Raw genomic sequence first — 71266 nt, forward strand, 5'->3', positions numbered from 1 at the left:
GCATTACTTTAAAGATGTGCCTCTTACTGAACGCTATTTGAAAAACCAAATTCTAATATATGGCTGCCTGCCAGCAACAGTGACTTTTGGTGATTGCTGTGTAACTGCAGAGTTCTACATTGTCCACAAAGGCACTCCTATCCTTGGCAGAGATTTATAGGCTGCTTTAAACCTCAGGGTAGTTAATGGATGAATTGATCTTCCTCAGCAAAGCACTCTTGCAGTACACATACCAGTTTCAGCTGGGACCCAAGACCAGGTTGAGGAGAAACTTGGCTATGCTTATGGATTTATGCCCAAATTAAAATGCAACATAATGTGATGCCTGTATGACAGAAGTTACGGTGCTTACCATTTTCCGTCAGGGAAGCTGTTTCAGAAGAACTTAAAAAACTTGTACAAAAGGATATTATTGAAGAGATTGACTCTTCGGAATGGGTTTCACCTATAGTAGTGACACAGAAAAAGGATGGAGGCATTCATCTGTGTAAACTTAAGGGAGTCAAATAAAGCTATTGTGCTTGACAGCCACCCTCTGCCTCACATAGAAGTATTTGCAGAACTCCGTGAAGAAAAGATGTTTTCTACTCTTGATTTGCAGAGCGCATTCCACCAGGTTATGTTGCATGAAGATAGCAGAGATCTCACAGCATTTATTACACATGAGAGACTATTTCTTTTAAACATGTTCCATACAGTCTTGCATCTGCCCCAACTGCCTTCCAAAAAATGATGTACCGTATATTCCGGCGTACAAGACGACCTCTGATGTTAAAAAACATCCCCCAAAAATCGGGGGTCGTCTTGTACGCCGGATGCCCCGCCGCCGGAGCCCCTCCGCGGCTTTGAAAGCCTCGGGGGAAGCCGGCGGGGGGGCATCCCAGGCGCGCATGGGCTGCCCCCCCGCCGGAGCCCCTCCGCGGCTTTGAAAGCCTCGGGGGAAGCCGGCGGGGGGGCATCCCAGGCGCGCATGGGCTGCCCCCCCGCCGGAGCCCCTCCGCGGCTTTGAAAGCCTCGGGGGAAGCCGGCGGCGGGGCATCCCAGGCGCGCATGGGCTGCCCCCCCGCCGGAGCCCCTCCGCGGCTTTGAAAGCCTCGGGGGAAGCCGGCGGGGGGGCATCCCAGGCGCGCATGGGCTGCCCCCCCGCCGGAGCCCCTCCGCGGCTTTGAAAGCCTCGGGGGAAGCCGGTGGCGGGGCATCCCAGGCGCGCATGGGCTGCCCCCCGCCGGAGCCCCTCCGCGGCGGCGCGGAGGGGCTCCGGCGGGGGGGCAGCCCATGCGCGCCTGGGATGCCCCCCCGCCGGCTTCCCCCGAGGCTTTCAAAGCCGCGGAGGGGCTCCGGCGGGAGGGGGGCAGCCCAGGCGCTCCTGGCGGCTTTGCTCCCGGTGCCTCTGGTCTGCTGGGGACCATCTCCAGCAGACCAGGGACACCGGGAGCAAAGGAGGCGGAGGGGCGCTGGGGTATAAGATGAAACCCTATCTCTTAATTAAAAAGATAGGGGGTCGTCTTATACACCCAGTCGCCCTATACGCCGGAAAATACGGTAATTGATTCTGAAGAATCAACATGGAGTTCAGTGCTATCTGGATGATATTATTGTGTTTGGAAAGACTTCTGAGGAGCATGACAATAACCTGCAGTCTGTACTAAACTGCATCAGCACAGCAGGCCTCAAGCTCAATTTGTCTAAATGCAAATTTAGACAAACAGAACTCTTCTTTCTGGGGCATACAATTTCACCAGCTGGACTAAAACCTGATCCAGATCATATCCTAGCAATTTCAAATGCTCCTCCTCCAACAGATTTGCAAACCTTACGTTCCTTCTTGGGTCTTACTTCCTGGTATGCAAAATTCATTCCCAATTATGCTTCTGTCATTGAACCGTTACGAGAATTACTATGGAGAAGTTCAACCTTGGTATGGACAACGGATGCACAAGCTAGTTTGGAAACTGTGAAAGATTTGATTGTACATAGTCCAGTACTTGCACTATTCAGTCCTGCATTGCCCACAATTGTAACTACTGATGCTTCTGATTATGGACTTGGAGCTGTCCTCATACAACTTCATGAGGACAACACAGAGAGGACTGTTGCATTTGCTTCAAGGACACTGAGTGATACTGAGAGAAAATATTCTACAGTTGAAAAAGAAGCACTTGCTTGTGTCTGGGCTACTGAAAAATGGAGAACTTACCTGTGGGGCCGCACATTCAAGTTGCACACAGACCACAGCCCTTTGACAACATTGCTAATCACAAAAGGACTGGGAAGAGCAGGAAATCGTATTGTTAGATGGTCTGCAAGACTAATCTCTTAATTATGAACTGGAATATAAGCCTGGAAACCAAGGGTATGTCTACACTAGTTAATTCGAACTAAGCTAATTCGAACTAACGCATCTAGAACTAAAAACTAGTTCTAATTAGCGTTTTGCTAATTCGAACTAGCATGTCCACATTGAGTGGACCCTGAACAGGGCTTAAGGATGGCCGGAAGCAGTGCCAGCAGGGCATCAGAGGAGGACTTAGAGTGTGGAGATGCTGTCTCAGGCTAGCCGAGGGCTGCGCTTAAAGGGACCCGACTCCCACCCCGGACAGACAGTTCTCAGGGGTGCCCCGCTTGAAAAGCAGTCCTGGCTTGGAGTGCCCGGAGTGCCCACACTGGGCACATCACACCACTCGGCCATCAGACCGGCTGCACTTGCTGCAGGCTGCCATCTGGGGAGAGGGGGCAATTGGGGGGCTGCAGGAGAGCTTCCACCCCCAGAAGCCCGCAGAGCCAGCCCAGTCCTCCCCATCGGGGTCTCGTACCCCATTCCTCCCTCACCTCCGTCCACTTACCCTTCCCTAGCCCCTTTTCTTGATGTACAAAATAAAGGACAATTGTGTTAAAAAATGGAATCTGTCTTTATTGAACAAAACTGGGGGAGACTGGGAAAAGGAGGTGGGAGAGGGGAAGAGAGAGGCTGGGAGAGGGGAGGGCAACTAGCATGATCAGGGGTTGGGAACAGGTCCCAGATGAAGAGAGGCTACAGAGACTGGGACTGTTCAGCTTAGAAAAGAGGAGATGGAGCAGGGACAGGATAGAGGTCTCTAAAAGCAGGGGTTGGGTGGAGAGGGTGCATTCAGAAAAGTTCTTCCTGAGTTCCCATAAAGAAGGACTAGAGGACACCAAAGGAAAGGAATGGGTAGCAGGCTTGAAACTAGTAAGAGAAAGTTGTTCTTCGCAAAGCAAATAGTTAACCTGTGGAACTCCTTGCTGCAGGAGGCTGTGAAGGCTACAACTAGAACAGAATTTAATGAGAAGTTGGGTCCATGGAGTAGTCTTAGCCAGGGGGTAGGAGTGGTGTCCCTGCCCAAAGTTTGTGGAAGGCTGGAGAGGGATGGCACGAGACAAATGGCTTGGTCACTGTCTTCGGTCCATCCCCTCCAGGGTCCCTAGGGTTGGCCGCTGTCGGCAGACAGGCTACTGGGCTAGATGGACCTTTGGTCTGACCCAGGACGGCCATTGTAAGCTCAGGGCTCAGGGTCGGGGGTCTCAGTGGACCCCCTTGATTTTCATGCCAACCTGCTCCTGGGTGGCCAGGCTGGCAGCTCTCCTGCCCTAGACGGCCACTTTCCTGTGCCTAGTGCAGAGATCGTGGACAAGTTCCACGATGTCTGCACTAGCCAGGAAGGTGCCCGCCTCTTGCGGTCCCGGGCAAGCTCCCGGGAGCCGCCAGCCTGGTCCCGGGAAGAGGGGGTGGGCTGAGGGACATCGGGTGGGTGGCTCTGTGCCGTGCCAAGTGCAGGGTCTGCTGGCTGGGTGCTGGCAGGCTTGCACCTGGCACGGGCACCGTAGCCAGCCCGTGCCCCTTTAAGGGGTCCGGGGCCGGGAGGGGGGCAATAGAGTTTCCCTGGTGTTGGCCAGAGTGGCCACCAGGGAAACCTGGGGAGGGCTAGCCTCCCACTAGTTCGAATTAAGGGGCTACACAGCCCTTAATTCGAACTAGTAAGTTCGAACTAGGCTTAATCCTCGTAAAATGAGGTTTTCCTAGTTCGAACTAAGCGCTCCGCTAGTTCGATTTAAATTCGAACTATCGGAGCGCTAGTGTAGCGCCTATGAATGTTAGTTCGAACTAACGTCCGTTAGTTCGAACTAACATTGTATTGTAGACATACCCCAAAATATGATAGCTGATTGCCTTTCTTGCCTGTCTTTGTCTTCCCCAATTATCACCTCTAATACTATTAACTCACAGACATTTCCCCTTCCCCACCTCTAATATCATTAACTCACTGGCATTCACCTTCCTTCCTCCCCCCCCCCCCCCACATTCCCTTTCTGTTCTGTAATGTGATTTGTCCTTTTCATGTGTGTTCATTTTTTTAAAATTGTATCCTTTGGTATATATGGTTGTGACTGTTTTCTTCCATTATTTGATCTGAGGAAGTGGGTCTGGCCCACCAAAGCTCATCATCTAATAAACCACCTTGTTAGTCTTTAAAGTGCTACATTGTCCTGCATTTTGTTTGTCTTCACCAGATATTCCACTGGAGGATGAGGATGAAGTAGTTGCACTTATTACAAGTGCTCTTACTGCAGTTCCAAGAGAGCAATTCTAAGCTGCTTGTTCAGCATGTCCAGTGCAACAAAAGCTATGGGAATTTCTGACAAAGAGATGGCCCAGTAACCCTAAAAACTTTGATCCAGTTTTTTTCCCTTGTTTTAGAGTTTGGGATGAACTTTGCTTGATGGCTGTGTGTTACGAGGTACACACCAGCTACTTGTGCCAGAAGAATTACACTCAAAACTCATACACTTGGCACACGATACTCATTGAAGAATTGTCAGAACCAAACACTGACTACGGGATCTGTATTGGTGGCCAGGGATGGACTCCCAAACTGAAGCAATCATAAAATCCTGTGTCACTTGCCAAATGCATGATAAGACAGCAGTGACATGTACCCCAGAATTATAGCCTGGTCCTGATTCTGCATGGGAAAAAGTTTTGATTGATATCGTAGGACACTTTCATACTGCTCCAATTGACTGTCGTTATGCCATTACTTTAATAGACTATTTCAGTAAGTGGCCTGAGATAGCGTTTACATCGCAAATCTCTTCTGCTACAGTAATTAAGTTCCTCTCTACCATTTTTAGCAGGGAAGAACTGGTTTCAGATAATGGCAGTCAATTTACTTCCCTGGAATTTGAAACTTTTCTAACAGAGAGAAACATTTTGCATAGAAGATCATCCCTGTATTACCCTCAAGCCAATGGGGAAATCAAAAGGTTTAACAGAAGCTTGAAAGAGAGTTTGCAAATGGCTAAACTGGAAGGGTGATTGTGGATAACCTTCACTACTGATTTCTTACAAGCATACAGGGCTACACAACATGCCACAATGCAAAGATCACCCGCAGAGTTACTGCATGGTAAACAGATTAATACTAAACTGAATGTTGCTGGATTGTTAAAGGCAAGACCTGATGCACCAAACGATGATGATGTGAGAACAACAGTTGAACAGAACCAAGAAAAGTATAAGGCTTTCACAGACAAATGGCGGGGTGCTAAGGAACCAAAGTTTGAGTGTGGTTCCTTCGTTAGAGTAAGAAAACCTGGAATTTTACACAAAGGGGACCATAAATTCACATCTCCTCTTAAAATCATTGAGAAGAAGGGACCTTACACCTATTGACTTTCTGATGAACGGGTATGGAATGCTTCTTATCTTGCATCTGCCTATGCACCAAGAGGAGATGATGCCAACACCCAGTCCATGTTGAATGACTTCACTGTAGTACCAACACAACAAGACATTGCACTAGAAGCGGGGTTTGAGAGACGGTCTGTCAGATCCAGACGACCACCTGTCTGGACTGGAGACTATGTTATGTAGTATTTACAGTGTTTTCAGTGTAATATTTCTGCCAACCATATAGTGTCTTGTTCCATATTTGTTTCTGTGGTTAGAACAACAATGTTTATTTTATAATTGAGAGAGCTTCATAATAGAGGAGGAAATATGGTGTTTTAGATGCTGCTTGTAATTATTAGAACTGGGAGCACAGAAAACAGGAAGGAGGGAGGAGAAGATTAGCCAGGGCTGAGTGAGAGCTACAGAGGGGTGCAGCAGCTTTGTAAAGAGATTTCACTTTTGGTAAATAAAGTCCTGTTGAAGTTTGTTACTACCTTGCTTGCATGATACAGCAGTAGCATACCCATAGAGGCTCATGGATAATATATTTAGGTCATAGCATATTCAGAATTAAATTCAGATTTAATTTAAACACAGTTCTTTTTTAAAAGAAAAACATAATTTAAATAATTTAAAAACAAGTTAAATTTTAAAAATCTGATTTTCTTCCAAAAAATCACCAGTTTTTATCCTTTCCACACAAACATGCATTGACACTAGCACTCATAAGTCCTCTCAAGGTGAAAGACTCTCTTACCTAGTGGGCACAGGCCCAAAACCTCAGCTCTGGAATCCCATTTGTTTAGGATCCATCCACACATATTACCACTGATGCCTCCCTCACAATGCAGGGAGCTCACATGCAACATCATATGATACAGGATCTCTGGTCCATGACCAAGCAGTTTCTGCACATAAACATACTGGAACTCCTGGCAGTCCGGTACATTTGAATTCATTTCCTTCAACACGTTGTATGCACTACAGTTAGGTACTCACAGACAACGTTCCATGCATGTTTATATAAACATATAGGGCACATCTCGCTCCCCCTCCCTCTGCACCTCGCCCCCAGCCTTCCCTAAGCATCCCCAGCCCCACCCCAGAGCAATGATTTAAATGAAGCATGTACATTTTCATTTTATTTTTAAAAAAATAAAAATTGAGGTAAGGACCTGAGCATCGCCAGGTAAACCATCTAGTATTTCATAAAAAGATACTGTTATGGCAGTAATAAAAGGGAGTGCTTAATCAACCATGGGAAGAGAGCTATTTTGTAGGTATATTGCTTGGACTATTTATATTGAAATATTTTGAGAGGAGCTAACTTTGTGTTACCTTGATACATGCTGATAAATCCCATATTACTGCACAAGTCAATGTGTCAGGTACCATGCAGCACGAGGAGGGGTATCAGAATCAGAAGTGTAGACAGAAATGTAGACACAGATATTGATTTACTTCATATTAATGGAGTAATCTATCTCTGAATCCTCCCTCTATATCGATTTAATGGCTGTGGATATCTCCTTCCGAGGCTTTTTTTAACCCATAGTTTTCCAGAATGTGGATGTTGTTTTATAATAAATCATACTTTTTTTCTATTTTGACAGAAAAGTAGTCCTCACTCCTTTCCCAAATCTATTCCCAACATTTTTAGGGCCACAATGACATAAGTCACCCCTAGAAGAAATAAACAAAAAGGGGCAAAGGAAAGATTAGGTGGTTCCCTGCTATCTGCACCCCGTTGGGAGGTAAGTTCCTTGTCCATTAAGCAGGTTCCCATTTACCCCACTGGTTAAGAACCTCTAGTTCTGTAGAGTCTCCTTGCACACGTTAGGAACCTGAACATATTTTGTCTGGCCAAATGAACACTGACCTTTTTTAGCAAATCACATGGAAATGGAAAGTATTGGGGTAGATTCTTTTGATATTGTAGAATTTATTGTGTAATTTGATTCCATTTTAAAATACATTTTCTGTATTCTTCTTTCCCTTCCCTAACATTTGAGGGATGTGTGTATGTGTTTAATCACCTTTTTCATTAAAAAATCACTCCACTAAACTTCCTTCCTTCCTTCAAGAAGGAAAATGAAACAAGCCATTCAGCAGAAAGTGTTGGACTCCTACTGAAGTCTAAAACAGTGCAGCTAAACAATGCCAAAAGGGAGAACCAAATTTGTTGAGCAAAAAAAAAAAGAAAAAAAAAAGGTTGCTGCGCCTTTAAATTCCCGTGCTCCCCGCTCTCCCACCCCCACTAGACATGGCAGGGAAAAGGTCCCTGTCGGCATTCCATCCAAGAAAAACAGAAAATACCGGACATTTCCGGTATCCTGGAAAAGCGCTGCAGTCTAGACGTAGCCTCTATTTGAAAATGTTGGCCTTAAGCTCTCTGTGCCTCAGTCCCCCATCTGCAAAATGTAGAGAATATTTTCCAGTTGCAGGGAGTGGCATGAGGTGCATACAACATCTGTAAAACACAGGGAAATCCCCTGGTTCTATTTTAAATTGCTCATGAATTCTGTAAGATGCAAGTGAATAAGCAAACAGCCCTTTTGCTTTTCTCATGGGATATGTCTACACTACAAAGTTAATTCGAACTAACAGACGTTAGTTAGAATTAACTTTGATAGGCGCTACACTAGTGATCCGCTAGTTCGAACTTAATTCGAACTAGCGGAGCGCTTAATTCGAACTAGGTAAACCTCATTCTACGAGGACTAACACCTAGTTCAAATTAAGCAGTTCGAATTAAGGGCTGCATAGCCACTTAATTCGAACTAGTGGGAGGCTAGCCCTCCCCAGCTTTCCCTGGTGGCCACTCTGGGCACCACCAGGGAAACTCGTCTGCCCCCCTCCCAGCCCTGGAGCCCTTAAAGGAGCACAGTCTGGCTACGGTGCCCGTGCCAGATGCAAGCCTGCCAGCACCCAGCCAGCAGACCCTGCACCTGGCATGGCACGAACCAGCTACCTGCTGCCACCCAGCCCTCCGCCTCTTCCCGGGACCAGGCTGGCAGCTCCCGGGAGCCTGCCCGGGTCCACAAGAGGCGGGCGCCCACCTGGTCTAGTGCGGAGATTGTGGACCTCATCCACGACATCCGCAGTAGGCACAGGAAAGTGGACGTCTAGGGCAGGATAGCTGTCAGCCTGGCCACCCAGGATAAGGTTTGCATGAAAATCAAGGTGGTCCAGTAAGACCCCCGACCCTGAGCCCTGAGCTTAGAATGGCCGTACTGGGTCAGACCAAAGGTCCATCTAGCCCAATAGCCTGTCTGCCGACAGCGGCCAACACTAAGTACTCTGGAGGGGATGGACCGAAACAATGACCAAGCCACTTGTCTCGTGCCATCCATCTCCAGCCTTCCACAAACAAAGGGCAGGGACACCATTTCTACCCTCCATGGACCCAACCTCCATGACTTTATCTCACTTCTCATTAAATTCTGTTCTAGTTCTAGCCTTCACCGCCTCCTGCAGCAAGGAGTTCCACAGGTTAACTATTTGCTTTGTGAAGAACAACTTTCTCTTATTAGTTTGAAGCCTGCTACCCATTCATTTCATTTGGTGTCCTCTAGTCTTCTATTATGGGAACTAAAGAAGAAATTGTTTTATGCACCCTTTCCACACCACTCATGCTTTTATAGACCTCTATCATATCCCCCCTCAGTCTCCTCTTTTCTAAGCTGAAAAGTCCCAGTCTCTTTAGCCTCTCTTCATATGGGACCTGTTCCAAACCCCTGATCATTTTAGTTGCCCTCCCCTCTTCCACCCTCTCTCTTTCCCTCTCCCACCTCCTTTTCCCAGTCTCCCTGAGTTTTGTTCAATAAAGAGAGTTTCTATTTTTGAACACATGTGTCCTTTATTTTTTACATGAGGAAGGAGGGCTAGGGAGGGGTAAATGGAAGGAGGTGAGGGAAGAATGGGGCACGAGCCCCCGATGGGGAGGACTGGGGTGGCTCTGCGGGCTCCTCGGGATGGAAGCTCTCCTGCAGCCCCCCGATTGACCCCCCCACCTCGGATGGCAGCCTGCGGTAAGTGCAGCCGGGCTGATGGCCGAGTGCTGTGATGTGCTGAGCGTGGGTACTTAGGGCACTCCAAGCCAGGACTGCTTTGCTGTCCCTCATTGAGTTAGACAAGCAAGCGGGGAACCCCTGAGAACTGTCTGTCTGGGGTGGGGGTTGGGTCCCTTTAAGCGCAGCCCTCAGCTAGCCTGAGACATTCCTGAGTCCTAACCTGATGCCCTGCCGGCACTGCTTCCGGCCATCCTTAACCCTGGTTCAGGGTCCACTCAATGTGGATATGCTAGTTTGAATTAGCAAAATGCTAATTCGAACTAGTTTTTAGTTCTAGACGCGTTAGTTCGAATTAGCTTAGTTCGAATTAACTAATTTGAATTAAGTTAGTTCGAATTAGTGCTGTAGTGTAGACATACCCATTGAGATTTACAGGCCTTTGGTGTGTTATACAGCTAGAAGCCTTCTGGCATACCTGAGAACTGTAGGATGGGGTTGCGGGTAGGGCGCTGTAGTGTAGACATACCCTTCCAGAATAAAATAAAATCCATGGCTGCATCTAGACTGGCAAGTTTTTCCACAAAAGCAGATGCTTTTGCGGAAAAACTTGCCAGCTGACTACACTGGCCGCTTGAATTTCCGCAAAAGCACTGACAATCTACTGTCCAAAATCAGTGCTTCTTGCGGAAATGCTTTGACGTTCCCGTTCGGGCAAAAGCCCTTTTCCAGAAATGCTTTTGCGCAAAAGGGCCAGTGTAGACAGGCAGCTAAGACATTTTGCGCAAAAGCAGGCTAAACGGAAAAAAGCCCTATGGGCACTCTGAGGCTCTGTAGCCAGGATCAGCTTCCCGGACTTCCTGGTAACACGAGCCTCCTTAAAGCAGACGCAGGCTACTGAGGTCACCAGGCAGGACCCTTATTCGGACCTCAGGACTGAGGTCTGCCATGTGGCCCCTGTGTCCTCAGCAGCCACCCCACAGCAGGATAGCAGCTCCAGGTGGGGATCAGGCACCCGCACCCCCAGCGCAGGAGGCCCCCAGGGCCGCAAACAAAGGGCCCCATCCTGGTCCTCAGGGGAGCTGGACAGCCTGCTCGACCTGTGGCAGGAGGAGGAGGCCCTCCACGAGACCCGCTACCGGTGCCGGAACGCCGACATCTTTGCCCGCATGGCCCAGGCGCTCGCCCAGCAGGGCCATCCAGCCTGGACTCTCGAACAAGTCCAGGCTAAAGTGAAGGAGCTGTGCATGGGCTATGTGCGGGCCAGCGAGAGCCAGGGGGCAGGAGCAGACACCTGTCCCCACTATGACCAGCTCCATGCCAACCTGGGCGAGCCAGCCCTGCAAGCCCCGGACGTCCCTGTCGACAGCAGCATGCGCCACCCCCCGTCACCAGGACCACTGAGGCAGGGAAGGAGACAGCAGTGCGTCGGAGGATGAGGCCAGCACTGCCACCCTGCAGGCCCCTCTGGCAGCGCTGACATCTCCCGCGCATCCTCGGAGGCCGGGAAAGGATCCACCGGTGAGTCTTGCACTTTGCCCTCCCAAGGTTGGGGGGAGGGAAGAGCCAGGCACCCGGAGGGGGGAGGGGGAGAGCATGTCACTCAGGCCACGTGAGCTGCACGCTGTGTAGCGTTAGGCAGGAAGCAGCACGTGCAACCACGTACAGCCTGGTGACGAAGCGGGATGTGGCCGCGGCAGGCAGCTCCAGGGCACACCTGGGACCATGCTGCTCTCACACATCCGGCAGGACTAGGGGGAAGGGTGGATGCCGGCTGGAACCAGCCAGGGCCCCAGGGACTCAGCCCAGAGCCTGTTCCTCTGCAGGGGTGCAGCACACAGAAAGGCACACTGTCCCATGCCTGGCTGTGAGGCCCAGCCAGCTGCTCTTGGGTAAACTGCAGCATCACAGTCCTGTGAGCATGGCCCTCACTGAGCCCCTCGCCTGCTCCCGGTGCCTTGGCTGGCTCCCTGAGGGAAGTCCCCACTGCGACCACACATGTCCCTGGGCTACGTGTGTGAGGGATAGCGGATTGGGCCGCCCCTAGGGCCACATGAGTTTTGCTGCAAGGATGGGACACTCCCCAGTCACTCTCCTGGTTCTGTCCAGGAGATATCCCACGCGATGGGGATCTGAGAGCCCAGACCATGTCTGCCAGATGTGCTCCCAGGCACTGTGTGGGGATTCATCTCGCTCCCTCTCAAACACCAGTGATTAGCCCAAAGCCTCACAGCCTCCACTGGCAGGGAGTTCCACAGCTTAACGCAACACAAGCGCCCTCCCGCCCTCCCCAGGGTCAGGACACAGACCGGTGGTTACAATACATAGAGGAGGACCCTACTCCAGGGGCGGTCCTCTTTGCAAACAGACAACACGGGGGGTGGGAGGGAACCGAGTGGGCCCAAGCCACACTACTGTGGTGTCACCTGGGCTCAGGGGTGGAGGGCATGAGGTGTGGGGACAGTGGCCGGGCTGCCTGACTGACCCATCCTTTCTTCTCTTCCCTGCAGCGGGACCAAGCACAAGCCGGGGACCCTCCAGTCTGGCAGCAGCAGCACCCCCAGATGCCCAACCACCGAGGCAGAGGCAGAGGCAGAGGCAGAGGCTCCGCCACCGGGACCAGCTTCTTCAATGCCATGTGCAGGCCATCGAGCACATTGAGGCTGCAATTACACAATGCATCGAGGGGGACCTGCAGTGGCTCCAGGAGGCCTGGGGCGCCTTCCAGGCCCAGTGCACGAGGATTGCCGACTCCATTGCCACTCTCACCACCCACATTGGCCATGCCGTCCACTATGGCATGGCCTTGCCCCACGCCCCCACCATCCCTCCCCTAGCACTGCCCCTGCCACTCCTGCAATGGCCCCTCCTGCTCCTGTCCCTACCCCTCCTGCTCCTGTCCCTGTGCAGCCTGCCCCTCCTGCTCCTGCCCCTCCTGCTTCTGTCCCTGTGCAGCCTGCCCCTTCTGCTCCTGCCCCTCCTGCCCACCTCCCCATGCAGCCTGCCCCCCATGTCCAGGTCTGCCCCCGCAGGAGCAGTCGCAGGGGCCACCCCTCCGAGGAGTAGCTCCTCCCCCTCCCGGTTGAAGGTCCCCTCCCCCTCCCGGTTGAAGGTCTCCTCCCCCTCCCCCTCCCAGTTCAAGGTTTCCCCCTTCTTCCCCTCCCAGTTCAAGGTCTCCCCCCTCTCCCTCTTGTAAATAAAAACATACACGTTTTTTTCTGTTGAAAACAAAACTGTGTTGGTTATTGTGTTACTTGAGGTAACTTAAATAATTGATTTGAGATGCCAATTAGCCAACTAAATGTAAGATGATTACAAAATGCGGACACCAAATACCACCAGTCTATTGTGGGGAAAATCCAATAACTCCAATTGTGTCTAAAGAGGGGACTGTGCAGGAAATCAAAACTCTCTAAAAGAAAACTGCTGTAAGGGTTAAAAAGTTTTCCAGACCTCTCTCCCTGTAACAGAGAGAAATCAAATTAACTCTAATCAAGACCCTTACAATGCCTCCTATCTCAAGTTCATGGATACTCCTAGTCTGTCACAATTTTGTCATGTAAACCCTTATCTTTGTCACAGTTTGCCTTGTAGACTCCTCCACTCAAGTTCTCATGTGGCTTTGTGTACTGTAAAAACTTACTTCTAGCACTCCTGGGGTGAACAGAAGTCTCAGAGTACTTCTGCTGAGACTTTGATATGTTAAAGAAAACAATCAACAACTGAACTGTCTAAGCATTCTGTATATAGGATCCCTGAATCTGTCTGTCAGTGCTGCTTCACTCTTGGAAGTGACAGCCTGCATGCATGCATCATAAAGTTTTCTCTTCTAGGTTTCTCTCCTGCCTCACTGATTTGACCTCCAGCCTCGGACCCTTCTGGGGGCTCTGTACCCCAGGGGAGCGAGATTTCCCCCTCATCTATCACCAGTCGTTCCTTTAATTGGTCATTGGTTTGTCGCGCATAAATAAATACTGACACTTGTAAGTAAAATTTAAACCACAAGACTATATTAACATAGATAACAAACAAGCAAGAAAGGTTAAAACACAAACACAAAGATTATGTACATAGTCTAGATGCAGGGACGATTGTAGTGTTGCTGGCGACCTCAATCCTTTGGTCCTTCCGGGCCTCGGAAGAGGAACAGCCAGGAGTCCCTCAATGGAAGACAATGCCAAAGCTGGCAACCTCAATCCTTTCATCCTTCCGGGCCTTGGGAGAGGAACAGCCAGGAGATCCCTCGAAGACGACTGGAATCAGGTACGCTGACTCGAGCCTTCCGCACGAACCACGAATCCTCTTCCTGTTCTTCAGGACAGCTCGGACAGGCGATGGTGGCCTAAAACCTAGCCTAAACTAAAAGAAAAACCCTAGCTACGTCCAACGCACCCGACGAACATGCACAATGACGGCCGATATGCTTCAAACCGACACTGCCTGACGAACAGTCACGACGATGATAGCTAATTTAACTAAACCTAACTAAAACAAGTATAACCAAGGTTGGTTTGTTGAATGCAGTAAATGTACAATTGGGAGGTAAGGGGAAGGGAGGGGGAAGGGTAGAGGATGGGAGGGAGTTGTAGGGGGGAAACCGAGGCGACCCTATTATGGGGCCTGTATGAACATGCCCGTCCGGGCATCTCGGATGCGCACCCCATCCTGGTGCACCTGGCGGATGGCAGCTGTGTGAGGCTGTTCATAAGTCTGTGCCTTGGCTGCCATCCGTGCGAGGAGGAAGGCCTCCCTACTCCGTTGCAGCATGCAGCACGTGGCCGTTACCTCCATTGCATTCCGCTCACCCATCTCGAGACGGGTGAGCAAACAACAGAAGCGGGCTTTTAAGCGGCCGAAGGTGCACTCCACTTGATTCCGGGCACGGTTGAGGCGGTCGTTGAACCGGGCCCGGTTCTGGTCCAGCCCCCCATGTAGGGCCGTATTAGCCAGGGCAGCAGGGGGTAGGCCGTGTCCCCGATGACGCAGATGGGCATAGGCACATCCCCGACAGTCAACTCCCACTGGGGGAAGTAGGTGCCTGCCTCCAGCCTGCGAAACAATCCGGAGTTGCGGAGGATGCAGGCATCGTGTGCCCTGCTGGACCAGCCTGCATAGACATCCAGGAAGTGGCCCCTGTGGTCCACAAGGGCCTAGAGAACAATTGAGTAGTACCCCTTCCTGTTCATAAAATGGGCTGCTCAATGCTCCGGGGCCCAGATGGGGATGTGGGTGGCATCCAGGGCTCCCCCGCAGTTGGGGAACCCGAAGGCAGCGAAGCCGGCCAGCGTAGCATCCACGTTGCGCAGGCGGATCACGCTCGGGAGCAGGACATTGATGGTGTGGACGACCTGCAGAAGGGTGCAGAGAAACACAGGGGAACACATCACTTAAGGCAGAGGTGAGTGTGCGCTCCCTTGGTCCCCCCCCCCCCGTGATTCCCTCTGTCCTCATGCATACACACACACGCACACACGCATGCACAAACACACACACACCAGGGCCCCCTCGCCCTCTCCCCCCACCAGCAGGCCTGTGCAAGGAGGAACAGCCCAAACCCCTGGGTGACCCAGCCTGGAGTCTTGGTGACCCAGCCTGGACACTGACGGTGGATCTTCCCACCCCGAACTGGTGTGCCACCGATCAGTAGCTGTCCAGGGTGGCCAGCTTCCAAAGTGCGATGGTGACCCTCTTGTTGATGGGGATGGGTGCCCGCAGCCGGGTGGTGGCTCTCTGGAGCGCAGGGGCGAGCCAGGCACACAGCTCCAGGAAGCTCTGCTTTCGCATGCGGAAGTTCTGGAGCCATTGCTGGTCGCCCCATTGCCCAAGGACCAGCTGGTCCCACCAGTCGGTGCTGGTGTCCAGGGTCCATAGTGGCCTCTCCACGGTGGGGTGGGGATGCCACAGGGATGCCATGGCCTCCCTGGTGAGGGAGTCCAAAGCGATCTGTGCCTCCTGCTCCTGGAACAGGAGGGCACCAGCCTGGAGCAGCAGCTGCAGGCACTCCAAAATGGCCAGCAGTGGCCAGAGCAGACACATGGCCACCCCTGGCTCCATGGCAGACAAAAGAAAAAAAAAACAGGAAAAAGCACTAGGTGGCAAAAGGGTGGTGTCCAAAAGGCAGAGGGCAACCACCAAAACTGCTAGGGCTGTCAGTCCCTGCAAGAGGTCCTAAAGCATGGAGCAGGAGACAAACGACTGTCCAGCGAGACCCCTTTAAGCACGTGTCTGAAAGGAGCTCCAGCCCCCACCCCTGGAAAGGGCTGGTGCCCTTTTGCCTTCTTCAAAATGGTTCCGGGCTTCTGCTTTTGCACAAAAGCGCATCGTTATAACGATAACTCCATGCCAGTCTAAACGCTCTTTTCCGCAAATACTTTTAACGGAAAAACTTTTCCGTTCAAAGCATTTGCAGAAAATCGTGCCAGTCTAGACACAGCCCATGCGATTATACTTACAACAGCCAATTAAAATGTTCTCCCTTTCTACCAACTGTAGAAAGAAAATACTGGAAATGTTTGATTTGTATGTATTTATTCTTTTATTGTTCTATGAATGTTAACAGAAATCAATACAGTCCTTCATTCTGAACTGCATTGCACATGTGATAAGCACAATAGAATATGAGTTAGGGTTGGAGAATCAAACTGAATTTTTATCCCGAACCCTTGTTTTGCTGGCTCCCTTGGGATTAAGTCCGATTTCTACACTGATTTCATTGCATCTTTTGTGTGTGGGGGTGGTGGTGGTTTCATTAATCAGACCTTGCACTGACTGAGGCAACCCCTCTGGGCAATCTTAACAGATACTGCCTGTGGGAGTATGGGAGAGGGGAGGAGGGCAAATTTCACTAAGAATCACTGAAGTTGCAGGGAACTTCAGATAATTAGCAGTGAATGTAAATCCCCAAAGCTGCATATACAGTGTACTTCACCAGTCAAGAGGCTCAGCTGTCTCCAGTAAATACTCTTCTCATCCCTTAAGGGCATCTGCAGCAGGCGGCGCATGATTAATTGTTCACGTGTGGGAGGATGAGAGCAGAAGGTCTGTCTGGCAGAGTTTGTGCTCATGAATATTCATCGGGGGAATCTGAAACAGCTGGGAAGCATGTTTGTATCTGGAGAAGATGCAGATGGAGTTAATGGGGCAAATGAAATGAAAGAAGTTAGATCACGTAGACACTTTTGTGTGTTTGCATCATGGCAGTGGTTACCTGGGAGGAAAATGTTGGTACTTCTGGGGAGGCAGTTGCTGAAAACGGAAGGTTATTTATGAAGGCCATTATTGTTAACCTTTGGTTCGGAGATGTGATGGGAGCCTCAAGGGTTAAAGCTGACTACCCAGTGAAAACTACTGGATGATGGTGAAACAAATTATTTTTATTAAGTGGAATGATTTTTTTTTTATCAAAACTAACAATTAGCAAATAGTTTTTTAAACTAGCAATTGCCCAATGCTTTTAAAGGGTAGAAAACCCTAAACTTAGCTGTACTTAACTAATTACAAACTTATTTTATTACAATTCAACTATACCAAATCACTGTCTCTAATTTGCTTAACGAAAAATACAAAAACAAAGCCAATATAATGATAATAAAAACTCCGTCCAAAGCCAGCCCCTCTATGGTTATTTTAGGACAGCTGGTGGAGTTAGTCATAAATCTACTTTTACAACTTAACGACTCCGGGGCTTCTATTTCTAACACTTATATTTAACCTAAATACAACACTACTATACAACACAAAATTATACAATTTACACAGTGTGGTTAACAGAACTTAGACACGCTTTACAGAATTACACAGTGAAATTAACACAATTTAACTATTAATTAAACCAATAACTAATACATTTAAGCAATACTTACAAATCCAGAAACGATAACAACACAAAGACACACTAGAACTCGGAGCATGCTCAGGACTCGTGCACCCCTATATTTGACTCGAAGGGTGGGGAGGCAGCCTCAGGGTGATCAATCCTTTAGCCGGTCAAAAAAAGATACGTGCCCTCAATACACGGAACTTCCGTTGAACAAAGGGGTAGAGGGTCTTTTATACAAAAATTCGATGTCTAATGCCATGCTAGGGTCTGCATTTGGCAGGGCCTGATAGGCTAGTGATGAGGTAGTATGACTATGCTGCCCTATAGGAATTTTTGTGATCCCCTCGTGGACAGGACCAGATGGGGCATAGTTAGTGTGAGACAGTTGTGTTTTATTACCCTATGTTTACTTTTTCCCTTGCCCCTAAGACCGGTCAAGCTACGGTCAAATGAGGCTTATCTGTAAGTGCAGCTAGGCACTATCTAGTCATGCTCACCTCCCTATTTTATGATGCCTGTGAGTCTCAGGATGCCTGTAAGGTCAAATTCCATTCACAAAAACTGCATTGCGCTTCCCATGCTCCTCTGAGTATCTGGGTTTTGTGTGAGGGGCCTTGTGTGGCAGGATGGGCTATACGTGAAGGCCGTGGCCAGAAAAAGCCTGCTTTACAACAATTATATGTCAAAAGAAGGGATGCAGGCTGAATATAAACAAAACCTTCTTGAGAGAACTAGACTGTGGGATTGCCTCCAAACGAAAATGCGGGAAGCCCCATTCCTGGAGACGTTTCAGACTAGGCAGGGCAAACCTCAAATGTCATATTGAACCAAATTGCATGTTTTTGTGAGTGACCAAACTGTGCAAGGTGCCCTGATCTAAAGACTGAAACACTCATATAACTACAGATAGACCTGAAATAAAATCCTCTATAATCTGAACAGCTGGCCTACGTTTGAAATCTGAACCTGTAGTTGAATATTGTAAATGATCTCTTTACAATATAACCTAGATTCAACCAGCCCAAAATTTTTGGAGGTTTGAAATCTGGAGGTGAAGTCTGTGGCTTGGGCCCATCACAATTTGTCATGGACCTAATGCTCCTTTTAAGGTGTTAGGGGAGGACCCTGTACTGAAGAGCCATATCCAGCCTTGCTGTATCCAAGCATGCACTAACTAGGGATGAATGAACAGGTTTGAATAATTTTTAAAAAACCACATGTCATGCAAAATACTTGCAGAACCCGTATCCATTTCTAGAACCAAAATCACTCTGAGGCTGGCTATGTCTATATTGACAAGATTTTGTGCAAATACTCTTTAACGCAAGAATTTTTTGTGTTAAGAGTATTTAAATAAATTAGTTGAGATTGCCTATCTCCTAGAGCTGGAAGGGACCTTAAAAGGTCATCAAGTCCAGTCCCCTGCCTTCACAGCAGGATCAAGGACCATCCCTGACAACTTTTTGCCCCAAATGGCCTCTGCAAGGATTGAACTCATAACCCAGGGTTTAAGCAGGCCAATGCTCAAACCACTGAGCTATCCCTTCCCCATTGTGCAGCTATGCAAGAGCATCCATGCCAGTATAGACTCTCTCTTGCGCAAGAAAGCTCCGATGGCCATTTTAAACATCGGGCTTTCTTGCGCAAGAAATTGATGTTTCCTGTCTACACTGGCCTCTTGTGCAAGAACAGTTGCACAAGAGGGCTTATCCCTGAGCGGGAGCATCAGAGTATTTGCTCAAGAAGCACTGATTTTATACATTAAAACGTCAGTGTTCTTGCGCAAGTACTTGCGGCCAGTGTAGACAGGTGGCAAGATTTTGCACAAAAACAGCCGCTTTTGCGCAAAATCTTGCCAAAGTAGATGTAGCCTGAGTGTTTGAAAGCTTCAATATTTTTTCACATCTGGCTTTTGATTGTCCCCAAAAGTCCCAGTCTAGTCATGCAGAGTCAGGAAGTTCAGATAATTCTGAAAATCTTCAGCGAAGTATGTGAACATCTTGACTCTTCTGTGAGCTAAGCCCAAACTGCAGACATGGGAAGCTTTGTGCTGACCTGGAAAGCTAAAAAGAAAAGAGAACTTAGTGGAGCGCTCTTGGCATATTTCAGGTGCCTGCTGACCTGCCTCGACGTGGGGAAGTACAACATCACTGAGGCGGTCTCAGCATGTTGTGTCCTCCACAACATTGTGGAAAGGATGGCGGAGGCCTTCCTCCCAGGGTGTATGGCAGACGCCGGCCACAAGGAGTAAGCTTTCTAGCAGCCAAGAGCAGCTGCCATCTGATAGGCCCGTCAGGCCGGGATGAGCATCCAGGAGGTCCTGAGGGAGAGAGTCGCTCAAGGACCCCAGTAACTATCCCCAGGGCCTCCCCGCTAGGGGCCTCTGGCTTGCAACCCTATCCCTTCCCCACCACAACCCCTCCCTTCGCCCCTTCCCTGACCTCTCAATAAAGACAGCTGTTTGGTTTTGAACAAAACGAAGTCTATATTTATCTTACATTAAGAAAAGGTGGGCAGGGGAAGGGGGGCTTTGCTCCGCGTCTGCCTGGTCTGCTGGGAGTGCCCCCCATGGTCTTCTGGGCCCCCCCGGTCTGCTGGAGGGGACCCCCCAGCAGACAAGAGAGATGCGGAGCAAAGCCGCGGCAAGAAAAGCCAGGTAAGCAAGAGGGAGAGGGGGCGGAGCCCGCATGCAGATGAGCCCGGGGGCTGGCGGAGGCTGCCAGGGAGGTAGGGAGGTGAGAGGGGCACCGCCCAGAGGGCCCCTGGCGCCCCACCACCACCCAGGCCTCCCTGCTGCGAAGGAGGGGAGGCTGGAGGAGGCGCGCGGGGTTAGTGAGTCGGTCGGTCTCGGTGCGGTTGCCGTGAGCAAGGAAAGGGCGGCGGGCGGTGAGCGAGCAGGCAGGACTTAGAAAATTTCTATTCCCCCGCGCTGGGGGACGTCTTGGGAGGGGGAGAGTACATCTGTGTGCGCCATGAGGTGAGGCAAGGTAGGCCTTTTTCCAGGAGAGGGGAGGGGAGGGAGAGCCTGGCCCCGGCCCCGGCCCCGGCCCCGGCCCCGTTTCTCAGCCTTTTGGCTGGGATGGAGTGTAGTATATAGTAGGTCTGTCTGTTCTGGCTTCAGGGTAGGCTTCTTTCCTTCTCCTTTACCGTCGCCGTCACCACGGCATTGCTCCGCATCTCCCTGGTCTGCAGGGGGTGCCCCCCCGGTCTGCTGGGGCCCCCCATGGTCTCTTGGGGGGCCCCCCAGCAAACCAGGCAGACGTGGAGCAAAGCCGCGGCGAGAAAAGCCACTCCGCGTCCCCCTGGTCTAATGGGGGGAACCCCCCAGCAGTCCAGGGAGACGCAGAGCGGCTTTTTTCGCCGCGGCTTTGCTCCGCGTCTGCCTGGTCTGCTGGGGGTGCCCCCCCTGGTCTGCTGGGGGGCTCCCCTGGTCTAGTGCGGGAGCCCCCCCAGCAGACCAGGGAAACGTGGAGCAAAGCCGTGGCGAGAAAAGCCGCTCCGCGTCTGCTTAGTCTGCTGGGGGTGCTCCCCCTGGTCTGCTGGGGTGGCACCCCCAGCAGACTAGGGAGATGCGGAGCAAAGCCACGGTGAGAAAAGCCGCTCCGCACCTCCCTGGTCTGCTGGAGGGGAGGGGGAAGCCAGATGTGCCACCTCGGGTGTGGGGACCTTGTCTGAGTTGGGCCTTGGTGGGTCCGGGGAACACAGGGAGGTGGGCAGGTCAGGGGCTGGAGCTGGGTCGGGGGGATAGGGGGAGGGGCATCACATGGGGGGCAGGCAGAGGTGGAATGGGCAGCACAGGGGGAAGGAGGGTGGTAGTCGAGCAATGACAGCAGGCAGTGTGCCCTCATGCCACACATGATGGCATACATGCTATTGCACTGCTGCATGAGCTAGTGCCATGCATGGTTCTGCAACTCTGTGTCCTCACGGACCTTCTGAGCCACGATCTGCTGCATGTTGTGCAGGTCTTCCTGGACCTTGGCATGAAGTCTTCCTGGACCCTGGCACGCTTTCAGGTCCCCCAGGCTCTGGTAGCTGGCTCTGGTGGCATGGCTCTTCCCTCCGTCCTGGCTGGTCCAGCTGTGGAGAACACAAAAGGCTACGTCTACATTGGCCCCTTTTCCGGAAGGGGCATGGTAATTTTTGAAATCGCAGTAGGGAAATGCGCGGGGGATTTAAATAGCCCCCGCGGCATTTAAATAAAAATGTCCGCCGCTTTTTTCTGGCTTTTAGAAAAGCCGGAAAAGAGCGTCTACACTGGCCCCGATCCTCCGGAAAAAGCGCCCTTTTCCGGAGGATCTTATTCCTACTTTGAATTGGCAGTGCGCTCAAAAATATTGGCATTGTGCCATTTGGAGCAGAGATCCTGCAATGTCTCCTCATTGTCCCACAGCTCAAGGAGAGACAGGATTTCCGCTCTGGACCAGGAGGGTGCCCACATCTTGGTCCCCCTGGGTGGGTCCTGGGACCCCTGCAGCTGCTCCCTGCAAGGGCCGAAGGGCCTCAGAGGGCTTGTGGCTCCGCCATGGGTGGCAAGGCCTGTGGCAGGGAGATCTGCATGGTGAGGTGCTGCTCTCAAGCCAGCTTTTTGCCATAAGGCTTGTCCAGGGTGCCTGCAGCTTTAAGAGGAGACAGGAACTATAGAGTTCTGATTAATTTGGACAGAGTGGCCACCGGGGCACCTGTGTTATTTCCTGGAGGCCTCTTCTTTCGGAAAAAAACCCTCCTTCCCATCTACATGTGCCTTTTTCTGAAAGAGCTCTTTTGGCAAAAAGGCTTCTTCCTCCTAGACAGAGGATTACCAACGCCAGAAAAACCCCTCTGTTCTTTCGATTTACATTCAAAAGAATGCAATTAAAGTGTGGAAATGTCAGGTTTTGTTGGAAAAATGGCTGTTTTTCTGACAAAACTCTGTAGTGTAGAAATCCCCTCAGTCTAGTTCAGGGTGCCTACAGGTTTGGTTCCCATATGTGACTTAGATGTTTAGCTTCTTTGCTTGGTTTGTAAGTCATTCTGAGGCTTGGGTGGGAGATAAGTGTCCAGACAGATAGAGTGAGGCAGCAGTGTACATGGCCAGAGGCAGAAACAGGCACTGCAGGGACTCTTACCCTGAAAAAGACACTGAGGGTATGTCTACACTACAAAGTTAGTTCGAACGAACAGATGTTTGTTCGAACTAACTTTCATAGGAGCTACACTAGCGCTCCGTTAGTTCGAACTTAATTCGAACTAACGGAGCGCTTAGTTCGAACTAGATAATCCTCATTCCACGAGGATTAAGCCTAGTTCGAATTTACTAGTTCGAATTAAGGGCTGTGTAGACCCTTAATTCGAACTAGTGGGAGGGTAGCCCTCCCCAGGTTTCCCTGGTGGCCACTCTGGCCAAGACCAGGGAAACTCGTCTGCCCCCCTCCCGGCCCCGGACCCCTTAAAAGGGCACGGGCTGGCTACGGTGCCCATGCCAGGTGCAAGCCTGCCAGCACCCAGCCAGCAGACCCTGCACCTGGCACGGATCGAGCCACCCACCCGATGCCCCCCAGCCCTCCCCCTCTTCCCGGGACCAGGCTGGCGGCTCCCGGGAGCTTGCCCGGGACCGCAAGAGGCGGGCACCCGCCTGGGCTAGTGCGGACATCGTAGACCTTGTCCACGATCTCCGCACTAGGCACAGGAAAGTGGCCAGCTAGGGCAGGAGAGCTGCCAGCCTGGCCACCCAGGAGCAGGTGTGCATGAAAATCAAGGGGGTCCACTGAGACCCCCGACCCTGAGCCCTGAGCTTAGAATGGCCATCCTGGGTCAGACCAAAGGTCCATCTAGCCCAGTAACCTGTCTGCCGACAGCGGCCAACCCTAGGGACCCTGGAGGGGATGGACCGAAGACAGTGACCAAGCCATTTGTCTCGTGCCATCCCTCTCCAGCTTTCCACAAACCTTGGGCAGGGACACCACTCCTACCGCCTGGCTAATACCACTCCATGGACCCAGCCTCCATGACTTGATCTCACTTCCCTTTAAACTCTGTTCTAGTTCTAGCCTTCACAGCCTCCTGCAGCAAGGAGTTCCACAGGTTGACTCTTTGCTTTGTGAAGAAGAACTTTCTGTTACTAGTTTGAAGCCTGCTACCCATTCCTTTCCTTTGGTGTCCTCTAGTCCTTCTATTATGGGAACTAATGAAGAACTTTTCTGTATGCACCCTCTCCACCCAACTCCTGCTTTTAGAGACCTCTATCCTGTCCCCCCTCCGTCTCCTCTTTTCTAAGCTGCAAAGTCCCAGTCTCTTTAGCCTCTCTTCATATGGGACCTGTTCCCAACCCCTGATCATGCTAGTTGCCCTCCCCTCTCCCAGCCTCTCTCTTCCCCTCTCCCACCTCCTTTTCCCAGTCTCCCCCAGTTTTGTTCAATAAAGACAGATTCCATTTTTTAACACAATTGTCCATTATTTTGTACATCAAGAAAAGGGGCTAGGGAGGGGTAAGTGGAAGGAGGTGAGGGAGGAATGGGGTACGAGCTCCCGATGGGGAGGACTGGGGTGGCTCTGCGGGCTTCTGGGGGTGGAAGCTCTCCTGCAGCCCCCCAATTGCCCCCTCTCCCCAGATGGCAGCCTGCGGCAAGTGCAGCCGGGATGATGGCCGAGTGGTGTGATGTGCCCAGTGTGAGTACTCCGGGCACTCCAAGCCAGAACTGCTTTGCAAGCAGGGCACCCCTGAGAACTGTCTGTCCGGGGTGGGGGTCGGGACCCTTTAAGCGCAGCCCTCGGCTAGCCCGAGACAGCATCTCCACGCTCTAAGTCCTCCTCTGATGCCCTGCCGGCACTGCTTCCGGCCATCCTTAAGCCCTGTTCAGGGTCCACTTAATGTGGACATGCTAGTTCGAATTAGCAAAACGCTAATTCGAACTAGTTTTTAGTTCTAGATGCGTTAGTTTGAATTAGAGCTGTAGTGTAGACATACCCGTAATTCTTATACTGTCAGATATATATCTTTTTCAGTATTAGTTCCCAGTCCCCATAGACTAATACACTGTGGACCAGAGAGATGTAGAGGGATTCCTCCCACTATAATCCCAAACACAGCTGAAAGAGTATAGGGATCCATTAACATCCTACAGGATCCCAGGGAGAACTATTTATAGATTTCATGGATTCTCAGGACAGAAGGGACCAATGTGATCACCTAGACTGACCTCCTGTGTAACACAGGCCATTGAGCTTCCCAACATAATTCCTACAGCATCTCATTTAGAAAATAATTCCATTTTGATTTAAAAATTGACAGTGATGGATTGCTCTTAGGCTATATCTACATTGTGGGGCTTTATCAGAAAAAGGTACGCAAACTGTGCTCTGCAATTTGCTTACCTTTTTCTGATAGTTTTTTCGGAAGAGGCTTTTCCTGTCTACACTTGGCCAAATTTCAGGAAAAAACCCTCTTTTGGAAGAGCCCTTCTTCCTCACGGGAGGAGGAAGACAGGGCTTCCGAAAGAGTGCATCTGCTCTTCCACAAAAAAAAGCAGAAGAGCAGATGCGTTTCCCGAATGTGGCCAAGTTTTACCTCTGGTATCCTGGAAAAAACCCGTAGTCTAGACATAGCCTTACTGTTTAAAAATGTACGTCTTCTTTCTAGCCCAAATTTGTCTAACTACAACTTCCAGCCATTGTATTGTGTCATATCTTTCTGTGCTCTGTTGAAGAGCTCATTTATCATTATTTGTAGTTCCCCGGGTAGATACAGGTAGTTACAGACTTTTAGCAAGTCACTTCTTTGCCTTTTCTTTCTTAAATTAAATAGATTAAGCTCCTTGAGTCTATCACAATAAAGCATGCTTCTCTGAACTTTCTCTAATACATCCTTCTTGAATTGTTTGACACCAGATCTGGACACAGTGTTCCAGTAGCAGTCACACCAGAGGTGAAATAGCACCCCTATTCCAGATTCCCATTTATGCATCCCAGAATTGCATTAGCTCTTTTGGTCACAGTAGCCCATCATGCCTCCAAAACGTTTGCAGAACCATTGCTTTCTAGTATGTCTGTCCCCCACACCTTACATATGGCCTATATTCCTAGATGTATAAATTTGGGCTATGTCTACACTGCGCTAGTTTTGGACAAGAAATATGCAAATGAGGCTAAGCATGGCATATCGGTAAGCCTCATTTGCACAATTAACGAGCGGCTGCTTTTTGCGCAAGAGGCTTTTGCACAAAAAGGAGTCATCTACACGTCTCCTTCTTGCACAAAAACCCTCTCTAGCACCAGAGCCATTCTTCCTGAAAAAAAATGCGGAAGAACGGCTCTTGCACAAGAGGGGGTTTTTGCGCGAGAAGGAGCAGTGTAGATGGCTCCGTTTTGTGCAAAAGCCTCTTATGCGAAAAGCGGCTGCTCATTAATTATGCAAATGAGGCTCAGCGATAGTTCACTGAGCCTCATTTGCATATTTCTTGTGCAAAACCAGCAGTGTAGACATAGCCTTATAGTAAGCTATATTAAAATGCATATTGTTTACATATGTCCAACTTACTAAGTGATTCAGATCACTTTGTATCAATGACATGCCCTCTTCATTATTAAGCTCTCCCCCAGTTTTTGTGTTATCTATAAACTTTGTCAGTGATTATTTTGTTTTCTGCCAGATCGTTGATAAAAATGTTAAATGTCATAGAACTAAGAATGGATTCCAGTGGACAGGGCTAGATTAACTTTTCTGGGGGACTAGATTTTGTGGGGCCCGCTTGGCTCCAAGTGTCATGGCTCCCCATGCTTTATAAAAATTGTCTTATGAATATTAATATACATAACTCAAAAATGCTTTGGGCAAAATGCATCATGTGACATATCATTTTGAAATTTACGGTCTGTTGAATGGGTATATTCTATTTCTGTGCATATATCATTCTTGTAGGTGAAGTTAGAAATATGAAGTGAATATAAGAATTGCCATACTGGGTCAGACCAAAGGTCCATCTAGCCCAGTAGAGCAAGCTGGGATTCATCGGGCCACTCCTCTAGGTCATTCCCCATCAGCACTTCCGTAGGCAAGTGCAGGTGGACCCCCACTTCCTTGAGACCTTCCTTGGCCCCCCATTTCAGATGCACCCTGGCTACAGGCACCTTAAATGGGGATCCATCTATGCCCTTCAGGGTTAGCTGCATGTGGAGTAGTACCCGGTCTAGGCCCACTATGTTGGAACAGGCCAGGGTCACCTCTGCCCCCGTGTCCCAGAAACCCGTCACCTCCCTGCCATCCACCTCCAGGAGTACAAGGGACTCGCTCCGCAGGGGCCGTCCTGCCCCCACCCGGTACCCGGAGAAGTCTGCCTCCCAAGGGTCAGACCTCCCAGGGGAGGTGCACTGAGCATCCTTTCCCCCGCTCTGAGCTGAGGTTTGCCTGCTGGCCCCAGCCTTTGGGGCAGCCTGCCCTTTCTCCAGCTCCAGCCAGTTAACCCTGGAAAGTCCCAGGTCATGGGACCTGGTTCACTGAGCCCTCTTGTGGCCTTTTTTCCCACAGCGATGGCAAGTTAGGTCCTGTGGGCTCCTTTGGGCTGTCTCTGTCCAGGCCCTGGCTGGTTCTCTGGGGCGCCGACGACTTGTCTCTTGGGCTCGCCTCGTAGTTGACTCTCTCCGTCGCTCAGCCGAGATCCGGTCTCTGCGCGATTCCCTTTCTCTCCAGGACTCCCGTTCACACCCGGACCAGCTCTCCATGAACTTATCCGCCAGTCTCCCGGCCTACTGAGGGTTCTCTGGTCTTCGTTCCTTGAGCCACAGCCTCAGTCTGGGTGTGCATGCTTCATAGAACTGCTCCATCATGATCAGCTTGAACAGTTCCTCTGCAGTCTGGGCTCCGACTCCAGACACCCACTTGCGGCAGTATTGCACCAGGCGGGAGGCCAGGTCCACATAGGTCTCCCGTGGCTCCTTCTGTACCCCCCGGAACTTCTTCCTGTACATCTTGGGGGTCATCCCGAACTTGTGCAGCAGGGCCTCCTTGACTCGGTTGTAATCCCCCGGCTGTAGGTCCTCCAGCTGACTGAGCACTCCAGCAGCCTCCTGGTTCAGTGCGGGGACGAGCTCCTGCAGCCAGTCCGCTGGGGGGACCCGTTGCAGTCCACAGGCCCTCTCAAAGGAGCTGAGGAACCTATTTTGCCCATGTCCTTCAATTGGGCCACCACGAGCCTCTCCAAGCGTCTGGCAGCCCTGGGACGTTGGGGCCCATCCGCACTCGGTGCAGCCGGGGCCTCACCGGTTCTCCGCTCTGCCATGGCCAACTCATGCTGTCGCTGCCTCTCTCAGTCCTGGCGGTCCCTTTCTCGATCTTGGCGCTCCTTCTCTCGGTCCTCTACTTCCAATTTCTTCATCCGCAGCTGGATCTCCAGCCACCGCAGCTCTGCTGGGCTGGCTCCTGCCCTAGATGGGCTACAGCTTGCAGGCCTCCCCGCGGAAGTTGTCCCATCTCTCCGGCAGGCTCCAGTGCCCCGCCCCCTCTCAGAGCCTGACACGCTCCCAGGTGGGGTCTGGCTGCTCCCCATGGGGACAAGATCCTGGCCCCATGGCTGGTCATTCTCTTCCAGCCGGGCAATCAGCTGGGCCTTGGTTGTGCTCCTCACAGGCCCCCTCTATGCACAGCTTCACCAGCTGGTCCCCTCGGTGCAAACTCACCAGTCTAGTGCTGCAGCACCCCACGATTCTCAGGAACCGCTTCGCTCTGTCTCCAGCACGCCTGGCTCCAGGGCTCTTGCTTCTATTGCACCTTGTTGCTCGCCGCTGGAAGCTCCATCCACGGGGTGCAGTGCATCCCGCTCCTTACACCAGTGTGCTGCGCATTGGGGTTTTCCCGTCTCCTGCACTCCCGTAATCGCATGGACAGGCTCCACCAGCCAGTAGAATATAGGGTGTTTATTGCTTCTCCAGGATATAGCACAGCACAGGTGTAATCCGGTTACAGGAACTGGGGCTAGGATACCTCAGCCCCCCTTGAGATGGGGGAGACTGGGCCCCTAAATTCCAGCCCCTTTCCCTAGGCTGTCTCCTCCATGATCCCAGACAGAAACTAACTCATTCACTTCCAGCCCTGTCCCCCAGCCAGGGCGGCATTCCACCTTCCTTTGTTTCTCTCCCTGGGGGGTAGCTGGTCGGACAGTTTGAGAGATCCTCTTTGCATAACGACTCATCTTGTGCCCTGCTGGGCCATGCCGCAGCCAGCAGCCAGTGGAGGTCACTCACAACCCACTGCCCAGCATAGCAACCAGCAAGGTACCCCCACTACGTCACACCTTGCAACTGTGACTAGGTGACCCTTACATTATCCTCCTGCTCCCAGTGGGAACACTGCACCAGGGAGCAGAAACGACTTGCCCAAGGTCCCATTCTCCTTGCAGATGGTAGATGCCAGGCTGCTGGGGCCAGACCCAGCCTGCTCTTAGATAGTCCAAGAGATTTTTTCTGTGCCATGAGACAATGTTGCCCTATGACACTCTCCAGGGCTGGTTTCAATAATCCCTGGGATGTCAGGACTGCTAGACTCCAGGCCAAGCTGAGGGTTGGCTACCCCACTCTCACAAAATACAGGACTATGTAGCACTTTAAAGACTAACAAGATGGTTTATTAGATGATGAGCTTTCGTGGGCCAGACTCACTTCCTCAGATCAAATAGTGGAAGAAAATAATCACAACCATATATACCAAAGGATACAATTAAAAAAAAAGAACACATATGAAAAGGACAAATCACATTACAGAACAGAAGGAGGATGGGGGGGGGAGGGGGAAGGAAGGTAAATGTCTGTGAGCTAATGATATTAGAGGTGATCATTGGGGAAGCTATCTTGGTAATGGGTAAGGTAGTTGGGGTCTTTGTTCAGCCCCCCGCGGAGAGTGTCGAATTTTAGCATGAATGCCAGTTCAGAGGATTTCACTCTCACCCTGCTCCCCTTGCGTGTTCAGGGGGCAGGATGCCCCTTGCATCACCCCACTTCCAGCCCTTCCCAGGGCTGCCCAGGGGCCGCCTCCCGGTAATTCCCTCCATCATTCATTGGCCGCCCCTTCCCGAAGCTCCGCCCACCCAGGCTGACACCCGGCTTCCCGCAGCGCCGCGGCCCGGCGGCCACAACAGGGTCACGTGTCCCCTGACTGCAACGCAACCGTGGAGTAGCCCGGCTGGCGCTGCTACTGGCCCTTTAAGGCGGCTGGGAGGACCGCAACTTCCGTGGGTCGCTCTTGGGCAACTTCCTCAGCAGCGCCCTTCTAGCCGCCGGCTCCGCTTTTTCTATCGTTTCCTCGCCTCGGCCTTCCGGTTTGCGGCGACCGAGCGCAATTGGCGGGTCAGAGCCTGCTTCTCCCAGGGCTGCGTGTAGGCGGGCAGGGTGAATGGGGGGCGGTGAGCGGGGCGGGAATCGTTGGGGCAGTGAGGGGAGGGGCGCATGTGGGGAGGGTGAATCGTTGGGGCCAGTGGGGGTGGGGCGCACGGGGGCAGGGTGAATCGTTGGGGCAGTGAGGGGAGGGGCGCACGTGGGGAGGGTGAATCGTTGGAGGCAGTGGGGGTGGGGCGCATGTGGGGAGGGTGAATCGTTGGGGCCAGTGGGGGAGGGGGTGGGGAGGGTGAATTGTTGGAGGCAGTGGGGGTGGGGCGCATGTGGGGAGGGTGAATCGTTGGGGCCAGTGGGGGTGGGGCGCACGGGGGCAGGGTGAATCGTTGGGGCAGTGAGGGGAGGGGCGCATGTGGGGAGGGTGAATCGTTGGGGGCAGGGGGGGTGGGGGGGGGTGGGGCAGTGAGGGGGTGGGGAGGGTGAATTGTTGGAGGCAGTGGGGGTGGGGCGCATGTGGGGAGGGTGAATCATTGGGGGCAGTGGGGGTGGGGCGCACGGGGGCAGGGTGAATCGTTGGGGGCAGTGGGGGTGGGGCGCATGTGGGGAGGGTGAATCGTTGGGGGCAGTGGGGGTGGGGCGCACGGGGGCAGGGTGAATCGTTGGGGCAGTGGGGGTGGGGCGCACGGGGGGAGGGTGAATCGTTGGGGGCAGTGAGGGGGTGGGGAGGGTGAATCGTTGGAGGTAGTGGGGGTGGGGCGCACATGGGGAGGGTAAATTGTTGAGGCAGTGAGAGAGGGGTGCAAGTAGGGAGGGTGAATTGTGAGGGCAGGGGTTATAGTGGGAGCAGAAAGAGGCATCAAAGGAAATGCAGAGGGGAATATGTAATGGGGGTCAGCAAGAGGGATGGAAATAGGAAGCAGGGATTCCTGTTACTGAGTCTAGGACCTTACAGAGCCAATGGTCCCTATGTGTAACACTGCCCCTGTTGATAGTTTATTCTGGAACTTAGTTTTCTTTCATTGATTTAGCTGGTTTACAGTATCCAGTATAGTATGCCATCTTGTGTCTACAGCAGGGGTGGGCAGTAGTTTTTTTTTGGGGGGGGGGCCCTCTCCAGGAGTTTGGTAAATGATCAAGGATTGCCCTTTTCCATTATATTAATGGAGGGGGTGCAGGGTCTGGGATGGTGGTTGGGTGCAGAAGGGAGTTTATGGTAAGGGATTGACCTGTAGGAGAGGGTGTGGGGTCTGGGAGTGAGCTTGGGTGAAAGGCAATTGTGACCTGGGTCAGGGGACTAGGGTGCAGGTGGTTGGGTTGTGCCCTGAGGCAGGGTTTTTAGGTCCAGGATCTAAGAGAGGATATGAGTGCAGGGGTTTGCATTATGTGGGTGGAGGTGGGGGTGTAAGGTTGGCGTGCCAGAGGCAGGCTTTGGCCAGGAGACTGTTGATTCCCAGCCAGCAGCCTTTTCAGGCAGATTCACTGGCTGCAGGGCCATGTGGTTTTTGAACAGGTACAAGCCTGAGAGGAGGGTGCTTTGCAAGCTGCCTGTTGACATTGGCCAGAAACCGGCTAATGGGACTGCTCTGGGCGTGGGAGCAGCACATGAAGCCTCTTTTCCCCTCGCTTAGGGCTCTTAGCTGTTCTTACTGCAGCAGCTGCTTTTCTCAGTGGCGTATGGGGGGCAGGCTGCCTCCCTGAGGCTCCCTGCTGCATCCACAGGCCAGATCTGGTCTGTGGGGTATATTTGCCTAGGCCTGGTCTACAGCATGGTGGCTTTTAAAGCACAGAGGTAAGTGGAGTAGAAACGAAAGTTGACTTGCTGTAACAGGCAATGAGAGAGGTTTATTGTCTATCTACTGTGACTCTCTCTCTTTCTGCGCCCCTCCCCCCCCCCCAATCCCCATTCTGGTTTTGATCTCTGATCATTGTGTGTCTCAGAATTTCTTGCCAGGTCCATTGCCTAAATAAAGAAACCATTTCCACCTCCATCCTGAATTGTATTGGGACTAAGGTGCAACAAACCCATTTCTGGTGCTGCAGCTCATTTGAGGTAACTCTTTAACCATTTAATTAAAGTTTGACTTAGGATTTGCTATTTCTTCCATGGCAACAGGCAATTGTACAAAAGGTTAGGAATTTGGCAGGCTTTGTAGAGAGCACAGGGCCTGGGAAAAGGCTGCTGTGTGGTTGGGTCCTTGCAAACACAACCTTGTACCAGCCGGCCTGATCTCTTGCCCTAGAATAATCTTATGCAGACTCCTTTCTAGAGTCTGCCCCATGCAGTAGCAGGTGTGAGCATTCTTGCAGCATTTTGATGGTCATGTATGATACTGCATACAAAATCTTTCCAGTATAAGTAAAGGAAAAATGTATGAGTAGTCACAGTTCCTCTATTCGTATTAATCTCTGTTCTGAATTTTAAAACTCAGAGGTTATACATAATGAGACCTAACACCAAATTGAGAGAGCCATTACCTCCCAATCAAGCACTACAGGTTTAAAAATAAAACCTAATTTTTGTAGATCACATTTTTTGTTTTGTTTTTTTAACACTGATGATTTCAAGGTAGCAATGTAAATCTGTGGATTTGCGTTCTCTTACATAGAATTTAATCCCTGCCTAGTTAAGTTAAATTTAAGGTTTAATTTTAAAAATGTGTTTGCTTTCTGCCTGTCCCTATTTGGTGCTGTCTTAACTGGATCTGCAGACCAATAGTGAAGAGTGAATTATCCCCATTTGTCTCAGTAGGGATTTAATGGAGGAACCTGATGATTACCAAGGTTTGTTTGGAGGTTTATACTTTCCCCTGGAAGTTAGTGCAATTTTTCCAAAATGCTTCCGGTCGGGCCTATGCTGGCTATGTAACAGTGTTAGTATGAGCCATATTTTAAGAGTGCCAATATATAGAGAGCCTGACTCTTGCTTTGTACTCCATTATAGCCAACATAATAAGCAGAACACTAGCTTTCTGAGAGTCGATAATACAGTTAACCATGTACAGTACATACATGGTCCCTGCTTTGTGGGAGTTAAAGCAGACTACATCCCAGTTTACTGAATGGAGGCCTGAATTTTAATATGATTAAAAGAAAATTAGACTGTAGCTCTTAATCATCACTGAAGGTTTCTTGGGAGAAGTGCAAAAGTCAATGTAGCAGCTGACTGTCTAAGTGTGTAGTCTTTGGCATCAGACCCACACACTTTGAAAGAGAGAACCAGAAAAAAGGGGTAAGGAGACACTGCTGCTCAAGTGCTATTAGAGGACATGTAAATGTGCCTCCTTGAGAACCCCCAGAAAGCCAACTGGGAGGCCTTTGGTCTCTTGGTTTAACCCTTAAAAGCAGGGATGTTAGCGTATAGCTGTTGAAACTGTTAACCGATAAGCCTAGGCTTTTCAGTTAATCCAAATGACTACACACAACCCTGCCCCCCTTGCTGCCTTTGTATCAAAGGCTGCAAAGGGAGGGAGGCAGGAACCAGTGCCCCTGGGGAGCCAGCTTTTAAGCCAGCACTGTACCCAGAGCTACTTGTTCCCACCTCCACTACCTTCTGCAGAGACAGCATCGCAGGGGGCAGGCGGGAGCCAGCTTTTAAGCCAGCTCCCAACAAGCACCAGATCCCACCTGCCCTCCAACCCCCACGCTGCTGCCTCTGATAGACAGCAATGAGGGGGGTAGGTTGGAAACAGTACACACGAGAAGCTCCACATGTATCAGCTCCTGCGGAGCCACCTGCCCACCCTTGCTACCTCCAACAGAGGCAGCGCAGGGGGGAGCCAGCTTTTAAAAGCTCTGACTGCAGAGCCACCTGCCCCCGCACTGTTGCCTCTGTTTCAGTTTTAAATGCTGTCTTTTTAAAAAGCAAAACCAAACAAAAAACAGGCTCCCCACACAGATCAGATCCCGCCTGCTACCTTGCACTGCTGCCTCTGATACAGAGGCAGCAGTGTGGGTTAGCACCAGCCCCTGTCCATGGGGGGCCCTCAAACTCCCTGCAGACAGAGGCTGCTCTGGCATCCTGCCTGCCCTCCTCCCCCCTCCCACTGCTGCCTCTGTATCAGTGGCAACAGTGCAAGGCAGCAGGCGGGATCTGATCTGTGTAGGGAGCCGTAGTTTTTTTGTTTGTTTTTTTAACACCAACTCTCATTGTGGATTGGCTCCACCTGTCCCCCTCACTGCTGCCTATCAGAGGAAGCAGCATGCAGATTGGAGGGAAGATGGCTCCGTGGGATCCGGTGCTTGTGGGGAGCTAGCTTAAAAGCTGCCTGTGATGCTGTCTCTGTGGAAGGTAGCGGAGGTGGGGATAGATAGCTCTGTGGGAACTGGAATGCGCAGGGAGCTGGTTTAAAAGCTGGCTCCCCAGGGGCACCAGCTCACGCCTCCTCCCTTCCTTTTCCCCCCCTCCCCCTGCTTGCTGCCTTTGATACAGAGGCAGCAAGTGGGGTGGGGTTGCATGTAGTCATTTGGATTAAGCCCGATACACCAGCAGCAACACGGTGTGGCAGGGGTCCCCAGGAGTGGGGCCGGGAGTGCACTGGCTGCTGGCCTAACCCTGGGAGTATTTTAATACAGGCAGTCCCCGACTTACGCGGATCCGACTTATGTCGGATCCGCACTTACGAACGGGGCTTTCTCGCCCCGGAGGTCGAGGTAGCGGATTGCTACCTGCGAGCTCCGGGGCGAGAGCCCCGTTCGTAATCTGCTCCGGTGCTCCTGGTCTGCTGGAGACCGTCTCCAGCAGACCAGGGGCACCGGGCGGGTTCCCGTGCTTCTGAGGCTTTGCCAGAGGAAAGCCTCAGAAGCGTGGGAACCCACCGCTGCTGCCACTTGAGTCCCAGTGCCTGTGGTCTGCTGGGGGGGGGGGGGAGGCGCAGCTAGTGTGCCCCCCCCCCCAGCAGACCAGGCTTTTGTTTTGGACCCTGGAGCAGAGCAGCTGGGGCGCTGCGGATTGGTCCTGCAGCGCCCGCTCTGGGCACTACTGGACCAACCCGGCAGCACCCCAGCTGCTCTGCCCCAGGTCCTGATTCAGCCGCTGCTGGTCAGTTTCAGCAGTGGCTGAATCAGGACGCCTGGGGCAGAGCAGCTGGGGTGCTGCTGGGTTGGTCCAGTAGCGCCCAGGAGCAGTGCTACTGGAGCAACCCAGCAGCACCCCAGCTGCTCTGCCCCAGGCGTCCCCAAGTCAGCCGCTGCTGAAACTGACCAGCGCTGACTACAGGAAGCCCGAGGCAGAGTTGCTCTGCCCCAGGCTTCCTGGAATCAGCGCTGATCAGTTTCAGCAGCAGCTGACTTGGGGAAGCTTGGGGTTCTTAAGTTGAATCTGTATGTAAGTCAGAACTGGCGGTCAGTTTCAGCAGCGGCTGAATCTGGACGCCAGTTCCGACTTACATACAGATTCAACTTAAGAACAAACCTACAGTACGTAACCCGGGGACTGCCTGTAATGTAATTGTTAAAAATTGCTGCGGCTACACAATTACTAAAATACATGATATCTAACATCCTCATTTCAAAGTCCTTCCTGAATTCTGGGTAAGGCTAATGTAAAACATCCTCTTTTGCAACTGATTAGTAGAAGGAAAGCCCAGTAGAATGTTTCCTGCTTTTCTAGTCTAGTTAAATTTCCCACTAACCTCCAGTCCTTCTTTTAGCTGACATGCAGTGATGCTACCTCTCTTCCCTTAAGACTGTTCTTTAGCCAGATAGAGGCACAACCAATGAGGTCTCAGGCTAGTCTGTGTTTGAAAAATAACATGGATGAAAAGAGAATGTGAATTTAAAGCACAGTCATTCTTGACCCACTCAGTATGTGAAGACTTTTATTCCAGAACAGGAATACCTTTTTTCTCTATTGTTGAACCACTGTAAATTAAGATAGATAGAAATAAGTCATTCACGTTCCAGAATGGTCCGTTCTGAGTGGGGACATGCATAAATAACGCTGTGTAAACTAGGGTTGTTAAATTTAGTTTAATCAATTAATTGACTAGTATTGGATTTTCCATTGATTAGTCGATAAGCAGGAAAGCTGCAGTGGGGTTAGCTCTTGGCTCGGGAGTTAACCCCACCGTGGCTCTGCCTTTTAAAAGAGGCTCTTAATACATTTAAAAGGCTAAAGCACAATAGGAGGGACCCAGCATAAGCCACGACAGCTGATTCCCGGCTCATGCCAGGTCCGCCCTGCTGCGCACCAGTCTTTTAAATACATTAAGAACTGACAGGCCCTTAATACATTTAAAAAGCAGAGGTGCAGCATGTGGGACTGGGTACAAGCTGGGAATCAGCTACCCCGGTCCCCACTACCCCCTGCCCACCATGGAGCCAGTGCTGGGGGAGAACTGACTTTTAAGATGACTCCCCTCAGCACGGATTTCTGCTCTCCCCGCCTGCCTCTGATAAAGGCAGCAATGGGAGGGAAGTGACTAGTCTCTTATATCCCTAGTGCAGGCATTAGGGATGTGAGAGTGTAACTGTGTATACGGTTAACCAATGAGCCTAGTCTCATCAGTTAACGTTCAGTTACATGCATGTTCCCTGTACGCACAGGAAGCTAGCTTTTTAAACATGCTCCCTGCACATACCAGCTCCCAGAGAACTGCCTGCTCCCTGCATTGCTGCTTCTATATCAGAAGCAGCAGCCTGGGGGGACAGGGAGCTGGTATTTCGGGGGGAACCAGCTTAAAAGCCAACTCCCTGTGTACATTGGCTCCCAGGGAGCTGCCTCTGTAACAGTGTAACCACTGACATTTTCAACACATATATTGGTACGTAAAAGCATTTTAACATCCCCAGTGGACATACCCATAGTAAGCAACACAAGTGAAGGAAACCTGGAACAAATTAACAGGGCTACGTCTAGACTGGCATGATTTTCCGGAAATGCTTTTAACGGAAAAGCTTTCTGTTAAAAGCATTTTCAGAAAAGAGCGTCTAGATTGGCACAGGCGCTTTTCTGCAAAAGCACTTTTTGTGGAAAAGCTTCTGTGGCCAATCTAGACGCGCTTTTGTGCAAAAAAGCCCCGATCGCAAAAATGGCAATCTCAGCTGTCTACACTGGCCCTTTTGCGCAAAAGGGACTTTTGCCCGAACGGGAGCAGCATAGTATTTCCGCAAAAAGCACTGATTTCTTACAGTAGGAAGTCAGTGCTTTTGCAGAAATTCAAGCGGCCATTGTAGACAGCTGGCAAGTTTTTCTGGAAAAGCAGCTGATTTTGCGGAGAAACTGGCCAGTCTAGACACAGCCCAGGTGTTTGTCCAGTTGATGAACTGGGTATTTAAATCATCTGAGGCAGACAGAGCACACATGCCAACAGTTAGCCTTATCAGCACTCCCCTAAAGAAAACTGCTGCTTTTTCAAGGCTTAATTGCTACTGGGCACTGATTCACTTTGAGGCTGGTGATACAAACCAGTAGTCTGTGTTGGTAAGCAGGTTTGAGTGTTCCTTAATCGAGAGCAGTGGTTCACAACCTACTTACTATCTTGGGCATCATTCAACACTACCTGTATTGCCCTGAGGATGTCACATGGGCTGCAGCTCTATGCTGATTGGGCTACAAGTTGAAAACTAAGGCTAAGCAATCAGTTTGACCCTTTTGTTTGGTCAGTTACTGGCTGCTTTCACCCAAGCAACATCCTTGCCTCCCAATAAAAGGTGGCATTGATTAGAGGTAATCATTTTGTTGAAGAAGGAAGAGAAATGGGGAACACTGTTTTCTCCAAGTGAGAAAGTGACAGATGGCCACTTGGCAGTGGAATAGGAAGGTGAATTACCTTCCCTTCCAGGCAAAGCATTAAATGACGAATCTTTAAGAAAAGGGACACCTCAAAACTAGTGTTAAGACTGAGTGATTAGTGATCTTTTTTCATCATAATGTAGTAATGATTACTTTATTTGTGCAAATGCCAGATAAGATATATACAGAGTACTTCCAAAAAATGGATATTCTTCCAGAGGGCAATAAAATTAAGTTGATATGCTGCAGAGAGCTTGCCATATTTTCCTACAATAAATCAAGGAAGCAGCTGATTTAAGCTGTCTACTTTTTCACTGAGCTTCATAGCAGTTTTGGCAAATAAAAAATTTCCCTGTGCTGTAAGGACCATCTGTTGGGCTACCTGTCCCTCTTTCCATTTTTCTTGTAAATAACCTGGGTTTTTTGAGAGTCTGGTATTAATCAGAAAATGTACAACCAGGTACAACTTCAGTGTTCCAAATAAATATATCTCCCAGTATGACTATAATAGTGATGAGACCTGACACATCCGTCTGACAACAGTCCAATGAAGATCAAGAGGAAAGTGTTATCACTCAATTTTTTTCATCTATGTGTCACTAGGCATGTGTGTGGCAGTTCTGACTAGTGGAAGCACAGTGGGATTTTCAAAAGTGCCTGAATGACGTAGGGACACAAATGCTGCCCCTACGTTGCCTGTGAGTCAAGTGCCCTCAACTTCATCTCTAGTAAGTCTGCAACTAAGTTCCGGTTAAAACTAAATAATATTTCTAAAATCTAGAAACAGCTAACTGCAAAATGGCTTTTGACTCTCTTAAATGTGTTGTGATTAATGCATGATGCTGTCCCTGACTAACAGCTAACTCTTTCTTGTCTAGGTGCTCTGTGGTATAAAGATAGCAAAACTCTTCTGATTGGAAACCAGCTGGTTATTCTACTCCTGGGTAACTATTAATTCAGATGTAGCTACAAATCCAGAACTCTAGTTACAAGCATGGGAATTTAAACTTACAAATTAGGGCTAATAAAGTACAAGACTGTGGACTTCCAGTTGACCAGGTGAGGGCAGAGTAATGGAATCTGAGACAGCAGTTAATGCTGTTCTTGCCTGCTATTTATATGGCTTAATATGCTCTGTTCATTTTTCTTGCTTTAAGAGGCGTTCTTTTGATCTGGCAAATACTGCTCTTCCCTAGTGTACAAACCAACATCCTTCTTTTCTGTTTGTGGAGCAAAACGTATTTCAAGCAATGTGGTTTCTGCATAAAGTAGATCTCAGACATTTTATTAATAGCAGCAGTAAATGCATTTTTTTAATAATCAAAGATACACTTCCAACATTTGATAAGGTTGTGGGAAGGTTTGGTTTCTAAATTGGTGAAAGATATAGGTTTAGAAACACTCTTCATTTCCAAAGTGAAGTTACAACTGGTTATGTAATTGAAGAGTATTGGGCATGATAAAGTACTATATAAGAAACATGTATAAGACATCTTTCCCTCTGTTCAGCATACAGTGTAGTACAACTACCTAGAAAAGCTGTAGTTTAGAGGCTGCTATTGGAAGTCAGCAACTTTAAAATAACAAACCTGTGTGCATGTACAGCAGATGGGAAGATGAAGGCATTTACTAAGGAAAGTGCTATCCCTTTTAGATTGTATTATAACTTGATATAAAATTTCTCCATCTGTTAATGTAATATTTCACTAGCCAGTTACTAACATAAGAGATTTCAACATGAATAAAATACTTACAGGGCTTTATGTTTGGTAGTTCAGTGTATATATAAGGTTTCTGTAGCATTGTGCCTGTATAGCTCACCTGGTCAGAAATCATTCTCATCAGCCAGAGTAAGGGAGTGGTGCATTTTTACCTTTGCTTTGAAGTTGTCTATGTCCAGCCATTCTTTGGCACTCCTCTAGGCTAGCATCATCTTGAGCCACACAATCTGTATTTGTGGCAAATATGCTGAGAGTTTCTATCTTAGTTTACAGACTGATAAACTAATGGACCATTTTGGTACAGAGTACATGTAATCTTAGAATTCTTTTGTAATTGTGGTCAGCTGCTCATCAGAACTTCACCTCCTGTGAAACTTGCTCTATTTGATCTTTCTTCAAATCTTGCATCAGCTTCAGTAAGCAATCACAATGATTTGCAAACATAATCCCAAGGTGAATGAACTTCCTAGCTTTTCTTAGTTCCTTGTAGTGCACTCTGCACAGCTCTGACATGTCCATATGTGAAGCCTTTTGAACTGTTCTTATGCTCATCTGTGTGTCCTGATTATTGCTTTCCAGGTGACTTGACTGGGAGCAGGAGCAGGATGCCATCACTTCACTTTGGCTCTGCCAGCGTGGAGTCTTCTATCTTGTAGTATGTGGCTTTGCCTAAATATATGAATAAAAATCTAACTTTCACGAAGCCTGTGAATTCCTGTCATACAATATCACAGAATCCTAGGGCTGGAAGAGACCTCAGGAGGTCAAGTCCAGCCCCCTGCCCGAAGCAGGGCCAACCCCAACTAAATCAAATCTTTTGCATAAGGCAAAAGAGGTCCTCAGCTTTGCACATTTCTTCTGCACCTCTGGTACCATTAACATTTGTGCAGGGAAGTAGTGCAATCGTGGCAACTGAAACACTTTCTAGCTGGTGCTAGAGAATTTGGGGAAGTAATTCAAACCTTGCTGTCCTTGAATACATAAAGCGTTTGAGAATATATTTTTCATGTGGCACTTCTCATTTCCTCCACTAGAAGGTGCAAAGGTATGCTAAATGGCTGAATTACAATTAAATAGAGCAGATGCAGGAGACTTAAGCAGAAACACATGCAGTGGGGTGAGAGCTGGGTTGGGAGTCCTTCCCAGTTCAGGATGAATGTGGATTATGTAAGGGAGCAGCTGTACTGACAATGACATCCACATGCCAATACAGTGCTGCATGTTGTGCATTTAGGTATTAGTGCTAAGGAAACAATGTAGAAAGGAGGTCTGTTATACACATGTATTGAGGGAGAAACACTCAGTAGTGCCTGCAGAATGTACTAATTTTAATTTACACTGCTCTCTAAAATGTGTGGCAACCAGGAGACTTACACTATAGTGAGGGGAACAGCCTACTAAATCTGCAGCAGGTAGCTACTGCTGTCACTCCAGAGCAGGGCTACTCAACTTTGGAAGTCCCAGGGGCCACAATGATACCCACAGCACATGCCAAGGGCCGCAACTTAAGTGTGGCTGCATGTATATGCAAATATTTATGCAAATAGCATCTTTCACACTGATGGGCAAGACTACACAACACACAGGCCCCATTTAAGTCAGTCCTGCTGATATTAACAAAATCCAATATTTACCCAATTTCCACCCATATGACAGCACTTGTGGGGAGGCTCCTCCACCTGTTGCCAACCCCTGCCTCTCGCTGGCTGGCAGCTCCTGCTCATGCACAGACACAGCTTTTATCAGAGCCATGCCGTGCAGCTGTTTCTGGGGAGGCTCCACCGCCTCTTGCCACCCTCACTGACCAGCAGCTCCTCCTTATGCACCACATGGTTCTGCTTCTGGGGAGGCTGTGCTGTCTCTTGCCAGCTCCCCCCCCCCCCCCCCCCAGCCAGTAGCTAGTAGGCAGGCAGGTGGCCCAGGAAGCAGCTCAAGGTGCTGCGGGACGGGGGCTGCATGCGGGACGGGGGCTGCATGCAGCCCATGGGCCACATGATGAGTAGCCCTTCTCCAGAGGAAATGTGAGATGCTTCACACTTGACTGCTATCATGCAAGTCTCAACAATGCAGTGACTACATGTTAGCCAATGTGTTCTGGGTATAAGCAATACATTGCGTCCCTGCAAGTGCTGCAGAGACTTTTAATTGATGTATCATTAGCCATCTCCTTAGAGCAGTTGCAGTCTGTGGTGTTCTGTGTACTTGCATCTTATTCTGTGCTTCCTCTCCACCTTCAAATGGTTCTGTCCTGCTCAGGGATCCACATACCGATTGTGAGGGGGACTATGCCATAGCACTTGCAGATACTATAATAGAGAGTCACTCAGGCTTTGTCTACACTATGGCTTTTGCCCAAAGAGGCAATGCAAATGAAGCACAGATTAGCATTTTGGCATGCTTCATTTGCATAATCTAGCCTGAGCCATTTGCGCAAAACAGACATGGCCACACTACTTGTTTTTGTGCAAAAACCCCTTGTGCAAAAATGGCTTGGAATAGATTATGCAAATGAAGTGACCAAATGCTAATCAGTGCTTCATTTGCATTGCCTCTTCTGGCAAAAGCCATAGTATAGACATAGCCTCAAAGGACAACCCAGAGGATTGACTAGTATTACAATGAGCAACCTGGGTGATGCAATTTGAGGGAACAAAGAACCTGATTATATTGAATAGATTTGGATCGCACCCTGTTGTGTGTGGTTTGTCACTGAACTAACTTCAACTCGGAGCTACCTGAATACAAGCTCCAAACCAGTTGGCTCTACTTTTGCAGACTCTTTAAAGCAAAGTCTGTGTCCATAGCTATAAGGTGGGTTGAGATAGTAGCTTTCTGTAGCAGCACAGATTGGATTCTCAGGGCTCTAAGCCTTGTGGGCTCAGCTGATCTCTAAGGTGAAGTCTACATTGCCCAGTCTTGCACAAGAACATATGCAAATGAGGTGTGGTGATGAATATTGCTGCACCTCATTTGCATACATAATGAGCCTGCATTTTTGCACAAAAGGCTCTTGCACAAAAAGCAGTCTGCACTGCTCCTTGCGCAGAACCCTTCTCTTGTGCAAGATCTGTTCTGCCACTTACTTTCAGGCAGACTGCTCCTTTTTGTGCAAAGGCCTCTTGTGCAAAAATGGCAGCTCATTAAGTATGCAGATGAGGAACAGCAATATTCATTGCCACACCTCATTTGCATAAGTTCTTGCATGAGATTGGGCAGTGTAGACGTAGCCTTCGACTTCATCTACACTGCAGGGTTTTTGCGAAAGAAGCTTTTTGCGCAAAAGTTTTTGTGCAAAAACGTCTTCCGCAAAACTGCGTCCACACCTCAAAGTGCATCACTTTTGCAAAGACAGCGTCCACACTAGTGGATGTTCTGCACATAAAGCCACCCGGAGCCAGTTTTAGCTGGGCTAGAGGTCATCAGTTGCTCTCAAGTGCTATTGCCAGAGCCCTCCAGAGACACGCACTTAAAGGGACCCCTCGGACAGCCACTTCTCTATCTCTGCTTCCTGCTTGCTAGCTTCTTTGGCAAAGCAGAGCTTCAGCAGTGCCTGCTGTGTTTTCCCTTTGCTTTTTGGTGGCAACACAGCTTTCCACTACTCTGCTCTGTGCTAAGGAACCAGAGATGCCCCTGGGCATACAGTGGACCCCCAGGGCCATGCTGCACTCCCTGCAGTGCCTGCTTCAAGCAGGGGTCCTCTTTCAGATGGAGGTGGACCCCGAGATCTTCTTGATCAGACTGTCTGGCTGTGGGTGCTCCACTCTGGCTGCCCCAGCCCACCATACCCAGAAGATTCTGGAGGCTGGAGACCAGCTTGGACTGGTGGGACTGGCTAGTCATGGAACGGTGGGACTGCTAGCAATGGGTGCAGAACTTCCACGTGCAGAAGGCCACCTTCCAGGAGCTCTGTGCCTGGCTTGCCCCCGTCCTCCAACAACGTGACACCGCCATCCCACTCCAGAAGCGGGTCACCATCACCCTGTGGAAGTTGGCCACCTCAGACAGCTACTGCTCGGTGGCACACCAGTTTGGGGTGGCGAGGTCCACCGTCGGGGCTGTCCTGATGCAGGTAAGGAGATCGCAGGATGCAGCCCCTGCAAGGGGGGAGAGGGAATGTTGCATAAGGGGATCCTCAGGACAAGGGGGCTGGGCACTGTTATGTGGTGGACTGGGGGTGGGGGGAAAGGCCTGGCCCTAGGGGCTGGTGCCTTCTCGCCCTCACACTGGCCTGGTCTGGGGGGGGGCGGGCATGGGATCATGGAAGGGGGGCTTCTGCAGGGTTGGGTGGTCTTAAGGGGGGGTGGCCATGTCCCACTGAGAGCACACAACCCCTCTCTCATTTTGCTGTTTTGTGTGTTCCCGTCTGTCTGTCTGCAGGTTGTCCGGGCCATCAACTCCCTGCTGCTGTGCAGTCATCCAGCTTCAGGACCTGGAGGGCACCATTGGTGGCTTTGCTGTCCTTGGGGCTCCCCAACTGCGCAGGAGCAATCGATGGCATACACATCCCTATCCGGGCCCTGGAACATTGAGCAGCCCAGTTTGTCAACAGAAAGGACTACTTCTCCATAGTCCTGCAGGCTCTGGTGGGCCACCGGGGCCACTTCACAAACATTTACGTGGCTTGGTTGGGCAGGGCTCATGATGCCCGAGTCTCCGGCCTGTGTGCCCAGCTGCAGGCGGGCACCTTTTTCCTCCACCGGGAGTTTCCGGTGGGCGACCAGACTATGCCAGTGTGCGTAGTCAGGGATGCAGCATACTCACTCATGTCCTGGCTGGCCAGCTGGATCGCACCAAGGACATTTTTAATGCGCACCTCAACAGAGCCCGCCTCCAGGTGGAGTGCATCTTCAGATGTCTGAAGGGAGGTTCCGCTGCCGCCTCACCCGCCTAGACGTCGGGGAGCAGAACATCCCCGAGGTGGTGACAGCCTGCTGCGTGTTCCACAACTTGGTGGAGCACAATGGGAAGGCCTTTCTCGCGGGGTGGGTGGCAGAGGCCGCCCGTGAGGGATGGGGCTTTGAGCAACCCCGGAGCTGCCACCCACCAGGCCGATCAGGCCGAGGTGCTCAACCAGGAGTCCCTGAGGGGGAGGTTCTCTCAGGAACCACTGTAAATCTCCCCATGGCCTCCACAACAGGGGGGGGCCTTCTCTCTTCCTTCTCTCTCCCTTTCCTGTCTCACTCCCTCCCCTTGCCCCTACTCTGGCTGCCCAATAAACACACCTGCTTGGTTTTCAAACAAAATTAGTCCTTTTCTTAATTAAACAAATGAGCATGGGTAGGTGGGGGAGGAGGGCTGTCTCAACTTGAAGGGGGGATCCTGCCTGGGAGGAGTGTTGGGACAGCTTGCTGAGTGCCCTCGGGTGCGGGGATGGTGTCAGGGTTGGTTGGGTCTGGGGGCCCCAGTAGGGTGAGCAGGAGGGACAGCTGGAGCAGGGCCAGGGTCAGCAGGAGGGGCTGTAGGCATGATTGGGGGGAGGAGGCATGGCCGTGGGGAAGGGAAGGAGCAGAGGCGTGGCATGGGGAGGGAGGAGAGGCATGGCAAAGTGGCCAGACTGGTGGGCCATGGGTATGGGTGGGGCAGAAGGTTGGAAGCAGCAGCAGACGCCTGTTCCCCCATGCAGGACAGGATGCCACACATGGTGTCACAGCGCGCCATTAGATAATTCCACACCTGCTGCCGCCACTCGAGGTCGGTGTTCACCCGAACATGTTAGTACATCAGCTCCTCCCCAGGCCCTCTGTCCAGCCCTCTGTCCTGGCTAGTCCAGCTGTAGAGAAGACGCAAGAGGAAGGAGTGGTCAGTCCACCCTGCACGCATATTACCTGTGGCTTTTCCCTCCTGTGTGATTGGAGACCGCACCAGTCCACGGCCCGCAGGAGGGGGATGAACCGGGTTCAAGGTTATGAATGGGCTGCACAGCATGCCCCCTCTGTCACGGGCCCTGAGGTGGCCAGAGGACTGTGCTACTCCCTCTCCCACCCTGCACACACACACTATGCTCTCCCTTTGCCCCCTCCCTGCATACACACACCATGGCCAGGCAGGCAAGGGAAGTGTGTGTCCAGAGTGGGATCCCCGATGAGAGGCAGAGGAGCCGTGTGCAGCCTGCCCCTCCCTAAGGGGTGCGCACACAGCTTCGTCTCGTTGTTGTGTGTGTGTGCGTAGCTGCTTCCTCTCACAGGCAGGCATGCCCACGTGCTGTGTGCTGTAGCGCTCCAGGGCGTGTATGGGGTGATGCCTGCGCCCTTGCAGCTGGTTATGCCCCCTCTCCCCCCTGGGGGCATGAGGCTGCCAGCAGGCTCCCAGGCATGTTGAGGGGCTGGCTGCTGTGGCTGCTTGCTGCACCCCTCCCACTGCACGTGGTTGCACGTGCCCAGACTGCAGCAGCATATGCTGGCCTAGCAGCCTGTGCTACAGTGTGCCCCCTGTGCAGCCACCTTCCCCGCCGTGTGTGTGTGTGTGTATGTGTGTATGTGTGTGCGCGCGCGCCAACGTACCTGAGGATCCCTCCCAAGCGTCCTCGGAGGCTTGGGAGATGTCCAGGCTGGCAGGGATTGTCTCCGGGGACAGGGTGATGGTCCTGCTGTCCTGGTCGTCATCCTCCTTCTCTGTCAGGGGCTGGACCTGTCCCCCATCTCCTCCGGCTCGGGGACAGGCTCCAGCCCAGAGTACACCATGATGGAGGGGAAAGAGAGTTCCCGCCCCCCCAAGGATGTGGTGGAGCTCCTTGTAGTAGGGGCAGATGTGTGGTCCTGCTCCTGAGTGCCCCCTCCACTCCATCACCCTCACATGTCCCTGATGGAGCTTCTTCACCTTTGCTCCGTGTGACCTCACTCCATCAGGGACATGCCTATGCGAGAGTATATGTTGGCGTTCCTGCACTTTGCCCTGCGTTCCTTCAGCAACTCCTCCTCACCCTACTATTCCAGGAGGGTCGTGATTTCTACGCTTAACCATGCTGGTGCATGGTGCTTGCTGCCCCTGGTGGGCAGAGCTTGGAGTCCTGTGGCTTCTCCCTGGCAGGGCCAGGGGGTCTCAGGCACCTGCTTGCTCTGCCATTAGTGCTGACAGAGCGCCATGTGGCAAGGCAGCTGGCTGTGGGTAAGCTTCCTGCCACAATGGCTGTGCAGAGTGCCTGCACCTGTAAGAGGGGCCAGCAGACAGGAACAAGAGAGTTGTGATTTCCTGCGAGGGAGTGTCCAAGAGGCCACCCATGTTTTTCCCTAGAGGCCAGTTTTTGCGCAAAAACCACTTGCTTTTTTTGCGTAAGAGCTGTAGCGCAAAAAGGAGTTATTCCTCATGGGGAGAGGAATAACTCTACCACTCTTCTGTTGATTGTCTTGCGCAAAACACACTTGAGGTGTGGATGCTCTGCTGGGTTTTGCGCAAAAACAGCCATTTTTATGCAAATGCCTTGTAGTGTAAACGTAGCCTAAAAGTAGCTGGGTGCTGACTAGAGGCTGTTTGGGGGACAATGAAAAATGATTTTTTTTTTGTTCAACATCTTTATTAATGACCTGGATGAGGGGATGGATTGCACCCTCAGCAAGTTTGCAGATGATGCTAGGCTACAGGGAGAGGTAGATACATTGGAGGGCAGAGATAGGGTGCAGAATGACCTAGACATATTAGAGAATTGGGACAAAAGAAATCTGATGAGGTTCATCAAGGACAAGTGCAGAGTCCTATGGTTGGGACAGAAGAATCCCAAGCATTGTTACAGGCTGGGGACTGACTGGCTAAGCATCAGTTTGGCAGAAAAGGACCTGGGGATTACAGTGGATGAGAAGCTGGATATGAGTCAACAGTGTGCCCTTGTAGCCAAGAAGGCTAATGGAATATTAGGTTGCATTAGGAGGAGCATTGCCAGCAGATCTAGAGAAGTGATTATTCCCCTTTTTTTGGCACTGGTGAGGCCATATCTGGAGTATTGTATCCAATTCTGCCCCCCCCCCCCCCACTCCCCCCACTATAGAATTCCCTTTTTAAAATACGGTCCCATTTATTTGTGTATGTTTAGCTTTTCTAAATAGTTTGTAACCTATTCTTTCTCCATCCAGGGGTGCTCACCTCCTTCCCATACTGCATTGTCTAGTGCAGTAGTCTGGGAGCAATAGCTCTATGAAGACAGAGACAAAAAAAAATGATATTTCAGTTTTTCCCACATCACCTGTCACTAGGTTACCTCCCTCATCCCACACCCTCCCTGAACACCGTATTATTGCTAACTTGCCTGTAGAAACCTTTCTTGTTACCCTTCACATCCCTTGCTAGCCGCAATTCCAGTTGTGCTTTCACCTTCCTGATTACTTCCCCGCATGATCAAGCAATATATTTATACTCCTCCCTAGTCATCTGTCCAAGTTTCCACTTCTTATAAACTTCCCTTCTGTGTTTAAGGTCACCAAGGATTTCACTGCTAAGCCAAGCTGGTCCCCTACCACATTTGCTTTTCTTACTGTGCATTGGGATGGTTGTTCCTATGCTGTCAATAAGGCTTCTTTAAAATACTGCCAGTTCTTGGTTGTGTGGATGCTCTGCTTATAAATTGGACTTATTATAAATTGGGGTTATTTGAAAAAAAAAGCCCTCATGTAGACCAGGGCCTAGTGTCTCACAATTTTCCTGCCCATCCAGCAATGGTCAATCATAGCTTAGAAGAGCTGTTTCTGTTAATGGTGAAGTCATTCAATTTTTAGTATCTTGGGAGTAGGAAGGAATGATAAAAGGGGAGGGAAAGCAATTAAATTGGTACTCAGCGACTTTCTATTCTGCCTCTTCCCTGACCCCACATACAAAAAGCCAGAACAGCAGAGGCCATGATAGAAAATATAGCTTCAAAATTTTGCTTTATGGAGGCTTATTTTGGAAGTGTCATAAGGATTCACTGAAAACAGAGAGAGAGGAGAAAAATTGTCCAGTCGTCACTGCTTGCATACACTCAATACTGCATTATATTGAAGGTTCCCATGACTGTTAATTTGTTACCCCAGCAGTGCTACTCTTAATGTACCTGCATTGTTGAGTGTGCATGTGCAGTGGCTGCTGAGCTATTAATTTCTCTCCTTTGTGTTCATGCAGGTGAATCACCAGAAGGTAATAGAAGAATGTAAATTATGGCAGTCTGTCTGTGGCCTCAGCGTACTCTGCCACACAGTCAGAATACACTCCCAACCTTTTATGTCCTAGTAATGCAGCTGGAAAACAAAGACAAAGAAAAGAAATAAATGTGCAATAGTGACTGCATGAACAAATGCAACATTGCATTTAAGAGTGTTGGTATGGCAGTCCGTTTGTTGTCTCATCGTATTTATGCAGTCAAAACACTGCTCCCAACCTGTTCTCTAGTAATTCCACCTGCTTTGCAATAGTGTCCAGCACTCACTTCTGTTGTCCTCAACTCAGGACCAATGCATAGAGCCCATTGCATTAAGTGACAGAACTGACTGAGATCTACCAATAGGCCTGGAAGGACATCCTCTCTCCAATCCATACCGCTACTATTTCTAGATCAAGAGGGGAACACAAGAGAGCCTTATGTATGTTATTTTCTGTTGGCAGTGGTGTATTTACTACTCTGTTAAATCATGAAAGTTCTCATTTGGGGCAGGCAGGCCACACATAGCCTCACTGAAGTCAGTAGCCTGTTAGGTGGCAGCAGAATCTACTCATATGAATCAACGTCCAGGATCAGGACCTTAGGCATACTCAATTTGTCTGAAAGGAATCTGGAATGGGTTATTGTAGATTTTATTCAAAAGGAAAAATTTTGCTTCTTTCTGAATGATACCAGACTACTATGTGAATGTTAACATTTTACAAGATCAAATTCAAACTTTTTTATTATGACTTGGTTTAAATGGTTAGTAATTGCTGTGTGCACTTATCAGATCATGTTCTTGCACAAGTATCTGACATGAGACACTTGCTATCTTGCAATGGTCATACTGGTGTGCTTATCGAGAACCCCTGTGACTTGCCTATGCTGGTCTCTTAACATTTTTGCTGTCAGTACAATGCAGTGTCTGAATTGCTTAGATATGTTAGGTATATTGCTGTAGTAACAATCCATCTTCTTGCCTATAATGGATCTTCAGGAGAGTGTACTTCCATACAGTCAATGTGCAGAGGCCTGTTTTTAATGCACTGCTGTAAAATTGCAGTAATTGGATGAGTGATTTGTAAACATCCTTAATTCTAAGAAAACAGAACTGACGTGCTAAAAAGGGTCAGTTGTGTATTCAGAACTGTGTAATTTGCAGAACATATTTAAGTAGCTTCAGAGGGTAGCTGAGTTAGTCTGTAACAGGAAAAACTTAAAAAATAACAAATAGTCTAGTAGCACCTTGAAGACTAACAAATCATCTACATGTTTATGTAGTCTCCAAAGTGCTACTAGACTATTTGTTGCTTTTTCATATTTAAGTAGCTCACTTGTTTGTCAATAGAAGTTATCCTTGCATGTTGTAGAACTGAGGTATGTCTGTTTCAAGTAGAGAACGGCACCAACCCTAACTTTTCTCCTCTGTGGACTTCAGCCATATAAAAGCCGTCACTCTTTGCTGGTCTGCTATGCGGCAGAATATGCCTAGATTTGCTTATTGATTACCAATCTTATTTTCAGCTAATTAGTAGTTACTAAGGGCCTTTAAATCACAGATTGCATTTTATTGTCAAGACTAAGAGGTTATCCAACACACAGCATCTCAGCATTGGTAAAATGTGTATTTTATTGTTAAACTGTTCTGCTGAGCAATCTCATTTAATTAACACAAAGTAAATTCATTAATCCATCACATAATTCTCTTCCCTAACTAGCACTCTGGCTGTAAGCACTCTGTTTGGCTTTTTAACTGAAGGAAAGCCTATTGGAATAAAAGCCGGTGGTAAATTTCATAACTGTAGCTACTACTCCCACCTTCACTTCCCCCAGCCACGCAGTTCAATGGAAGTTGGCACCAGACAGGGACTTGGGAGGCTAGGATTCTGTTCCTGACTCTGCAGTTGACTTGTGTGATCTTATGAGGGTCATGAAGAGTATGTGTTCACTGCTCCTTAGGGATTTTCTAGAACTTGTGAAAAGAAAAAGTGCTGCAGAAAGCAGAGCAACAGTGTGAATGATGAGAGAATGCATGTGTCCTTCTGACTACTTGTGGGCTGTGTCTAGACTGGCCAGTTTTTCCGGAAAATCAGCCACTTTTCCGGAAAAACTTGCCAGCTGTCTACACTGGCCGCCTGAATTTCCGCAAAAGCACTGACTTCCTACTGTAAGAAATCAGTGCTTTTTGCGGAAATACTATGCTGCTCCCGTTCGGGCAACAGTCCCTTTTGCACAAAACTTTTGCGCAAAAGGGCCAGTGTAGACAGCCCAGATTTGTTTTCCACATAAAAGCCCCGATCGCAAAAATGGCGATCGGGGCTTTTTTGCGCAAAAGCGCGTCTAGATTGGCCACAGACGCTTTTCCGCAAAAGGTGCTTTTGTGGAAAAGCATCCGTGCCAATCTAGATGTTCTTTTCCGAAAATGCTTTTAATGGAAAACTTTCCGTTAAAAGCATTTCCGGAAAATCATGCCAGTCTAGACGTAGCCGTGGAGAATAGCAAGAAGACATTAGAAAACTGTCTACACTCAAATAATGTAGCTTGCATCTTTGCTGTAAGGTAGGCAGGCTACTAGCACAAGTGCACATGGAATTCAGGCACCAACCCCCAGCCCCACCCAGACCAGTTACCTGGATTGAAAGAATCACATAACTTGGGTGAAAAGGCTTTGTGTTTGAAGCAACAGCCACATAAGAATCTGATCTAGACAAACCCCTAACCTCAGTGCCTCAGTTTTCCCATCTGCAGAGTAAGAGTGATGGGTTTTCCCATGTTCATAGAGTTTTTGGTTAACTGAGCGATAGGGATGTGAATAGATAACTGGTTACCTGGTAAGCATTGTCCTTTACCAGTAGCTGATTAACTGGTGCCCATGAACAGCTCCCGCCTGCAGGGCTAGGAGCCAGCAGCCCTGCGGGGCTGAGGGCTGCTTCAGCCAGGCCGGGCTCACCACTCTGTTTAAATGTAATGTTTAACCAGTTAACTGATTAAACAGAATTTTACATTCATAGTGTGTTATATAAGCTAGTCAACAGGATAAGCATCATCACATACATCAGGGTAAGCAAGCATTAATGCTTCTGTGGGTCTCTTTGATGTGGCAGATTGGAAATTCTCCAGGTCCAATTTTGAAAAAGTGTTGTACTGAAGAATAACTCATCTGCTCACTAGCATCAGTACAGTTCTTGTGCTTATTTGAATAGTAAACTCATTGGTTACGTCTACACTGGCATGATTTTCCGAAAATGCTTTTAACAGAAAAGTTTTCCGTTAAAAGCATTTTCGGAAAAGCACGTCTAGATTGGCAGGATGCTTTTCCGCAAAAGCACATTTTTGCGATCGGGGCTTTTTTGCAGAAAACAGTACTGTGCTGTCTACACTGGCCCTTTTGCGCAAAAGTCTTTCGGAAAAAGACTTTTGCCCGAACGGGAGCAGCATAGTATTTCCGGAAAAGCATTGACAATCTTACATGAGATCATCAGTGCTTTTCCGGAAATTCAAGCGGCCAGTGTAGACAGCTGGCAAGTTTTTCTGCAAAAGCAGATGATTTTGCGGAAAAACTTGCCAATCTAGACACAGCCATTTTATATTGGCCATAGGCTGGCTGCCTTGGCATGGATTAGAAAGAAACTTCAATTGACACTTCTAGCAGGGCATCCTAGGAACAAGAAATGTACGAGCCTCTAGTGATTAGGATTTAGAGAGACTGGGCAGAAGGAGGATTGACCCTGATCAACCATGTGCACCCAACAGCCTACCCCAAAGTCAGGATAGGTCGCACAGAACCAGTCTGACTCCCCCCATTTTGCATTGTAGCAGTTCAGCTATGAAGAAAAATAAACTTCAAGATGTGGAGACAAAACCCAAACACATTCCTCCCATTTTATCAACCTGGGGTACTGGGTGCCTGAGGGATTACTTTGTGTGGCTCCTGTAGCACACAGCAGCCATAAGGCCAACAGAGTTGGCTCCTGGAAGATCTCCTTGGTGGAAGGGAATCCTTAGCTGTTGTTGAGAGACAGTGAAACTGTTCCCATGCCAAGCCCCTCCCTGTGCCCAGAGGAAAGGATCACAGGCCTGATGCATTCGGGGCCACTGGCCACATGACTTAGAGCAATCCATAGGTTGTTAATTCTGGCAGGAAACCAGCCCTTTGCACAGCTATATCAGGATCATGAGACTGTGAAGACAGGACCTGCTCCAGTGCCCACTGAAGCCAAATCTTTCCTTACCCCTAGTTGAGTTGTACATGCTCAGCTGTGGATTGGGACTAAGGTCTCCCCTGAGGCTTTTTTGTTTCTTTCTCCCAGTGTTTCTGCTTTTGCCATGCAGTTAAATTCTCCGTGTTACATACAGAATGCCTTGGAGCTTAGTTTCTTTGGGAGAAACTTTCCGAAAAAGTTGTCTGAAAACAGGCAGCTGATTCTGATGAGATCTAATGCAGTCACGCTGATCCTTTTTGGATTGGCTGTTGCCTTTTCCCCACCATCCCTCCTTCCCTTGATCCACATTTCATTATGGCTGCCACAATCGCTCCTTGTTTCTGTCCATTTGCTCCCCCTCTTTTGCCTCATTCGCACATTTTTTATTCTCCTCCTCCTCCTCCAATCCACATTTGGATCTTGGCAAGCCCTCCCTGCTACCATTCTTGTTCTGCTTTCCTTTCTAACCTGTTTAATTACAAGCCATATTGTCTGCCAGTATTATGTAAATTAACCTTTCAAATCTTAGAACTGAATTCACCCTTCAGAGATAGCATAAATCTTCCATAAGGTTCAAACAATGAGGAGTCCTGTGGCATCTTAGGGTATGTCTACACCACCACCCTAGTTCGAACTAGGGTGGTTAATGTAGTCAATCGAAGTTGCAAATGAAGCCTGGGATTTAAATATCCCGGGCTTCATTTGCATCTTGCCGGGCGCTGCCATTTTAAAATCCCCTGTAGTTCGGACTCCGTGCCCGCGGCTACACGCAGCACAGAGTAGGTAGTTCAAATTAGGCTTTCTAATTCGATCCACCAGTACACCTCGTTCCACGAGGTGTACCGGTAGTTCGAATTAGAAAGCTTAATTCGAACTACCTACTCCGTGCCGCGTGTAGCCGCAGGCACGGAGTCTGAACTACCGGGGATTTAAAAATGGCGGCACCCGGCAAGATGCAAATGAAGCCCGGGATATTTAAATCCCGGGCTTCATTTGCAACTTCGATTGACTACATTAACCACCCTAGTTCGAACTAGGGTGGTGATGTAGACATACTCTTAGAGATTAACAGATTTATTATTAAAACCCATGCCCTAATAAAACCCGTGCCATGGTGTTTCAAAGCAGCAGCACTGAGTGGAGCCCGGGGTCAGCTGGGACTTCCCAGCTGATCCCGGGCTCCATTTCCGTGGAACCCGGGATCAGTGGAGGACTCTGAGTCCCCTGCTTGCTGCTGGCTCCATGAGGGCACTTCTACTTTGAAATGCACAAGAGCCTCTCACTGGGGACTCTTGTACATTTCAAAGCTCGCAGGCCGCATGTAGCCCAGAGTCAGCGGGACTGCACGTGGAGTTCCACATTCCTCCTTTGATTTCAAAGGAGGAATGCGAATGTGCCTATCGAGTAGTCGATGAAAATTCCATTGACTACTTGACTAGTAAATTACTCGATATTTAACATCCTTAGCCTGCACTAATGGCTGTGCTACGTGGTTTGTGATCTCTGCTGCCCTGCAGATAGGCACTCCTCTCCTTTCAAAGCTCCAGGAAATATCTGATAGCTGAGTGAGCTGCTCCGTTTGGAAAACAACAAAGAGCAAATTATTGGACTGCTCTTCCCTGTTTTGCACTGCTAGGAACACAGCAGCAGGCAGACTGCTACTGCAGTGGGAGGACTAGAGAGGCCACTGTGCTGCTTTGACATTCCTTGGCATGGAGAGCTCATAGAGCAGCTCTGCCTTCCCACAACACACCACGTTGCTTTGCCCTATTTGTTGGCAGGGGTGCTAGCAATGTGGCCATGACATGTCAACAATGGGAAGCAGTCACTTTTGGCAACTTTTGCATGCCGATAGCACTTTTGTCACCACACTTTCCCAGTGTATAAGACTGGATGTTCTTCCTTCCCAACCATTTGTGACAACACTGCCCCTAACCCACTTCCAAGGCATCAGTCTTCAGGATAAACTCCTTTTTAAAATCAGGGGCTGTGAGGACTGGGTCACTGCAGAGGGCAGTCTGCAGATCTGTAAAAGCTTCTTCCACTGCAGTGGTCCATTTTATTATGTCGGGGCCACGGGCTCTGGTCAGGTCACTTAAGGGGTATGCCCTAGAAGCGAAGTGGGGAATGAACCTGTGGTAATATCCAACCAGTCCTAGAAGTGTCCTGACCTGCTTCTTCCTGGTTGGTCGGGGCCAATTTTGTATTGCTTCCTTTTTGTTGAGCTGAGGCCTCACTACACCCCTTCCTACAATATACCCAAGGCATTTAGTTTTGGTTAGCCCTATCGCACACTTAGGGTACATCTAGACTACAGGCTTTTGTAGACAGAGGCAAAGCCTCTGTCAAAAAAGAGCGTCTAGACTACAGCCAGTTCTGTCAACAAAGCCAGCCACTTTTTCGACAGAGAGTCTAGACGCTCTCTTTTGGAAAAAGCACAATGGATGCAATAGCGCCTTTTTTCGACATAACTCTGTCAAAAAAAGGTGTTATTCCTCGTCGACTTATTGTCAACAGAACTTGGCAGTAGTGTAGACGCAGGTATAGTTTTGTCGACAAAAGTCCACTTTTGTCAACAAAACTCTGTAGTCTAGACACACCCTTAGTGGGGTCTGCCATAGGACCAGCTCTCCTTAGGGTCTCTGTGACAGGTGTACCAACCCCACACTGGAAGGGAGTGGGCTCCACTCTGTTGGGCGAAAGAGCCCCTCCCCCACAGCCCTGCCAGATATGCTGTCAGTGGGACTTGGCTATAAGAGGCCAGGAGACAGCTTAGTCAGGGCAGACTGCCAGAGGGGAAGGAGCTTGGGCCCAAGCTCCCGAACAGCTTCAGCAGCTGCTGTCGCTGCCACCACAGCTGGAGCCTCAGCCACTTCAGCAGTAGCCCAAGCTCCTTCCCCTCTGGCAGTCTGCCCTGACTGAGCTGTCCCCTGGCCTCTTATAGCCAAGTCCCACTGGGAGCATGCCCCAACCACAGGGGCATACATACCAAACACTGTCTGGAAGGGTGAGCTGCCAGTCGGCATGGTAGGAAGCAACTCAGGGCAGAGGCTTGTTCTCCAGGAGTTCGGTGTGTTTTGATACATAATCCCGCTGGGCAGGCAGAGGACCACTCCACTGCCAACAGGGCCCTGGGTTGGGACCCAGTGGAGTGGGAGGGTTTGGGTTCCCCCAACCCCTCCCACCTCGCAACGAGACTCCTCCTCGATTTTGGGGAGGCTTACCTTTGGACTGGGCCTTAAGGCCATATAACCCCTAACAGAGGGGACTGTATTGAGGACTAGGTCTCCAGGCCCTATACCTCCTAATAGAGGGGATAGTATTTCAGGGGCTGCAGTTGCCCTGAACCAGGTGTTCAGGTCGTGTACGCCCAGAGAAGAAGGTGGAGACACAAATTTTGGGGACTTCAAAACAGTCGAGGAGCATGCCCCTCAACAGTCTCCAACACAGCCTCCACAGCCCTAACAGATAAGGGGGTTAGAGCAGTGGTCCCTAATGCGGTGCCCGCGGGCGCCATGGCACCCGCCGGGGCATTCGTGGGTGCCCGCCGACAATCTGGGCCAGCCCCGCACTCTGTGCACACTGCACTCCACTTGTAAGCTCCTTTGCACAGGCAAGAAGGAAATACTCATGTCTACTCCCCCCAGTCTCACTAAGTCCTGTAGTGATGGGAAAGGGGCAAACTCGGCAGGTGTAAGATGACACTGGCAGCCGCAGTCTCAATCCTGCATGCAGGCGCTAGTGGTTGTCTGGCGCTAGTGGTTGTCTGATGATGACCTGGAGACGACATCATCACTCGGCAGCACCCTGAGCGACCAAGCAGCCTTTTTTAGGGACAGCACTGCTTGCTCCATACGGAGAGGGGCCTAGAAAAGGTGGCCTAAACAAAACTTGTCTCCTCCTCCCCCAGTTGGTCAACGGGCATCTCCATATGCGGTTGAACTATATCAAAGAATCAACGGTGCATCCCACTCGCCTTAAAAGGTGGGAAAGGACTTAAACTCACATGCTGGAACATCACTCGACCTGACAGCACTCGACCTGAGCGACGATCCGCTTTAATTGCACACAAACTCACTAGGCTGGATGTTGACATCGCTGCACTCAGCGAAATTCGCTTTTCAGAGGAAGGCAGTCTAAGAGAGCATGGCGCAAGTTACACCCTCTACTGGTCAGGCAAACCAGCGACAGAGAGACGCCTTTCAGGTATCGGCTTCATGATCAGGGACTCCATTGCTATCAAGCTTGCAAGCCTGCCAACCGGCCACTCTGACGGCATCATCTCATTGCATCTACCACTTTGTGACCAGCAACACGCCACACTGTTTAGTGTGTATGCTCCAACTCTCCAGGCAGACCCTGCTGACAAAGACAAGTTTTATTCCAACCTACGCAGCCTTCTGCAGGATGTTCGAGCTGATGACAAGATTGTCATCCTGGGCAATTTCAACGCCAGAGTGGGCAGAGACTCGGAAACCTGGAAAGGCGTACTTGGAAGGCATGGTGTGGGCAGCTGCAACGATAATGGACGCTTGTTACTTGAACTCTGCGCGGAACAGCAGCTTTCCATTACCAACACTATCTTCCAGCAGAAAGACAGTCTGAAGACAACCTGAATGCACCCTCAGTCAAAACACTGGCATCTCATAGACTACATCTTAGTGCGCCAGCGTGATCTAAAAGATGTCCTTCACACCAGGGTAATGCCCAGCGCCAAGTGTCACACAGACCACCGCCTTGTCCACTGCAAACTCAGCTTCCACTTTGAGCCCAAACCAAGGAAAGGTGGCGCCCCGAGGAAGAAGCTCAAAGTCTGCAGCCTTCAGTCTGCTGCGGTCAAGGCGGTTTTCCAGGAGAGCCTATGATCCAGGCTAGAGGAACCGAGCTGCCTAGCAGACTCGCCTCTGGCTCCAGAAGTGCTGTGAGATCATATCAAAACCATTGTTCTGCAAACATCTGAAGATATCCTCGGATTCTCCACGAAGAACAGGGATTGGTTCGATGAGAACAACTTAGAAGTCCAATAGCTACTGTCAAACAAGAGGTCAGCACACCAGGCCCACCTGGCCCAACCATCCTGCCCGCACAAAAAAGCAGCCTTCCGCCTGGAATGCAGCACTTTCCAGCGCAAGCTTCAAGAGATTCAGAACGAGTGGTGGACCAACCTCGCAGTAAGAACTCAGCTTTGCGCTGATACTGGCGACTACAGGGGATTCTATGAAGCTCTAAAAGCGGTATATGGCCCCTCGTACCAAATCCTGAGCCCCTTGTGGAGTGCAGACGGGAAAGAACTGCTCACCAAAAAGGACTCTATCCTGAACCGCTGGTCTAAGCACTTCTACACCCTCTTCAATGCTAGCCACTCAGTCCAAGAACCAGTGATTGACCGCATCCCACAACAACCAGTGAAAACTAAACTGGATGTGGCACCAACATTACAAGAGACTGAGGAAGCCATTGAACAGCTGAAGAGTGGTAAAGCTGCAGGAGTTGATGGCATCCTTCCTGAGGTATGGAAGAACGGAGGCCCAGCACTGTACACCAAACTCCACAAATTCTTCGTCTGCTGTTGGGAGCAGGATAAACTCCCTCATGACCTCAAGGACGCAGTCATCATCACCCTGTATAAGAACAAAGGGGAGAAGTCAGACTGTTCCAATTATCGCGGCATAACACTTCTGTCCGTCGCCGGCAAAATCCTCGCAAGAGTACTGCTGAATAGACTGGCACCCGCGATAGCAGAAGATCACCTCCCAGAGACAGTGTGGCTTCAGAGCCAACTGGGGAACCACAGACATGGTGTTTGTCCTGAGGCAGATTCAGGAGAAGTGCCGGGAGCAAAACAAAGCGCTGTACGTCACCTTTGTGGACCTGACAAAAGCGTTTGACACCGTGAGCAGGCAGAGACTTTGGAAAATCCTGGAAAAACTAGGCTGCCCACTGAAGTTCCTCACTATGATCATCCAGCTTCACGAAGACCAGCTTGGACAAGTCAGACATAGCAGCGACCTCTCACAGCCTTTCCCTATTGCAAATGGCGTGAAACAGGGCTGTGTTCTTGCTCCCACACTGTTCACCATTTTGTTCAGCATGATGCTCCAGCAGGTCACAGAGGACCTCGATGACGCTGATGGCGTATACATCCGTTTTCGTCTCGACGGGAGTGTGTTCAACCTGAGGCATTTGCTGGCCCACACAAAGACCATGGAGAAACTGATCAGGGAGCTGTTGTTTGCTGACGATGCCACCCTCCTTGCTCACACAGAGGCAGCTATGCAGCGAATTGTTTCACAAAAACTGCTCAGATCTTCGGTCTTGAAGTCAGCCTGAAGAAGACTGAAGTTCTTCATCAGCCCGTACCCCACGAGGAGCACCATCCACCAAGCATCTTCATTGAACAAACAGAACTGAAAGTTGTCCACCAGTTCAGCTACTTGGGGTGCGTGATCTCGTCTGACGCCATGATCGACAAAGAAGTCGATAACAGGCTGGCCAAGGCAAACAGTGCATACGGCAGACTATACAAACATGTCTGGAACAACAGCAGTCTCAAAAGAGACACGAAGGTCAGCGTCTACAAAGCTGTTGTGCTGACCACTCTCTTGTATGGCGCTGAGTCCTGGGTCATGTACCGTTGTCACCTGAGTCTCCTCGAGCGTTTCCATCAGCGCTGCCTCCGCACAATCCTCATTGGAGTGACTTCGTCGCCAACACTGAAGTCCTCAAGTTAGCGGAGGTCACCAGCATCGAGGCCATGGTCCTCAAGATACAGCTTCGCTGGGCAGGGCACATCGCCAGGATGGAGAACCACCGCCTACCCAAGATCGTGCTGTATGGGGAACTGTCCTCTGGCTACCACGACATAGGGGCACCACAAAAGTGGTACAAAGACTCCCTGAAGAAGTCCCTCACTGCTTGTTGTATTGATCACCGTCAGTGGGCAACACAAGCAGCTGATCGCAACTCCTGGCGGCACACGGTCCACCAGGCCACCTCCTTCTTTGAAGATACCCGCAGGGCCTGTATGGAGGACAAAAGGAGAAGGAAGAAGAACCGTGACCCCTCAGCACCTATCCCGGATCAGATCTATATTTGCAGCCGTTGTGGCAGGACCTGCCTGTCCTGCATAGGCCTCATCAGCCACCAGTGTGCCTGCAGAAGACGTGGATTTCCTTCCTAAATCTTCGTTTGCGAAGCCAAGCCATGATTAAGGCCAGAGGAAAACAAGGAGATGGACTGCATGGAACCAGATAAGCTATTTGAGTGGTTGCTGGAGAACTAGTGGCAGCAGGCAACTCAACTACAACAACAACACAACCAATTATTGCAACAGTTAGCTGCTCAGCAGCAGCTGCAAGCTACACAACAGCAGGAACAACAACAGCAGCTACTGCGGGAGCTCACCAATCAGCAGCAGGCCCAACAGGACTGATGGCTCCAACAATTAACTGTGCTGGGGAAGCTGACACATGGGGTTAGGCCATCAGGCGAGGCCTCCACAGGGGTGGGGCAGCAGTTGTCCATTTGTCTTATGAAAATGGGACTGGGGGATGACCCGGAGGCCTTCCCTGTAACCTTTGAAAGGGTTGCAACCACAGCCAGATGACCTGAAGAACACTGGTCCACGATATTAGTGCCATACCTGACAGGACCAGCAAAGCTGGCGTATCACAATTTGGAGCCCAGAGAGACTACCACAAGTTTAAGGGGGTGATCCTGGAGCAGACGAGTGTTAGCCCTGAGACCGATTGACAGTGGTTTCGGCAAGAACGCTCCCCCACCGGGAGGCCAGGCCACAGGCCATGGCACAGAGACTCTGTGATTGCTGCTGGTGGTGGATGGAGCCTGAGAGGCAGAGATAGTGGCCCATGTGGCAGAGATGGTGGTTCTCGAACAATTTCTACAAATTCTGCCTGCCAGGGAGCAGAAGTGGGTACAATGATACCACCCAGCCTTCCTTAATGAATCCATGGCCCTGATGGAAGATTATTTGGCAGCCAAAGGTCCAGAAGAGAATGGAAGAGGGGCAAGAGAACATCTGACCCCGAGACCCAAAATTGCAGAGTCCAGCCACCCATGGGAAACCGGAGGTCCAGAACATGCCACACCACACTGGCTGGGGCAAGCACGGGGGAGACGACCATCCCGAGTGGCCCACCCTGAGAGTGGGGGGCCACTGCCCCACCAGGTAATGAGGAAGAAGGGAAGACAGGAAGATTGGGAGGGTCCAGCCATAACCAATGCTATGAATGCAGACAGGAGGGACACTTTCAATGTGACTGTCCATTTATGGACCATAGTTATGGACAAGTGCTGATGGTGAGGCATAGGGCAAAGGGGAGAGACCTAACTCCTAACTAAGGTGTTAACACAGGTAGTAGTTGAAGGGACCCCGGTTACGTCCTTGATTGATTCAGGATTTAGTCAGACTTTAGTGCAGGCTGACTTAGTGGAGTGCCCCGAGCCAGTGGGAGCCCCAATCCTAATGCAGTGCATACACAGGGATGTTAAGTCCTACCCCACCATCTGGGTGAGGTTGTCTGACACCCAAGAGGAGGGGGTTTGTCACGTGGGGCTAGCCCCGAAATTGGCCTACCCCGTACTGTTGGGACGAGACTGGCAGGGGTTCCATAGGATCCTGCAAGAATGGAGTCAACAAGAACCACCGAAAACAGGTAGACAGGCAGCGAGGTGGGGATTAGTGTCCCAAGGGAGCATTGGGGGCATGAGGGAAGAGCCCAGTGACATCGCCCCCCGCCCCCCGCAAGAGACTCAGAGACTCAGACTTCAAGAGAGGCTGAAACCAACTGGTTAGATGGCACCGGAGACTTCTTGTGAGAACAGCGAGAAGACTACACGCTGAGTCGGGCCTGGGAGCAAGTAGCTGAGTCGGAGGCGGAAGAGAGTGTAGGACAGCGAGAACCCCAAGGACCCCAGTTCGAGGTATGTGTGGACAGTTTGAGGTATGTGTGGACAGGTAGACAAGGGCCCACATGGCTGGGGAGAGGTGCGACAGTTGTTAGTCCTCGCAAAATGCAGAAAACAGGTATTAAAGCTGGCCTGTGCAAACCCATAGGCAGGGCACCTATGAAGGGAGAAGACATTACAGTGGATGACCCAGAGGTTCTTTTGGCCAGGGATACACCACAAAGTTCACGACTTTTGTGAATCCTGCCCAGAGGGTCAGCAGATGAGTCAAAAAGGGGTACCTAGGGCCCCCCTCGTGGTGCTACCAGTAGTTGAAGTCCCCTTCAAGTGGATCAGCCTATAGACTTAGTGGGACCCTCGGAAAAGTTTAGAGGCTACCAGTACATTCTCGTGGTGGTACACTATGCAACCAGGTACCCAGAGGCCGTACCTTTACATAATACCACAGCACCCACCTTGGTGGCTGAACTTATAAAGATTTTCTCCCGGGTAGGGATACCCTGGGAGATTTTGACGGATCAGGAGACAAACGTATCATCTAAGTTGATGGCAGAGTTGTGTTAATTACTGGATATTAAGGCTCCAAGAACCATAGTGTACCACCCTCAAACAGACGGGTTAGTAGAGCATTTTAACCAAACCTTAAAGGCCATATTGTGGCAGTTCATAGAGGAGGACCCCCCAGGATTGGGATAAATTGCTCCTGTCCCTGCTATTTGCAGTGTGCAAGGTCCCCCAGGCCTCTACAGGCTTCTCCCCATTTGAGCTCCTTTATGGGAGGCACCCATGGGGAATATTAGGTCTTCTGAAGGCGACATGGGAGGCACAGGAATCATGAGTCATCGAGTCCTTCCCATATATCCTTTGACTCCGTGAACATCTCTAGGTGTTGGGAGAATTTGCCTGAACCAACCTGGTGCACTTCCAAGAAGTGCAGGCCTGGTATTATAATCGTGGGGTGAAGTTACGCACGTTCGAGCCAGGGGACCACATCCTCCTTTTGTTACCATCTAAAGAGTTGAAACTGCTGGCAGAATGGCAGGGCCCCTTTGAGGTGGTGCAATGGGTGGGACCTGTGGATTATGAGGTGTGGCTAATGGGAAAGAAATGGGGTGTCCAGATCTACCATGTTAATCTCCTGAAGAAGTGGAAGCCACTCAAGGGCCGACTGATCACACCATACCCACCTGAGCTGGAGTTAGGACCCTGGACTGAAGAGGTGTTGAATCCTATACCAGCTACATTGGGTGAAGGGTTAGACTCCCAACAATGGGATGAAATACACCAACTAATCCAGAACTTCTCCCATGTACTATCGGCCCGACTGGGGTGGAACGGGGTGACCAGACACCACATAGCTATCCTGCCTGGCTAGAAGGTGCGCAACCACCATTGGCCCCTCCCCAAGAAGGTGTGGGGGCCGGTTCAACAGGAACTACAGGCTATGCTACAGATGGGAGTGATAGAGGAAACTAGGAGTGAGTGGAGACGTCCCATCGTGTTGGTCCTGAAGCCAGATGGAACTCTCCAGTTTTGTATTGACTTTCATAAGGTGAATGCCATATCCCATTTTGATGCCTACCCTATGCCAAGGGTTGACAAGCTGTTTGAACGTCTAGGTAAGGCAAGATACATTTCCACCCTAGATCTAATGAAAGGATACTGGCAGATACCCCTAACACCAGCCTCCAAGGAAAAGACTGCCTTCTCTACCCTGTTCGGGTTGTACCAGTTTATTACAATTCCCTTAGGGCTACACGGGGCAGTTGCCACTTTCCAACGATTGATGGACCAATTGCTACAAAACCACTGCCTATACACAGCCGCATATATTGATGATATAGTGATTTACAACCAGTTGTGGACCGAACATTTGCAACACCTGGAGGCGGTTTTACGCACACTGGGTGAAGCCGGCCTTCCAGCCAATCCTGGCAAATGTCATTTAGGATGCACACCTCAGCTACACTGTCGGGTAAGGGACATGTTGCCCGTTGATAGATAAGGTACGGGCCTTAAAAGAGTATATAGCACCCACAACCAAGAGACAGGTACAACAGTTCTTGGTGATGGTGGGGTATTACTGTCACTTTATGCCAGACTGTGTGACCCTTTCCGCTCCCCTGTCTGACCCGACTAAAAACTCCCAACCCTAAAGGGTCCAGGGGTCGGCAGAATGTGAATGAGCTTTTAATGCTCTTAAAGAACACTTAACAAATGCCCCCATTTTGTTCCAGCCTGATTTCTCAAAGCCTTTTATCCTACAGATGGATGCATCCAAAGTGGGGCTCAGAGCGGTGCTGTCTCAGGAGGTAGATGGGGAACCCAGGGTACGTCTAGACTATATCTCTCTGTCGACAGAGAGATGTAGATTAGGCACGTCGAAATTGCTAATGAAGCAGGGATTTAAATATCCCATGCTTCATTGGCATAAACATGGCCACCGCTTTTTTTCAAAACGGAGCTCTTTATAAAAAATGGCAGTCTAGATGTGGATCTGTCAAAAATAAACCCTTTGTCGACAGATCCTGTAAACCTCATTTTTTGAGGAATACAGGATCTGTCGACAAAGTGTTTATTTTTGACAGATGCACATCTAGACTGCCATTTTTTTTCAAAAAAGCTCCATTTTGAAAAAAAGTGGTGGCCATATTTATGCTAATGAAGCATGGGATATTTAAATCCCTGCTTCACTAGCAATTTTGACGTGCCTAATCTACTTCTCTCTGTCAACAGAGAGGTGTAGTCTAGATAGCCCCAGTCCTATACATGAGCAGGAAACTGTTTCCGAGGGAGCAGAAGTATTCCACAGTGGAGAAAGAGGCCCTAGTGGTAAAATAGGCTGTTGATGCTTTACGTTATTACCTCCTGGGCAACCCATTCCAATTAGTCATGGGCCACTCCCTCCTGAGATGGCTACATGCCATGAAGAAGACTAACCCAAGAATAATGCGATTATATTTACCTTTGCAGCCCTAGAGTTTCACCGTTGCTCACAAACCTGGTAAGGCATATACAAATGAGGATTTCTTCTCTCAGGCCATGGGGAAAGAATCAGAATCAGGACAGACATCGGAGACCCCATTAAGGGGGAGGGTGTGTGATGGAGTGTACCAACCCCACACTGGGGAAGAGGGAGTGGGCTCCGCTCTGTTGGGCGAAAGAGCCCCTCCACCACAGCCCTGACAGGCATGCTCCCAGTGGGACTTGTCTATAAGAGACCAGGGGACAGCTCAGTCGGGACAGACTGCCAGAGGGGAAGGAGCTTGGGCCCAGTCTCAGGAGCAGTCTCAGCAGGAGCCTCAGCATCTTCAGCAGCAGCCTGAGCTGCAGCCTCAGCAACAGCCCTGACCACAATGGCCATCCAGGAGGGGAATACACACCAAGCAACATCCAGATGGGTGAGCAGCCAGTCGGCATGGTAGGAAGCAACCCAGGGCGAGGCTTGTCCTCCAGGGGTTCGATGTGTTTTGGTAGATAATCCCACCGAGCAGGCAGAGGACCACTCCACTGCCAACAGGGCCCTGGGTTGGGACCCAGTGGAGTGGAAGGGCCTGGGTCCCATCCTCCCCTCCCCCTCCCCGCCCACCTCACAACAAGACTCCTCCCTGATTTTGGGGAAGCTTATCTTTGGACTGGGCCTTAAGGCCATATAACCCCTAACAGAGGGGATCGTATTTTAGGGATGTCAATTGCCCTGAACCAGAGAAGAGGGCTGGGACACAAAATTGGGGACTTCAGAATGGTCAAGGGGAGTGCCCCTCGATAGTCTCCAACACATCTTCCACCTTCTCCAGGTATGCATCCCAATCTGGGTTATGGACAACACCATCATCTAAATATGCAGCTGAATACTTGGCATGTGGACGTAATAGCTTGTCCATGAGCCTTTGGAATGTTGTGGGGGCCCGAGGCAGGCCAAAGTGGAGGACCATATACTTGAAGAGGCCTTCTGGAGTTGAAAAAGGCTGTCTTTTCTTTGGCTCCTGGGACCAGAGGGATCTTCCAGTAGCCCTGGGTCAAGTCAAGGGTGCACAGAATCCAAGCTTTTCCCAGTTGATCAATGAGCTTATCTACTTGTGGCATGGGGTAGGCATCAAATTTGGACACCTCGTTCAACTTTCAGAAGTCATTGCAAAATCGTAGGCTTCCATCGGGCTTGGGCACCAAAAATATGTGACTGGATCACTGGCCATGTGACTCCTCAATGACTCTTGAGTTCCAGAATTTTCTTAATCTCGGCTTGGATCTCCTTGGGTATTTGGTATCGCTTAACGTTCACCTTCACGCCTGGATCAGTGATGATGTCATTGTAAAGCTCAGTTGTTCTCCCGGGCTCTGCAGAAAACACTTCATGATTTCTCACAGTCATATTAGCTACTTCTGCCCATTGGTCCAGAGTCATTTCAGGGGATATCCCCACCAGCCTTTACTGGTTCTCCTCTTTGGGTGGTACTCTCAGAGCAACCAATTGCATTTTTCTGTTTTGCCAGGGTTTCAACAAGACCTTTTATAAATACATTAGAAGCAAGAGGAAGACCAAGGACAGGGTAGGCCCACTGCTCAGTGAGGAGGGAGAAGCAGTAACAGGAAACTTGGAAATGGCGGAGATGCTCAATGACTTCTTTGTTTCGGTCTTCACTGAGAAGTCTGGAGGTGTGCCTAACGTAGTGAATACAAGCAGAGAGAGGGTAAGTTTAGAAGATAGGATACACAAAGAACAAGTTAAAAATCACTTAGGAAAGTTAGATGTCAGCAAGTCACCAGGTCCTGATGAAATGCATCCCAGGATACTCAAGGAGCTGATAGAGGAGGTATCTGAGCCTTTAGCTATGATCTTTGAAAAATCATGGAAGACAGGGGAGATTCCAGAAGACTGGAAAAGGGCAAATATTGTGCCCATCTATAAAAAGGGGAATAAGAACAACCCAGGAAACTACAGACTTTAAACAGTTTAACGTCTGTCCCAGACAGATCAGGTAATTAAGGAAATCATATGCAAACACTTGGAAGGTAATAAAGTGATAGGGAATAGCCAGCATGGGTTTGTGAAGAACAAGTCATGCCAAACTAATCTGATAGCTTTCTTTGATAGGATAATGAGCCTTGTGGATAAGGGAGAAGCGGCGGATGTCATATACCTAGACTTTAGTAAGGCATTTGATACGGTCTCGCATGATATTCTTATTGATAAACTAGGCAAATATAACTTAGATAGGGCCACGATAAAGTGGGTGCATAATTGGCTGGATAACCGTAGTCAGAGAGTTGTTGTTAACGGTGCTAAATCCTGCTGGAAAGGGATAACAAGTGGAGTTCCGCAAGGGTCTGTTTTGGGACCCGTACTGTTCCATATCTTCATCAGTGATGTAGATATTGGGATAGAGAGTACGCTTATTAAGTTTGCAGATGATACCAAACTGGGTGGAGTTGCAACTTCTTTGGAGGATAGGGACATAATTCAAAATGACCTTAGCAAGTTAGAGAAATGGTCAGAGGTAAACAGGATGAAGTTTAATAAAGAGAAATGCAAAGTGCTCCACTTAGGAAGGAACAATCAGTTCCATACATACAAGATGGGAAGCGACTGTCTAGGAAGGAGCATGGCGGAAAGGGATCTAGGGGTCATAGTGGACCACAAGTTGAATATGAGTCAACAGTGTGATGCTGTTGCAAAAAAAGCAAATATGATTCTAGCTTGTATCAACAGGTGTGTTGTAAGCAAAACTCGTGAAGTCATTCTGCCGCTCTACTCTGCACTAGTTAGGCCTCAGCTGGAGTACTGTGTCCAATTCTGGGCGCCACATTTCAAGAAAGATGTGGAGAAATTGGAAAGGGTACAGAGAAGAGCGACAAAAATGATTAAAGGTCTAGAGAACATGACCTATGAAGCCAGGCTTCATGAACTGGGCTTGTTTAGTTTGGAAAAAAGAAGATTAAGGGGGGACATGATAGCAGTTTTCAAATATCTAAAAGGGTGTCACAAGGAGGAAGGAGAAAATTTGTTCCTCTTGGTTTCTGAGGACAGGACAAGGAGTAATGGGCTTAAAGTGCAGCAAGGGAGGTTTAGATTGGACATTAGGAAAAAATTCCTAACTGTCAGGGTGGTCAAATATTGGAATAAATTGCCAAGGGAGGTGGTGGAATCTCCCTCTCTGGAGATATTTAAGAACAGGTTAGATAGACATCTGTCAGGGATGGTGTAGACAGAGCTTGGTCCTGCCTTGAGGGCAGGGGGCTGGACTCGATGACCTCTTGAGGTCCCTTCCAGTCCTATGATTCTATGATTCTATGATATGATGCATTTGCTCTGGTTTCCACCAGTCAGGCTGGCAAATCTTGTAGTCCACCTCGCCAACGGCTTCTATTACTTCATATGGCCCCTGCCACCTGGCCAGGAGTTTACTCTCGGCCATTGGCACCAACACCATCACCTGGTCTCCCACTTGGAACTTCTGGGGTGTCGCTTGACAGTTGTAATAGGCCTGTTGGGCCTCCTGCACCTTCTCTAAGGCTATGTCTACACTGGCAGCTTCTTGCGCAAGAACAGCCGTTCCTGTGCAAAAACTTGTCTGCTGTCTACACTGCATGAGCATTCTTGTGCAAGTAAATGTACAGTATAGTGTTGTAAAACAGGGCTTCTTCCGGAAGAGTTATTCCTCTCCCCACGAGAAATAAGCCCTCTTGCGCAAGAGCTCTTCCACAAGAGGGCAGTGTAAACAGGCAACATGAATTTCTTGCGCAAGAAACCCCTGTGGTTAAAATGGCCATCAGAGCTTTCTTGTGCAAGAGAGTGTCCACACTGCCATGGATGCTCTTGCGCAAAAGCACATTCCAATGTAGACGCACTCTTGTGGAAGACTTTTTGTGCAAGAACTCTTCCGCAAAACAGTTCTTGAACAAGAAGCTGCCAGTGTAGAAGTAGCCTGAATGTTCTCATACTATGGAGGTGACTCTTCCTGTCCTGTCCCTCATCTGGAGCAGATGATCAATGATGTTCCTCCTTGGGCTGAGTTGCTCTTCCCACGCCTCTTTGGTGAGGTTCAGAATACCCCATGGGTTACGCCCATACAAAAGCTCTAACAGGGAGAACCCAGTAGATGCTTGAGGGACTTTTCTTATGGCAAACATGAGGTATGGCAGCAGAGTATCCCAGTCTTTGCTGTCCTGGCTTACCACTTTCTTTATCATATTTTTCAGAGTCCTGTTAAATGGCTCAATGAGGCCGTCAGTTTGGGGATGATAGACTGATGGCCTCAGGGCAGTATGCGGTGCAGAGTACAAAAGTCCTTCATGAGCTTGGACACAAAGGGTATCCCTTGATCTGTTAGGATTTCTTTGGGTATCCCTATCCTAGAGAAAATTTGGATTAGCTCCCTCGCTATTGTTTCGGACAGGGTATTGCATAGGGGCACCACCTCTGGGTACCGGGGGACGTAGTCCAAAACAACTAGTATGTTCTGAAGGTCCTGTGCAGACTTCTCTAGCAGCCCAATTATGTCCATGGCAATCGTCTCAAAGGGGACTTCAATGATTGGTAAGGGTACCAATGGGGCCCTCAGGTGCAGTGTAACAGACATTCAGGGCAGGAAGCACGATATCTCCAGACTTCCATGTAGATCCCTGGCCAAAAGAACCTCCAGGATTTTGTCTATTCCCAGATGCCCCCCAAACAAATGACTGTGAGCTAACTCCAATACCGCCCTCTGGTGCTTCTGAGGTACCAAGAGTTGTTCCACCTTTTGGTCTTGTAGAAGAGATACTCTATATAGCAGATCCCCCTTAATTATATAGTAAGGCCCAGTACCCTTGCTCCTTTGCTCCACGGGGACCCATTAACCTTGACCACATCCTTATGGACATTTTGATTGACTGGGTCATTGGCTTGATCCTGTCCAAAAGTTTCCCATGAGGATCCAACGTGTCCAAGCTGAAGGGGGCCTACCTCACTTCTCTCCCCTGATGAGCTGGGTCCTACTTATGGCTCATCTATTTCCAGGGTTTCCCTCCTAATAGTGAGATGGGCACCTGCCCTGAAAACACCTGCTTCAGATTTTGAGCCAAGATTCTTGTCCCCAACCTCTTAGCTGCCCTTCTCTCCTGCCTCACCTTCCAGGGTTTCCCTGGTACAGAGAACAGGTCCTGAGAAAATGTATGAAAGATCGGGAGACCTTCTTCTGCCCTATAGTAGCAGGTCGTTAAACCTGGGGAAGTCTCGTCTTATGACAACAGGATAGGGAAGCCTTGGGACCACCCCCACAGCCACACTTGTAACACTTCCTTGAACTTCTATCTTCACAGAGATGGTGGGGTAATAATTAACATCCCTATGTACACAAGAAATCCTGGTGCGCTTGGCTTGGGTCAGCTGGTCCTGCCCCATTAGCTTCCCCCAAGTACACTAACATGATGGTTTCTACACCATTCATTTTCACTGGCTGGGTATACTGATGGGGGGCCATTGCAACGCCTGCAAGGTTGATCAGGGCATTGGGGTCTTACAGGTTTCCCTAAGTCACATTGCATGGGCTCTTCTATATTAGGGCACTGAGCTGCTATATGCCCTATTTCCCCGCAGGCGTAACACCTACCATAAAATCACAAGTATAATGTGCACTTTTCCCCCTGGTTTTTTAGGCTCAAAGCCGGGGTGCGCATTATATATAGGAGCAACTCCCCCTCCCCTCTGCACAGAAACTTTCCCTCTGCAACACAGCATGGGAGCTGACGCCCCGTCAGGCTCCCGGACAAGGCAGGGAGCTGGCAGCGCCACCAGGCTGTGCCTGGGGGTTCCCGGGGGTCCCTGCAGCAGGTGCGAGCTCGGCGCGGCACGCGGGCAGCTGTCTGCTGCATGTGCATTTCCTGGGCAAGCCTGCAGGTAGGAGCGGCATATCCTTCCCTTCCACTCTCCTGCAGCCTGGGGCCGCCTCTGGGAAGCGGGCAAGGCTGGGCTTGGTGCTGATGGGTCAGCTCTTGGCTCCTGGCACAGCGGGGTAGGCCGTATTGCCTCCCACAGCACCTGGGCAGAAACCAAGAAATTCTGGACTTCAGAAACAGGTTACCTCCTGTTCTCCTGTACGACGAGGTGTGCATTGTACAAAGGAGTTCAGTTTTTTTCATTATGCTAAGATTCTAAAGTCAGGGTGCGTCATTATACATAGGGGCACATTATACTCATGATTTTATGATATATCCTCTATGGGGCACTCCCCCTTTTCTTTGGGCTGTTGGGCCTTGCCCCCTGGCCCTCTCTACCCCAGCCCCCAAGTCCCTTTGCATCTTCTAGTCGTTCCTCCTCCTCCTTTCTCTCTGTCCGTGCTCGGTCTTGGATTTCAGGAGCATGGACCCTTGGAGTAAGGGCGGGTCTCTTGTTCCAATGCACCACCTCTCCAGGGAGCCGGGAAAGTTCCTTGGCAGTCAACTGCCTCTCCATGAGAGCCACTAAATCATCAAAGGTAGAGGGGTCATTCTGCCAAACCCACTCCCGCAGGTCTGGTGGTAACCCCCTGGTATACCTGTCGAGGACAATGATTTGGATGATCTTCTCTGGGCTGTGGCTCTTGGGCTGCAACCATTTCCGAGCCAAATGAATCAGATCAAATAATTGGATTCAGGGGGTTCTATCTTCCCGATATTTCCATTTGTGGAATCTTTGTGCTCTCACAGCTGCGGTGACCCCTGCCCATGCCAGAATCTCAGCCTTTAACTGGGAGTAATTGGAAGTTGCTTCCTCTGTCATGTTGAAATATGCCTTCTGGGCTTGCC

General features: G+C 50.0%; 2 long non-coding RNA genes and 1 other non-coding gene across 9 annotated transcripts; 2 read left to right on the plus strand and 1 right to left on the minus strand.

The window, feature by feature from the left end:
- Positions 1-13063: 13063 nt before the first annotated feature.
- Positions 13064-17880, minus strand: LOC142819169 (uncharacterized). The gene is made up of 3 exons (XR_012896963.2): positions 17562-17880; positions 16628-16810; positions 13064-15047 (listed from the first exon to the last, which is right to left on the minus strand). It is a non-coding gene; the product is annotated as an uncharacterized LOC142819169 (long non-coding RNA).
- Positions 17881-29639: 11759 nt separating this feature from the next.
- LOC102455398 (uncharacterized) lies at positions 29640-44529 on the plus strand. Of its 7 annotated transcripts, XR_012896789.2 has the most exons (7): positions 30577-31604; positions 31754-31865; positions 38151-38275; positions 38426-38491; positions 39848-39923; positions 42974-43337; positions 43646-44524. It is a non-coding gene; the product is annotated as an uncharacterized LOC102455398 (long non-coding RNA). The 7 variants fall into 7 exon arrangements; XR_012896788.2 differs by lacking the exons at positions 42974-43337; positions 43646-44524 and adding an exon at positions 29640-29867 and having other exon boundaries at positions 31444-31604; positions 39848-39971; XR_012896786.2 differs by lacking the exons at positions 42974-43337; positions 43646-44524 and adding an exon at positions 29642-29830 and having other exon boundaries at positions 31444-31604; positions 39848-39971.
- On the plus strand, positions 31976-32157 carry LOC112546335 (small Cajal body-specific RNA 16). The gene has a single exon (XR_003090013.1).
- Positions 44530-71266: the final 26737 nt, after the last annotated feature.

This window comes from Pelodiscus sinensis, chromosome 20, assembly GCF_052426305.1.
Source record: "Pelodiscus sinensis isolate ZL-2025 chromosome 20, ASM5242630v1, whole genome shotgun sequence".
NCBI classification, from domain to species: Eukaryota; Metazoa; Chordata; order Testudines; family Trionychidae; genus Pelodiscus; species Pelodiscus sinensis.